At 31.2% G+C, this 72,089-nt stretch overlaps 1 protein-coding gene across 3 annotated transcripts; it reads left to right on the top strand.

Annotated features, from left to right (window-relative positions):
• Positions 1–15,584: 15,584 nt before the first annotated feature.
• LOC149055766 (uncharacterized) lies at positions 15,585–60,172 on the top strand. 3 transcript variants are annotated; one of them, XM_089227204.1, is made up of 4 exons: positions 15,585–15,731; positions 41,032–41,182; positions 49,509–49,603; positions 59,896–60,172. In XM_089227204.1, the coding sequence occupies exons 1-4, from the start codon at positions 15,656–15,658 to the stop codon at positions 59,958–59,960; spliced, it is 387 nt and encodes a 128-aa protein (XP_089083330.1). In that variant the 5' UTR covers positions 15,585–15,655; the 3' UTR covers positions 59,961–60,172. The 3 variants fall into 3 exon arrangements, 2 of the variants coding, with proteins under 2 accessions (XP_089083330.1, XP_089083329.1); XM_089227203.1 differs by lacking the exon at positions 15,585–15,731 and adding an exon at positions 32,981–33,421; XR_016191618.1 differs by lacking the exons at positions 15,585–15,731; positions 49,509–49,603 and adding an exon at positions 32,981–33,421.
• Positions 60,173–72,089: the final 11,917 nt, after the last annotated feature.

Here is a 72,089-nt window from a genome sequence, read left to right as displayed (position 1 = left end):
AATATAATATTATAATTTATAACAATATTAAAAATATTAAAAATTATATTTTATTTTATTGTAATTTTTATTTTTTACTTTTTTGATAGAATTTATCGATTTATATAATAATTTGACGGTCTTTCATATTTCATCGGTCTAGGTCGATGATCACTATTATACTGTAAATAGGTTTCGTCTTTCGTCGTTCGTGTTTCAACGACCCCGTGTATTAAACTACATCGATTTCACGTCATCACTGGGTGATGATGATGGCCACGAGAAAGGCAAGACGAACGTTCACCATCACCTTAGGACCTATCGCATATACCAACGACTTGAAGCGCAGTTCATGATCAATAAGTCATTCCCATACCAATTGGTATATACTTGAACGCGTCTCACTTAGTAGCTTGCATTACACTACACTTACGCACTGCAGAACGTTGTCAGAGAGAGGATGTTGGAACGACCCTCGAGAATCGTGCGTTTCTACAAAAAAAAAAAAAAAAATGTTGTACGTTTCGTTCTTTATTCATTATAATGTATATAAATATAGTATTATAATATATGGTTTTATTTCATATTTGATAATATTACTGTGTTCGCATGTGCGAAGATTGCAGTTGACTAGAAAATAGCATGACTATACGTAAAGCAACCCCCCTGCCCGGAAGAAATAAAAATCAAACTTAAAATTTAAAACGCCCACCAGGCCTGAAAAACTTCGGGTACACGCCTGCGGCTGCAACAGTTCTAACATAACATAAAATACCTATAGGGCTGTAGCTCTGCGGCAAATCAACCGCGGTGTAACATCCCTACCGCACCGTGTTACCTGCAGCACGGTTAGCGGTTACGCTGCACGTACAATATATACTGTCGACGACGAGGCATAAAGGCGTGGGCGTGGGATACGGCAGCGTTCGCGCGCGCACGTCACGTTTTGTGTGCACGCGAACAAAAATCGCTGCGTCGACCGCAACGTGTTTGGCGGCGACTTATAATGACGTACGACGCGACTGCTGACCCTTTAAGCGCGCGCGGGCGGTAGGCGTATACGCGCGCCGCGAAGGAGCAACTCCCGGATTTTTACGTTTTACATATTTTGCCTACGTCTCGTAACACGATAATATTACTATTATTATTATTGTCATCATTATTACCATCATCATCATCATCGACATCGACGTCATTATTATTATAATGCACGGCCGTCTATAGTCGTGGTTTTTCGTTTTCAGTTTTAATCGCGCATTTATTTATATTCCACACGCCGCACGTTGAAAACCGCCTCCTGCCAGCCAGACCTGCACGTCGCGCGTCGTAGTATAAACCTACCGATATAACATGCATACAATAATATTATGTGTGCGAAGCGAAAAAAAAACCTCACTAAAAAACTCGAATGAAATATTGCGCGCTCGCATAACATACGTATAATAATAATAATATATTAATACGGCTGGTATGTGTTTAGTATTTTTTTTTTCTTTTCGCCCATGTCTCGCGTACAGCTTACCTTCCCATGGTATTAGGATATTTAAACATCGTTAATGTTATTTTATGATATAAAATAATCTATTTGCGAGACTTCGGCCATGTTGTTGTAGTCGTCGTCGCGTTGGTGTTGTTGTTGTTGTTGTTGTTGTTGCAGCGGGGCGGTCTAGTCGTGGCGGGACGAGTCGCAAAGCAACACAATAATAATAATAATAATAATAATATACATAATATTCCCTTGTCCGATGTCCGATACTACATTATATTATTATTATTATGATACGATATATTATAGCTGTACGTATGTGCGCAGCTTTCCACGGCGGCGGAGGCGTGGCGGCGGTGGGCTTATCGCAGGAAAGTCACGGCCGGCCGATCACCGTTATTAGGTCACGTTTTCCCATTCCGTTTCGAGACCGTCCGTGTCCGCCGCGCAGCCACCGCCGATAAGGTCGCCTCCGCCGTGGTGGTATTCAGACGTCTCCGCCTCCATCATATAATATACGCAACATAATACCATATTATATGCGTACAATATATTATATTTATGCACACGTACGTGTACGACGGGCGGCTAACAATAATTAGTACATACGTCATTATATACGCGTATCATTTAAATAATAATATTATGGTTAGGTGGGCGCATGTGGATAGGTCACCGATGTAATGTGCCATAGAGCAGCAGCGCTGTATGTATATACGTACATCCCGAGTTCAACCGGAAAAAAAGAATTAACAAACATAATGAATAACGACCACAACGTTACATCGGCGAATCTCGGTTTTAGAACACACCTCGGTTCGTGATGGATAAATCGGCATCGGCGTACCTGGCTTATATTTGTAAACTAATTCGACCGAAATTGGATTATATAGCTGCACTTGGTATATTTTCGAACGTGATTCAAGCTACTCTTTAACCTTTTCTCATACTTACATCAGTTGCATCTATATATAAGAAACAATCTGAAACTTTCGTCAAATCGACCGTTGAAATCGGTCTAATGTACCTAGTTGACGAGACCAGCTAATTTAGCTGTTAGTAAAAACAAATTTCAAATGATTGTATGTACCTGTTGTACCTATGTATAGAAACAATACATATATATATATATATATTATACTAAACAACTGTTGCGATCCAATGACGAATACATTTGCGTTAACTGTTAAGCTGTATTTAATATATTATTATAATAGGGTGAACGGTTTTATTTTATATATGTACTTATACCTACGCCGGCCAATATTCCCATATAAACCATAAATGTCAATTCGTCGTCGTATTATTGTGTCATGGTTAATGTATTTGTATAAATTATATTTAAAAGATATTATATATTCGTTGTTTCAATCATAATAAATAATATGGGATTCATTTTCAGAAAAAGATAATAAAATAAACACGAGTAGATATTTGATTGTAAAAATGTCAAAACGAGTAACTTCTGTCGTCATAATATGCCATATTGTCACTAGATTTTATTGTCTTTTCTTAGAAACGAACAATCTCTCACGAATAGTATGACATTGCTACTGTAATATACCATTGAGATCTTCTCAAGTTGCAAACGTTATTATATGGTTTCGTTTAATCTTCTCGGTTTCGAATTAATTTTTGTATAAATAAAAACATCGATACGATTTTCAATATAAGTATTCGAAGAATATTGCACAAAGCTATAATAATTGAAAAATAATGATTGAACGAATTTATACGTATAAATTATTACAAATCTAAAGGCGAGTCGAAGGTAATTCAAATCTGATTTATCGATTTATGGATATGTATATTTATTATGATATGAAATTATACTGTAAAATAATTTTTACAGATTAATTTCTTACAAGAACACAAGTTAGAACTTTAATTCAATTCAAATGTGCCGCACATATTTATATAATTTGTCTGCAACAGCATTAATTTCAAAATGAGAACAATGTACATTAAGAAATAATATTTTGATGAGTTTTCACCTAAATGGAAAAGTACAATATTAATATACAAAAAATATTTTAATTATTTTCCATTGGTTTCATAACATTATTAAAGTTTAAAACTGTATATCAAAGTATGAACTTAAGTTTCTCAATTTAGATATACCGTATTATATTTTCATAAATTGCAATTATATTTTGGTTATACGAGGAAAATATCATAGAAATATTCAAATATTAGAGATTATGATTGAGTATATAATAATTATTTGTTTATGTACACATTAACGTATCAAAATTAATTACTAGTCTAAATCATTGAAAAGATTATAAAGTATTATTCTTGTTCGAAAAGTTAGATTTAAAATCGATTATCTTCAACTTTAAAATACTATACATAGATATTAATTATATTCACAAACATAGTATATAGTTAGTATTGTATAAGTACTGCAGGTTATGTATTTTGTATTTTTGTCTAATTACTGTTATATCCAAACATTCCAAATTAATTTTTTCTTATGTATATTCACCATTTCTCTAGTCATATGTGTAGTATTACTCTGGTAGATTTTTTTTATCAAAACATGTTACCAAATGATAAATGATAAAAGCTAAATGTAAAAATTGTACATTGTTAAAATTATATGAAAATTGAAATAGATTTCGAGAAATTTTAGATTAGTATAGTAAGTATTATAATACTCGCAGACTTGTTGGTAATAATTTTACAATTCATTGTTTTTGAAACAAAAAATTACTTTAATCCTCTAGAGCCATGTTCTAAACGCTGGAATAATTAATTTATTCTTATCAGAGTACCTAATGTTATTTTATTCCCTCAGTAAACCAACCATTATCTGTTGAGCAAATCTAATTATTTAAATAAATAGGATTAAAAAAAATTTTAAAAACTATGTTTAGTGCGCACTATACTATACGCACAACACATCCCTCATTACCTATATGATTTCTCAAGGATAAAGATTTAATATTATTATGATAATGTATAACGTTTAATTTAATACATGTTTTAATCAAAATCAAAAAAAAATCCTTAAATTAAAAATCTGATGTTTTCTAAATTGTATATTTTTTTATTTTTTTATAATAATTTCAAAGTGTTTTAAATAAAATTATATCATTTGGTTTTTCTATCATGTATACTTGAAGACTAATAAAATATATACTAATGCAAGGAGATTACATTTATTATTAAAGGAGAATTTGGGGTGAGCATATTCAGTGAATTACTCCGAATTATATGTATAATATAGTATATTTTCTTCCTATTCTATGTAAATATTTATAAGTATATAATTGTATAAAACTCAAAGCTAATGGCCTATGCTGCCGAAGCTGTAACGTTCAATAAAAAAAAAAAAAAAAAAAATATAGTATATATATTAAAATTATATATTGCAAAATGTAAATTGATTTTTACTATATTATATTCATTCAGTTGGTTTTAGTTACAATAATATAAGTAAAGATTTAACATTTTCAATATTAGTTTAATTTGTGTATTGTATTTATACATAGGTGTAGTGTATCACATTTGATTTTTGATCTCATGTGTTTGACATATTTTTGGAATGTAGGGAATGTATTATTACACCGTAGATAGTATGTTTTCAATATATTTCAAAAGATCGATTGCATCTAACTCATTTATATTTGCACGACTAAATTATAATATAGTGCTAGTGGCTTAGTGCTCCATTATTCATCACCTGCTAGGACTTAAAGTATAATAATATGTTATATTTTGTTTTCTGTTGTCAAATGGATTTCAATTCCTGATGGAGTAATCCGTGAACAATTCACAACACATATCTACACGTAAGTTATTATGCAACGACAAATAGTTATATTAGAGGTTATAATAATAATAAACTAGCATCGAGTTATATATATATTACATTGTATTATATAGACGTTACATTGTATTACATTATACTGCAGACGGGACCTATAGATGATTATCGACATTTATAATCGTCTCATCGTATATTATATGAAGAAAAAAAAGTTTGCTAAGACAATAGCAAACGATTTCTTTAACCAGGATGGTTTATTGTCACGCCGGGTGGGTATAGGTACGGTATACATAATGTTTTATGCACGAGAGAAAATCGGTTAGTTGTATAGTTTCGTATGTGAGAAACACACAACCGTATAAACCTATGTTAAGTACAGATTATATTATGTGGAGCCAGTAGAGGTCTATAAGTGTTATGTTCAATATTATATATATACGTGGACGTCTAGGTACCTAATACCTATTATAATGTATGATTTCAGGCCAAAGCCATGCTTTTCCGTGAAATAAATGTGTGTGTGTAGATATTATATTAGGACTATACAAGTCATATACCCCGAAGGCTGTTTGTGGATAATATTATATAATATATATATATGTGAATACACATTCGTTTATATGCGTATACGGTGTGCAATTTTCGAGTGAATTTGCCGGATTCCTTTGAAATTGGTCGAAAACTTTTTCAACGTCGAGTGCGCAATGCATATATATATATATATATATATATATATATAGTGATTGCCATGAGGGGCGATGGAGGAGTCACACAGGTGGTTAATTTAATTTTGGAACCATCTTGGCGCGAAATGAGAAACTTGTATATACACATACTTACACATATATATGTATAACAACATCATCTATACTTTATATACGTATTATAATGAACATGTAGGTACCAACATATTATATATATATATATATATATATATATATATATATATATATATATATAAACGCGCTACACCTTCATTTCCGAACGCCGCACGCTCAACAACAACACTATATATATTATATAGGTACAACGCACAAACGTATTCGGACAAATATCACTCGGGGGAAATGTATATGCGGGCGGTCTTGAGGGTTTGAATTTCGTAAACGGTATTCTGCTGTGGCAGAGGCCCGTTGCAGCGAGAAAAACGTTTTCGTACATTACATATAAGTAGGTATATAGATATTGTCGTGTCTATAAATCGCATATGGGCCCGTGTGGAGTAAAATCGTTTTTCTTTCAACGATTTCAACGGAAAATCAGCGCCGAGATTTATTGACAGCTGAAAATGTGTCTTCGCATATAAACGCGTACGGTATATAATATAATATATTACACTAGGTTTATATCGTATATATACGTACTGCGAGTTATAGCTGTTGTACGCAGCAATTGTATATTATCGTACATCGTTTCGCTGTATATTTTATTCTGCAGGAATGTAACGTAAACATATTATATGGTTCCAGGCTTACGAATGCATAATAATACTATATGGTAATATGTTATATATTTTTTTGACCGAAATCGCGATGACAAACAATCATCACGTCATCAATAATTCAAGCGATATAGATAATAAATTCAACGAATATTTTATTATTCTAGTAAAACTTTCACTGGCCTCCTATATATACGATTGATAACGTATAAAATATATTATAGTCCTTTTTCTCCTCGTATATACTTGTACACTGTATTATATATTATATAGAAGTCAGGTTTAAAATGTAATTCGTTAATTCGTAAAAAATACGTATATTATGAACAAAAATTAAATAAACTTTATATTTTGATGAACTTAAACTTTTTTTTATATATATTTATCACTTAATAAAGAATGAGAAAAATTAATACCACATACCGCTACATTTTGATTTTGTTTTAACTATTTTAAATTTATATATAATTTATCATTCTGGTGTTTCTATAACTTTAAGCAAAATATAAAGCCTAAAATATTTAATACAAATTATTTTTGATATTCTATGATCTTTATAACACAAAAGTGTGCCTAAATTATTATAAAAGTTAAGTAGCGAATTTCCTAAATACTATAGGTAGGCTATACCTATAGTCTGTTTTAAGTTTAAACATTATCAGAATTTCGTTTATCCAAAATTATCCAAAATTATTCATATATTATTGAACAGATGATTAGAATATTTGTATATAATAAGTTGACAGTGGTTTCACCAATAGGATGAATAAGGATGAAAAAAATTTAAATATTATACGTTTAAAAAAAACATAAACCTAAAAGTATAAAAAAAAAGTTAATACTTTTCAAGATAATAAGTGTACCCACCTAAATGGATCACTCTGTACTATATAAAATATTGTTTTTATATATCTGCGATAGGTATACATAAGGATCATTTTAAAATTTTTTAAATAATTTGTGGTACTTCGGTAGTAATTAACCACCAGTTATTACCAGGTATCATAACTGATTTTTGTTGATGGATAATTTCGTTTTGATCGATTTCTAATTTAATCGCATGAAGATAGCAAACAAATATTTGATGGTGTAATCGATGCGTATGTATTCAAACAGTCTACCGTATCTTATTAATACCGCTCACGTTATATTAATTTATGTTTAACCTTTTTGAACCCACATAATTTTTTAAAATTTATTTACCAATGGTTTTGGCACAATTGATATATTTTACCCACTTTTTAGACTCTTGCCAATATAATAATTTAACGAATAACTTTTTTTCCACATAATTAACACGTGGACTGTAAAGGGTTAACTAACTTACGTTCACATAATGAGTATTTTTATTAAAAAAAAATCTTAATTAAATTAGTTCAAATTTTAGCACTAGATTTTTGTTTTGTTTTTATTATTTGATTTTTAATTGAAATTATTGAAATAATAAATATAGCTTTAGATATATTATACAATATTAATTTTTTATAGATTAATTGGGATAAAGAAAAGCTAATTAATTGTTTGGCAATATCTAATAACAAATAAAAAGAACTTGAACGAAACAATTTAAGTCTTGAAAATGTAGTAAAAAGTTTGTAAGCCATTTTTTGGGCTATAAGGTGTTCATATTTTAACGAACTTTCCAAGATAATAGTAATGGTATAGTATTTTATTATAATTAAATATATAAACCTATAATAATAATATATTACAACCGCATTTTAACTTGTGTGCCAACGCCCATTATTATACCCTTGTTTCCGATTATATAATATTATAATTCGTGATGGATCAATTTTATCTCGTCATTCGTAAAACGGGCATTTTCAACTATATAATATACAATGTTATAATTTGTGATATTCGGTCGACTGCAGTTAATCGGGACTTATTTTGTTCGACGAATAAATTTATCAACAGCAGCCACGGCCCACGTTATTATGTTTTAGCTCATTATTACTTTTTTTTAAAAATTATATAGATACATTACTAATAAGTAAAATAAATATTCATTTTCAGTCATTATTTTAATATTCGCAACTTAATTTTTATTCCCTCTGTGATAAAAATACGATCTCAATCGTGTCCACCGTTAAACATAGCCATACCTATACCACATTATAATGATTTAATGACAGAGCACATATCATATTTGAAACAGGTCCTGCTGGCCGATCACTATTGTGTTCATATTTCATACCATAATAATATAATAATATTCAGATCGACGTAAACGCGTATACAATATTACATATTTTATATGTACAGGAATAAACAACAGCTTGCATACCTGCGCATAAACGCTTTTATTAGTACACATAAAACCAAAATGGATGGCACTTATAATATTATATTGTACGCGTATCGTAATAATAACGAACGCGAATAAAAAAAAAAAACTATGTGTAAGAAGGGTGTTGTTGATCTCGGTGAAGTTTCCATGCAGAGATGGTTGTTACGTCTTGTTAATGGATATTTTGGGTCGTTTTGAAATGTTTGGAGTTTCAATATACCTAGTGAATATTAGAAAATATTATAATGATTCATTATATTTATAAATAGGTACTGCAGTTATGACTTTTATAGTTTTTTTTTTTAGATAATCCAAACACAATAAAATTTTATTTAAACACGGAAAACTATAATTTAAAAAACAAAACTAATAAAATGAGATGTCCGTATGACTTAAAAATGTTGATATCTTGGAAATCGTTATTTTAATACTATTATTGTAGAAATATATACTGAATACTGATACAGATTGCTGATAGGTAAAATAAATACTTTAATACGTTATTTGTGATTTTATAGATGTGTTGTACAAAGATGTCCCGAAAATTAAAATATGAATATATCTACCTCTATAAATAAAAAAATATATGATTTAAATCTTACATTGTTTTGTAAAATAGTCTTTTTACTATAAATAATAAAGGTAATACAATATATTATATAATAAGTTTAAATGTTTACAATAATTGAAAATAAACGTATAAATAAGAATACCCATTGCAAATAAATAATGAATGAACAATATGCTATAAAATAATTGGTTGAGCTATAATAGTCAATGACTAAATGCTAATAAACAAAAATAAAAAAAATGATTACAGTAAGACACGTCATGTTATTTAAAAAAAATAATATAGAACTATTTAGAGGTACTTATAATAATAACGTTAAAATAGGCTTTAGGTAACAGGCATATACATAGCTTGTAAAATTTAATACCTATACTCAGTGGTGGATTTGATTCGTTCTTAAGGAGGGTGGGAGGGAAATCTATTTGATCCAAAAATTCTACTTTTAACTAATTACCCAATGACCACTTAATGTGACAGCACAAATTTATCTAAAAAGGCCGTGATTACAATTTATAAACTCCAAGGACTTCTATACAGATTTATGAAAGAAAATATAAATTTTTAGGTAGTTAACTATGTCTAGTGCGCCATGGCCCCTAATCCCAACAAAACATCGCCCCACCTCTTTCACAAAAACTATAAAAATAAAATTTTAAACTCTCGTTTCGCAAAAATATCTGGATAATTTACTTGCAATAGTCATTTTATCAAAATAGTAGAAAGTATAGTTTAAATAATTTGTATCTAGATAATGCATGGCGCCGCAGCTCACAGTTCCGCTGCACGTGTTATGACAAAATATAATACGATTTCGTATCATCATCTATCACTTGTCACCTAAATATGCCGCCCTGCATAGGTATAGTTTATCGTATTGTAGCATACCGCCACGTTCCGAAAACGACATAATGTTTAAAGCTTTTGCATGTTAATCGATATGACTGCATTCGGGAATCGGGATCGCTGCGACCACCGGTGCCAAGCCGCACCCTCGGACGACGAGTGTTATGATATTATACCTGTCGCCGCCACCGCCGCCGGTTAGTAATAATAATATCCGACAACGTCCGGTCGCCTGATAATAATAATAATAATAATAACAACAATAACGGTATTAATTGCGGGCGATATAAAATATCTATATCTATATACCTATATATACGTAGTATTATAGACCTACTATAACCTTTCGTGTTTTATTATTTTTTTTTTTTTTTGTACATGATAATTTCCAATAACAACCCTCTTTTTCCGGAATTACCGCTAATTTGCCCTCGAAAACGGCGGTATATATACACTGCACTCGTCGTCACAATATTATTATATTTCTATGTATAAATATATATATATATATATGTATTGGTACCGATCGTAGCTGCAGATATTTATTATTTATACGCTCGCTGCCGTTATTGTTTATAAACCCCTTTTGTATTCTACCATATATATATTATGAAACCTCCAGTAGGCGATGATCAATCAATCGGCCTATAAAAACGTCACTCTTATAATATCTGCCGCGGCGCAGGATATCGCGGGCTCTACTCAAATCGACCCGACCCGTTTGGATTTCTGTGCCTTTATTCGTTCATTATGATCATTTTTTTTCAACGTACACGACACATCCGAAGCCGAACTGCAGACGCACCAGATGGCAGCTGCAGTGCGCTATTAAGTCAGTTCGATGAGGACGGGTGTTTTACTTTTTTAGCTTTTGCACGACTATAAGTATAGCGGGCGACGGCTGGCACGAGCGAGAAATTCAAAAAACATCAAATATATAATATTTCATAATTATTTATCATCGTCCAATGATGATACCTATTGCATCTGGCCCTCTATATAGGTCACTAGCTGATCTCAAACCATGTGACCATATATAATTTATATCGATAACATATACTTTTTTTGAGGATATTTTAAAGATGTACTGTGTGCGTACTACTATTGTATAATCATTGACCACAGAACAGCTTAAATAGCAGAGTCGATCACAACGGATACGTGCGTGAAATTAATTTCAACTCTGACCCGATAGGTCGACAAAACTCTATAGTTTTATCTATACGCGTTTTTCACGTAATCTGAAACAGAAGTCACACAAAACTTTTTTTTTAAAGTAAGTACTACTATTAAATAGGTTATAAATATTGTTCTTTTATTTATTTAATGTAGGTATCATGGAACCTATATTATTCTAAACCTAAAAACTAAAAACATCTAAGCATTATAAATCGAACTGATCATTTTGGAACAACCCTGTTTGATAATATAATATAATAATATATAGGAATATATAGCACACCTCCACGTAATAGGAAGTAACGTAATCCGGTACGTTCTAATGCTTCACTCAAATTCGTACTAATTATACTATGACGGAAATTGCGGATGATATGGTTTAACGTTTATGTTCTATATAAGATAATGATATAGATCAGGAGTAACCAATTAATATTTTTGAAAGGCTAGGAATCCAGAAATTGTTTGCGGAGCAATCAAAACTGCTGACGTCGATAAAACCAATGAACACAAATTCAAACTCTAGAACGTATAATATTACTTTTTTTTCTTGTCTGTTGGTCAATTTAAATCTGTACATGGACCAGCCGTCATTTGGTGACCCTTGATATAGATCTAGAAGGTTCAAGTCAAAATTGCTTATGTGTTTTCTGTAAAAAGAGTATTTGGATCTGGATGCCAATATAAGGGGTGTCTACATAGAATTATAGACTATAATCGTGTCGAATGTTTAACAATGTACAATAAAAGTAATAATATTTTTTTATTTTTTTTTAAACGCCATTCTTAAATATTATATTGTATCTCTAGGTGGGCTTTAAAATCACTGTTTCTTCAATGATTCACCTTTGAAAACAAGCTTGAAATTGATCATCGCTATAACATAACATACAAATAGATCACTATTGATGGATTACAATTTTCCCAATAGACAGATAAACAAATTATATCAGATAAGTATCTATATTTTATGAAACAATATAACATTACTTAATAATAGCCGTTGTAAAAAATAAGCAATTGCACGTTGTTACAGTAATATTCTTGGCACAAGTTACTGATGATTTGCTTCAAGGGTTTATTTGTATATTGAATAGTGTTGTTAAAAAGTTTAATGTTTTGTCAAAGCAGCTGACTAACTAAACTGGTTAATGTCATACTGTCATAATAATATAGCTTAATCGATGGGGTGACATGCATTGAATCGCAACGATCCGTGACGGTTGTTGTTATAATTTAACCATTTATTTCTTATCACGGGTGCGTGCCAGTGTTTATAGAATACGTGATAGAAATTCGCACTAGAAAAATATGAAGAGAGTATTATAATATGAGTATTTTTAATTTATCATTACTCAACAGAAATGTTTCAAAATGATCAATGTATAAAATCGTACGCATTTAGTCTATTGTTGTCAGACACCATACACACTTCCGTTCTGTAGGGTGGCGTTTTTCCAATTTCTAGTGCGGGACGCATGGTGTAGCAACTCAATGTAGGTAATATACATAATACAACGTGAATATGTATGCAGTAACTAATACTCATTATACCACAAAATTATTTCAAAAATTTTTAATCATAATAAAATAACATTTTTTGAAAAAATATCGCGTCTTACTCTATTTCACCAGAATAATTTCTTGGTTTTTTTTTTAATCCGCGGTGAAAAAATTTGGGGGTAGAAGCGGGTAAATTATTAAGTGTGCCCTCTCGAAGATGGTTTTCCGGACGCGTGTAAAGTCAGCGGAAGTCATCCGAAGAAACATGACACCGAATTTTTCAAACTGAGCGTTACGCTAATTATTAATATCTACTGCAGCAGGTCTTACGCATGTCTTTTACACATCCAAGACGTATTATTTAGTAACATACTTGTACGTCATAAACTCATAACGAATTTTAATATATTATTGCAACATCAGAAAACGTCTCACGGACGCGATTCGAGAGCATTATCTTAACGATTTTTGTCATAGGTACCTATAGTTTTTCAAATCATTTTCTTTGCAGCAGTCTTCGTCGTCGCGCTCGTACCGACCGACAGTGGTTGTCGATATAATATTCTGATATATCTGTACAGAGCTAGGTCACGGAACGGTAATTTTTTTTTTCTTGTACCCGCCGCCGCCAGTACACCATGATGTCTATAGCCGCCGCTGTAATAGCAAAGTAATTTTTTTTATCATTATTTTTCTTTTATAATATGTGTATATAGGTATCGTACGTAAACGGTGGTGTACATTGTTCGATATATATATACATACATATTATACATGCATATAGAGTTATACCTACCTATGATATTATACTATATAGTTACAGCCGGCTCACGATAAAGTCAGTATCGGCGGCGGCGGCGGCGGCGTCAGTGGTCGGTCGCCGCGCTATTATAGGCAAATTATCGGTAACTCCGAATAATAATGATAATAACGGACGGAGACCACGACGGAATTGCGTCAGGGGCCCGTCCAATTTTGTATATACACTTTTGCCCATACACCTATTATGTGTGTATCCCGAATATAATAATAATCAATGGTAGACGTACGCACACACACGGTGGATGGCGATGAATAAAAAAAAAAACCAACTCATCTACGGTAGATGGTACCTATATATACCTATATTAAGCCTGTTATTATGTATACATATATTATACACACCGCATCGTTGTTGTATGTGTTTTCTCGTGCATGTGCGTGTATATGTGTGTATGTGTGTGTGTGTGATGTAGGAATATAATATACACTGGCTAACCGAACGTGAAATAATTACTTAATGACATTAGATTGGACGACGGCGGCGGCGGTGGACTGCAGTATAGACGTATAGTAGCAGTATTGTGGGTATACGAAGTACAGCTATAACACAAAACTGAAAACAGACAAAAATTGAAGACCTTGGGGCAATAACCAGACATGTCCTTTTTTATATTTTTATCCAGAAAACAAAAAAAAAACATTATAAATTCAAAAAAAAATTTAGAATTTTTTAAAAAAAGGTAGATTTGTTAGGTTTAAGTTCCCTAAAACTTAAATCTAAAATTTTTTTTTAAATTCTAAATTTTTTTTTTGAATTTATAATGTTTTCTGAATACAAATAAAAAAAAGACATGTCTGGTTATTGCCCCAAGGTCTTCAATTACGCCATCCTTCGTTATTATTATAGGATGCGTTTTTAAATCGCGCGGCGGCCCACCACCGCCAACGCCGTTGACCGCGCATGTTTAATACAGGTATCTGGTATACATATTATATGATACATATATAGGTGCCTAGGTAGGTAGGTTGTATGATGTACCTATAAGTATAGTATATGTAGGTATATAATATTGTATTATGTATAGAAGAGAGTCCACGACGACGACAACGGCGGAGAGGAGACTACTATAGATATGGCCGATAATGCTATATATATACATGCAGAGGTTAAAAAAAAATCTGAGGCGAAAATGTTTTCTTTTTTAATCTGTATATGATTATCTTATTATTATTATTATTATTATTATATGCGTATACGTATAGCTATACGGTTCTTTCAATCGGTCGTCGATACTACGTGATCAGTGCCCGTTTAATGATTACGCAATTACGCTACACACACACACAACTTACCTAGCGTTCGTTTCGTATAATTTAATATTATTTTAATATATAGGACCGGATCGGACGCGTATGGGTTTGGACGATCGTCGGGTAGCGTATTTATGCGTATGATGGTGCAATGTACTCGTATATATATACGCCATACTACTCGATCATCCGAGTGTAATATGTGTGCCGGAATTATCGTGGGAAGACGTACGGAAGAAGAGAAGAAAAAAATCCCACATCGCGCGGGTATAATCGTGATAGCACAGATGTCCGTCCGCTTTTGACTTTCTACGCACATATACACGTCATATTATTATTATTATTATCATCATCATGACTACTATACACTACTTACTTAATACGGTGTGTTTCTTTTTCTCGTCTCTCCAAGAACATCTCGTGTTACGTATGTATATAGTTTTTGTGCGTACTGATCTCCTGCTCCAAACGCCGCCGTCTATAATAAACGACAAAACGTGTCGGTTTTGGGTATGTGTGTGTATGTGTTTGTGTGTGAACGATCCGGGCCGACGAAGAAAATAATTTTTCTTGTCACGGAAACAATGCGTATGTGGTAAAACGATAATAATATAATTGCTAGACGCTTCCCGTTTTTATAATACGCTTAACATTATAACTTATAAGCCACGACTTGTATGTAGGTGCATGCAAATTTATTCAGAAAATTTAGATTTTCGTAATGTACCACACGCATATTTAAAAATAGGATGATTCACCTGCAAAAATTATTTTTACTTTTTGGAATTTCTAAGTTTTACACAATATGTAACATATGGACCATATTTTTAAACCGTTTAAAAGTGCAAATTTGAATTCAAAAGATGAGAACATAGACATTCACATTTTGAAGTGGACATTTTTTCTTAAGAATTGGTTCGATGAGTAGTTTCTGATTTATTAAAATGTATATTATGAAGATAATAGTCTTAAAAAAAGGTGTTACAAAAATATAAAAAGTTGATCGATCAATATGAATAACTAACATTTTTAAATCATAAATTATTGCTATTTGATTTAGATATATCAACGTTTTTTAAGAAGAAATCTGATTAACAGTTTACAGGCAAAAAGGGTGTTATAATTTGTAAAAAATAATTTAGCTTCATCACAATGTCTCAATTATTCCTTAATAGTTTAAAAAGTATTTAATTGAAAATACGGTCATTCTAAAAATTCTAATTTAAATAAATCTGCTATTAAAGGGGAAACGGAAGGGGGAGGGGGTAAACGTGCTTGGTGAATTACCCTGTGCATATATATATATATATGCATGTATGTACATGATTATTGCTCCTCAATTAAGTTGTTCGAACGTGCCGCTGTGCTGGAGACGTCGTCGGCCGAAACTAATTAAACGTATGAATATCATAAGTCGACGCCATTAATTCTACTACTATACACTAATAATATTATATACCACGTTCAATTAGTGTATACGAGTGTATTTAACGCCGCGTTGCCTCCGTAGCAGGTATATACCTATTACCTATATACCTCCGTGTCTGTCCATCTGCCTGCCGCTGGTGCTTCTGCATGCATGGTGATGCGGTGCCGTTACTTATGGAATATTATTATGTTACCGACGTTGCACCTCGTTATTGGATTAATAAGATGCCTTCCGCCTATATACACGCACCTACCATACGAATCTATGCCCTCACTATAATATATTATACTTTTCGCGATGTTCACGTGTTTTAGACATAGCGTAGGGATGAATGGAATAAGTGTGATGTGATGGCAGCGTTGGACCTCGATGGTCCCATATTAGGCTGTATAATATTATGATGAATATAATAGTTATGTATTTATATATATACTATTTGTTTTTTTTTAAGAATAATGTAACATTCGTGAATATTATATAGGTATATTGGTATATATAAGGTACACATAAGTTTGGTGCGAAGGCGTCCGCAGAAATTGGTCTATGAGGTTAGGGAAAGTTTGTTAGTTCATATTTATATGTAAAATTAAATATGTTTTATTGTATCTTGCTTATCATCAGGATTTTTTATGGTGACTTTTTGCGCCTTGATATAGTATATTCAATTTTAAATAAATTTTCCATAAAACCAAGGGATCTCCAGACCCTCCCCCTTGGGAAGCCTACGATTTTGGGTTATAAATATGGAAGGTATATTATTATGTATACCAACCGAACTGCGGTGAATGGACGGTGTGTGTTTAACGCAGTAGTCTTCGCGTACGTTCAGGTGCTGCTGCTTCTGCTGATGTTATTGTCATCGCTTATGGACTACTATTATTATTTTACCGACTTTGCTGCTCGTTATTAGATTAATCATTTATATCGGTCTTAATGCATTCAGTCCACAAATCTATATGCATATATATACATGGAATGAGATATATTTATACTCATATTATAGTGAGCGTATTACGCGATGTTCACGTGCAGTAAAAACACACACACGTGCTCGTGTTTATACAATAATCATAATATATGCAGTAAGTATAGCTATACATATACGCCTCTGGTATATACATATTACCTATATAGTGTATATTATACGACGTTTCGCAAGCAGGTGCAGCGTGCGTCTTACCGAATTTCCTATACGTATCTTTACCTCGAGGCTTGGATAATGACGTATATATATATATATATATGTATATACATTATATAATAGTTATATGTATTACGATTTGTTTTGTTCTAAGAATAATAATTTTCGAGATTATTATAGGTATAGTTAAGTACGATTTGAGGGTATACATATTATGTAGGTTAGGTACCGACCGCGCGGTGAATGAAAGACGATTTTTTTTCATTTTTTTTTTTTTTTGACCTGAGGCTCTGACCGGTCGTCGTTGTCGACGTCGTCATCGATCGATCGGTGTAATAATATTATAATATTATGCTATGTATAATGTGCGTATATTATATGTATAGCGGTAGCCAAATGCTTGGCGGGCATTAACGGAAAGTGTCGTATATACGCGCACATAGATCATCGAATGATGATTTTAGCTACTATTATTATTTCCCATAAAACTGACTGCGTTTAATAAAATAAAAACTTACTCCAGCACTTATAATAATAGGTATTGGATAAATTATATTATATATATTATATCGTGTAATGTCCGGTAATAAATAACAATATACTCTTTGAGATCAACTAACATATTATATGTATAACAGTGTAGGTATATGTGTGTTCTAGAATATTCAAACCGGGAGCCATGATGCAAACGTTTCCGATGTAAACGTCAATAAATTACCATTTTTTGGTTATTTTTCTTGCTTAGCTCTTTTGGTATTTCCATAAATTCCTATCCCGCGTGTCATAGTGGACGCCGCTTATAAGACTCACTTTAATACCAGTACAACGTGAGCCTAATAACAGAATTAATTTTACAGGTTAAGTGATGAAAAAAAATCCAAAATTTTTAATTATTTATAAATCTATGAATTTTATTTTAATCTTCTTCAATACATATTAAATATAACTCATTAGTAAATAAATGAAAACAATATGCTTAGTTACAACGACTATACCATCGACTTTAAAGATTATAACATCTTTGCCAGGTAATCGAGAGTGTATTTTATACCTCACACTATACAATAATGATAATTATGATAAATTTGAAATGTGATAAAATATATTGTAGTAATGACACACAAAAATACGTATGATTTTCAAAACCAATTTTTTTCTAAACTTCTATCAAAAATGTTTATTTTCTACCACTTTTTTTTTTACAAAATTGGAGTTTTATAACTGAATTTCTATAAAGTATTTGGATACGTCCAGGCCGTTTTTTTGAGTATATTGATCCACTGAATCTTATATATCTACGAGTCTTATAAGCTGCGTCCACTGTATACATATTAAGTTTGAAAATACCGTAGATTTTGATTTGAACTTATAATAATGCAGGTACCTACCTCTTATGTTATAGTACGTAATTACAATAATATTTACGTGAAGTTAAAAATAAAGTGAAGCCTCAAGTTATTTTGACAACCAAGCGTAACTTCCCTACACAAAGCTTATGTTGCCAATGCTGAAGTTTAATAAAATAAAGGTATACTTTATTATTGAAAAAAAACATTCTAAATGGTATGAAACCATTTTAAAAGTACCAAAAAATATAAATTATCTTCATATATATATTGAGGTACTGTTTACGGTTTGATTTGAATCAATGTTTTATTTTTATATATGACTAGTTATGTAAGCCAAAATCTAAGACCATAAATCTCATAAGACTTTCAGAGTAAAAAACATATTTCCGATGATGTCGAATTTGTAAATCGTCAGTTTTATACGAAATTTATAATAAGGCGTATGTTTGTGGATCGATATAAAAAACAAGTCGTAAAAATTTAAGGGTTTTATTTGAATGCAATCAGTAAGTCACTCTGCAGTACGTTTCATACTAGAGAAAACGACGATAATTTATTATAATCTATTGTTCCAGGTTATAGAATCTAAATAATGATTATCATAATATTGTACATAATATAAGCTATATTTATGTTTCGTATATGAACTAGATAAACCCAATTTTCATAAATAAGAAATCATTAGAAAATATATAATGAATATCGACAATGATCGTCATAATAATTTAAGTATTTGTAGCGTCGTGAAAAATTTTTTTTTGTAAAATATAACATAATTATCATGTGTTATCAAGCTAACCGTGCAACAGGTATCTATTATAGGTATATACATATATACAAAAATATAGTATATGTATGTATACTATATAATGTATATAGGTATATAGTTACTACGATTATATTTTAATTTATTTTAAACGAATCTTGAGCCGTAGTACGATAGTATCATTAGCTATATCAGCTAAATAGTCCACGTGTAAATAAAATTAAACAGAGTCAAAATTCAATTTAAAAAAACATTGATTTACGGTCGATCGTTATCTGATGCGCGAGGATGCAGCTAGCCCCAAAACGATGACGTCGTTTCGGGATTCATGTAGCAGTATAATAGTATAGCAGTTGTAATAGTAGTTTTGGTAGTAGTAGTAGTAGTTGTTGTTGTTGTTGTTGTCGTAGTTGTTGGTGTTGTAGTTGTATAGTGTAGTATCACGCCGCCCTGGGGACCTATGGCCGAGAAAATACGTCAAGTGGCAAGCCGTCGCGTGTTACACATCAGACATCGGCGGCAGTGGCGGCGGTGGGACTACTCAGGTCAACCCTCCAGAGGGTATTTTGTATGCCGCTCGCGATCGCTACGTATAGTGTCCCGAACACTGCACCAGTGGTTAATTTCGCGGGCTGTCCCCCGGACTTGGCAGGCTTTTAAAACCGGACGTAAATTATTACCACGCGAACAAGGGACGCGTGTGCGGTGATGGTATATATACGCATATAACATTATCTGCAGTGCAGCGATGATATACAGGGCGATAAGACCGGCGGACCGAACTTCAAACTTGAACGAAACCGTTACGATGCGACGCTGTGGACCGATATAACGGCTAACGGCCTATATGTATATATACATCATCCATAATAGTATTTCATATTATATGAAATACGCCACTTGCGAAGGGATGTATATCTAAAGGGTTCGGTAAACTCGCTCTGAAATTACATAATAATGTATAAATATGACGTGGCCGAAGTTATGGACTTTTTCAGAATCAAACTACGTGGCCGGATAATTGAATGTTAGTCGATGAACTCAATATTATATTTTATATTTTTATGATATCGATACTTTGAATCAACAATTAATGGTTAATCACAAATTCTAAAAATGATCTTACGATATTGCTAAAACTAAATCAGAAGCGTTACGACACAAAGCTGCGCAAAACCGATCACGAATGATGCTATTAAACATAATAATAGTTGATATTATATACAAAACATGCGGAGAGTAACTATAATATATATTTGAAGGATTTTGTAATGTTACACTGAAATTACACAGAAATAGTATAATGTGTGTGCGATGTTATGGCCTCCACGCTTTGTCCAAATCACACGACTGTGAAACGAATTACTGTAAGTTGTAAAGCTTTGTATAGTATTTTGTAATATCGATATGTATCAAAAAAAAAATATATATATATATTAACTTAGAATTACGTAGTTGCGTACGACTTACGTACAATAGTTGATTGTCCCAGTGAACAAAGTATGTCATATTATATTGATGGTGTTTGATGTATCACGTCGTTCTTGCTCTACCTATAATATAACAATAAATTATATTGTGTTTCGATTAGATTTTTTCAGTATTATGCGCCATGTCAACCATTGCAATAGTTGTGCACTTTTCCCGTCAATTATCGTACTGCAGGTATAGAATTTTGTAAAACTATAGAGGGTATGGAACTTTAAATATGAATATAAGACGTATATCGTTTTTATCGTTTTACTATAGGATTGTTTGTGAAAAATATTATAATAAAAATTCTGTGTACCTACTTGGCCGGATGTTGAACCACTTTCGGTTGTCTAATTCAAAACGTATTATATAGCTTTGTACGCAGCCATGTTTCTTTCCGGCCAAGTAAACCAAATCGTAATTATTATAATGTTTTGTAGGTAGAAAACAATTTGTGCTCTGCTGCAGTGGGAAACGCCATCTATATATACGCTCGTGGTGGATTTTAAGTGATTTTCTATATATAATAGGCGTTAGGAGTTGTAACGAAATGTTTTGTCGGGATATCACTTATATGTTATATAATGTTGTTTTATATGTATAAACACATATAGTGACCCGCAGAAGGGTGTGTAGTATAATACATTATAATTTAATTCTAATTATTTTTTTTCCTCTTTAAAACTTGCTATTACATAATTATCTAAAACATCATTATCCTTCCACCAGTAGGTGGTGGCGTGGCAGCAGATATCCCCAAAACGTATGTTATTCTACACCGTTCTCGCAGTGGCAGTTCTTGCAGGCGGCATTTTATTTTTTCAAACAGTTTTCCCGTTAAAAATGTCGTAACGTTTTTGTTTTCCAATCGAGACGCTCTACGTAGTGTCTTATCGATATCTGCTCGAAAACTTCGAAAGATACGCGATTACAAACTTCGTATTTTCAATTATGAGACGTGGGCAATAAAATCTCTTACTGTCCGTCTACAGACTGTGAAGGGTACCTACACAGTCTACACAACAACGTGTACCGTTACCAAAACATAATAGGCGCGCATAAATGAAAGTTGGTATATATATTGCTCCAGAGGTTCGGCTGCACAAATCGCGCATGGTTTCCAATGATATTTATGCGATTTTACTTGCTGTGGGTAAGTATAACAACGCGTGCAATAGTCACATAATAATATTATTATACGGTCGGTGTATAGGCTGCAGGTATGGTATAAATGATTATTATTGCATTTACCGGCTCCCGCGAATGATGTAGGTATTATGACGATATATGTATCTTTCCAGAATAGGTGGAGTGTAATAATAAGCATATTTTACTCGGGCTCCTGGCTAGAGCGTGCTAATATTTTCTAATCATTTTTTTTTTTTTTTTGTAAGGAGAACCCGCGGCAACATAGGCCATTGGGTGTGGAGTGGTACGGTAGGGGTTATCTTTGTATGTTTGTTTGTAGGTTTTTAAGTGGGTAGGGTTGTAACACGTGTTTGTGTATGTGTGGCAAGGATATGTTGCTAAAAATCCCGGGTGGTCACCCATCCGGGAGCTAGCAACTGCGGCCGGTACGTACGCTCAGTGCGTTTCCGCAGATTGAGCGTACGACCGCGCCTCACCAAGCCACTTTTCTAATCATATTATTTCTATATTTCAGTTATTTCTAAAAAAAAAAAAAAAAAAAAGTCGTGATTTGATTAAAACGTCTGTGATAGCGCGGGTTTATTTTTACTTTTCAAGTATAGTCTCGCCAGAAGAACTCACCCGCGAGGGTAACATTAATACATGTTGCTGAACGTAATGCACATATATATAAGTCCCGTGTTTTCATTACACGCGTGTCAATACATAGATTATTGCTATAAGTTTACATAATATAGTTTCGGATAACTTCGCGTGACGGCACCTTGGTGGGTGAACACAAATTTAGTATGTTGTACATTTATACGCGCGTGCATCAACAGCACAACAGTTTGGTTCGAAGTTTTCACAAAATCAGCACCGATCTGCAAAGAGAATTCTGTGGGGGAGGGGTGGCGTTCACAATTATAATAATAATGAAACTCGTACGTTAAAATATACTTGTATAAGTTATTTATTTTTGTATTTTCGTCAACGAAAATAATATTATAATAAAATTAGGACTTGAAAGTATAATATGGTCTAACATAGTATCAAGCGTATTATGTGTACAAAAAAATCTAAAATGTATAAATTATTAGTGGGTTTTTTTATTGTTAGTATATTATATTACCACATAAAACATCGATTTATCAAATACTTTTAAAATTGAAGAGATCTGCACATTATTAATGTGTGATATCATATATGTGAGAAAACTGGTTGTCGGTTTGCAATGTATTATATGTATTAAATATAAAAAAATGAAAGGTTTTTTTTTAGATTCACAATTGTAAAGCTACTTAAATAGTGAAATACATATTATTTACCAATTAAATAAAAACATTAATTCTTAAGAATAAGTTATAGCATGCATATAAAAATTATCTTTTTGAAATTAAACTGAAGAAATGTATGCATTTTTGTTTATAAAACTGACAAAATGTGCAAAATATAGATTTTAAATTTTCGATTTTAAGCCTGTTATAATATATATTTTATCTAGCTTGGTCTTCTATATTTACTGAAAGCATAGCATAGAAAAATATGAAATTTCTACTATTTTCGAGCCTTATATAGTATAATACTCTGATAATATATTTATACAATGCAGACGACGACAACGGTGATGACGGTGACTGTGATGACTCGTCCCACCGAGATTGACGCCGAAATTGTATTATATTATATACTCGCGGGTATAATATTATGTATATACTGCTACTACAATATCGTATATATATATATTTAAACATCCGTCTGAGTCGTAATATTTTTTGGAATTGGATTTTTTTATTGGATTACCGCGTCGCTGCCGCCACCACCGAGTTATTGTTATTATATTTTCTCGTCGTCGCCGGTAACGTTTTTCGTCTCTCGCATTGTGCAGTTCATACATTATGCCCCAGAGTAGGGACAGGAGGTTTTTGGCGCAGTTTGCGTTTGTATACATCGCATTTCAGAAATCGAGTTTCCACTGCTCCTCCGGCCGCACAGTTTGCCCAGCGGGCGATTTTGTATTACTTTTTGAAAAGTGTATAATCGACTTAAAATAACTTTCTGCGTCAGGCCTCGTTCGAGCGTATATACATCATTAATTGAATAATATTATTGTCATCGTCGTCGTTATTATTACTATTAGCATTTTTTTTCGGTCTCTTCCCATCGCGCGTCTCATCCTCTACGAACTTACATCCGCAGTAGCATTTTACCGACTGAAGATCGAGTAAATTCTATCGAGGCGTAGGTAGTAATTGGCACTACCAAAAACAGTGCACGTGGCATGAATAGGTATACTTCCATTTTCTCTGCCACACCGAAAATTAAAAATATATCACAACGACGACGTGTACGTTATAAATATTACGCCAGCGGACCTATACGTCGTCGTACCTGCTTGTCTACCTACCAACCTAACTAATTGTCGTCATTATTATTTAAATTTCTAATTACACGGTAATGTTTCACGGTAATGGTATTCAGTAGCTACCGTTATACGCATCGTATTTGAAAAGCTAACTCCTGTACCTCAACAAACCCTGTTGGTACCTAATCGTATATATTATACATATATAATACATACCCACACTGATGATATTATACAGGGTGGTTCAACGTATACATGTCTATACCAACATTTTTTTTCCTATTGTAATAAATTTATTCAAGTCCAGATTTTTTGAATATATTATCTACATATATCGAAATCAAAATTCAAACGACTAACCTTTGAGTTACCTACATATTATTTGATTATGTGTATAGATAATAATATTATATCATTATACATATTATATGTCCGTGACCAATACCCATATAGGTAAAAAGTATAATATGATATATTTTGGAAGATTTGCAGATGCGGGCTATGGCGATATAATTAAGTGATTAGAATATTAAAACCTATATCGAAATTTTGTAACTTTTAAAAGTTGAAGACTTAGTTTAATAATTAATACACCTACTTATTAGTTATTTGCTTTATAATTTTATCCAAACAATTTTCAATTACTTTTGTCCTTATAGTACCTACCTATAAGTTTATTCATAACTCTGTAAATGTCTAAAAAGTATAATATACAAGTTCGAATTTAGTTCCAACTGAAACACCGACATTTAAAAAAAAAATCTACTCAAGTATAATATGTTGCCTATAATTAGGGAGATGGATTTTCATTTAAAAAATAATATGATGGAAAGGTAATAATTGAAAATAGGAACCTTCTTATTGGCGCCGAGCTTAAAATGAGAATATGAACGAAGTGAGCGCATCTCCGGCGCGAAATCACTCTGTATAATAAGACGACGAGGTACACCTGATAAATAGCATGCATATATACATATAGTTATAAATATAATATGTATAGTTCTTAACAGTTGCTTGTATAGTTGACTTGTGTACACGATCGTCGAAGTATACATTATGTATATGTAGGTAATAAGAATAAGCAGATATATGTATATAAGCGGATAATTTTGCGTGATTTAAGATCGACGTTGATTGGAAATTCGAATATAATATATTATATATTACACTCATGTCATGTACGGGTTCATTTTAACGCCACCACTCGTATTTGCATGACGTATGTAATACATCATCATCGTCCTATTAAATATATACCTATTATAATAATATTGTAAACGGAAATCTTCATGATTACCGTGGTTCGGAAGAATAAATTACCGTGTGCCTATATATTTCGTTTAAAATCTCCAAAAGCGAAAAAAAAATAAAAATAAAAATCGTACGCGTATACAAAAAACTGTTAACGGTGCGTTTAATCCTTTATAATCCATTGTGTTTATATATTAGGTACCCGCGAACACTATAATGCGAATGCAAATGAAGTGTTTACATTGTTTTCTTTTTTTTTTACAACAAACAATGCTCTCATTAAACACGGATTTATTTTCATCATATTTTTGTAGTCCTGTAAATTGTTTTTTAAACCAACAACTTTTACAAACTTTTTTACAGCAGTGCTAAATAGCTATAATTCTATATTATATATATATATACTATTATCTATATTACATAATTTATTTATCAATAACCATATTATTGTACGCAAATCATTTTATTTATTATAGTTTTCATTCAGCTTTATATAGAACCAAATAATATATTCTGATATTTGGGATGGTTCATCGATTTCTATTTTTTCCTATCTGTGTATTTTTACGTACAGTGAGTATGAGAAATGTCAATTTTAAGGATATTCACAAATAGAAATCGGATAAAAAATTTAACGAAATTCCATTAAAAAAGATGAAAGAGTAGAATATTGTATTTATACAACGCGCATAATATAACGTTTAGTATAGCTACCTATAGTACCTATAGTAGGTACATAAGAAAACTAATTATTGGCAATATTTTATAAAGTCGTTTTAAAAGCTTTTTTTTATAACAAACTATTTATTTATGTAACTATGTAAGTTGATTTAGCCCCAGGTCGTTGGGACAAATCGTTTTTCTTTACCGAGCTGCGATCTACAGCACTACAGCAGCATTGCTCGCACACTAACATATTTATAAAATGCAAAATCTCGATAAATATATGAAATCCATTCGCGTAAATAGCGTAATATACATAATATAATATAAATTATAAACGCATTGAACGTTTGGTTTATTATTATTATTATTATTTTAGACGCTATGTGATATCGTGGTCGAGATACAATATATAACAGAATAACACACTTGATATTACCATACTATAATTATAAATATGACGTACCTATACTATGAATGTACCTACTGCTCGTCGGTAAGTCGATGCGTATGTTGATCGATAGCTAGGTTGACCGAGGGAAAGATAGATGCGTACGAAATCAATAATGAGCCCTCCGTGATCGTACTATATAGTATAATATACGCACACACACACATATATATATATATATATATATATATATATATATATATGGATTAAGTATGATACATTACACATACTATACATGTGGTATAATTATATTCTATACGTACAATCTTTGGGAGAGGATTCGTGTAGATGCATATAATTTATAATGCTATATATAGGTGAATATACATTTATACCTGCTATAATATAATATAGGACTGTCTGCACCGGTCGTGTCGTGTACGCACGCGGTCTGTAAGAGACAAATGGCGTGTTAAACGTCCTCCGGGTTCCCTCTGTGTATTTATATATATAATAATATCACGTCATGATCTCTGACCGTCCGTGATGTGTGCCGTGCAGCAGTGGCTTCGGCGGCGGTTTCAGTAGTGGCGGCTAAACTCGTACAGTGACAGAAGTCGTCCGGCTCGCGATAATAGTATAGTAGGTATAGGCACCTACACATAATATTATATAATAATAACGAATCGTGGCGTACACTATAATACGGCGTACCTATGTATTATATTGTGTCATTCGTTTGTACATAATACATATAATAATATACCACCACCTATAACTGCTACGAGTGCCTACATAGGTAGATATAATATTATTGTGTATATAATGTAGTCTGTCTTTACGACGAGGAGGTGCACCGTGATGGCACGCACACACCCGGACGGATATATAATAATAATAATTATTATTATTATTATACACCGGCACATGACCTCGTGATATTATTATGTTATTGTATAATATGTGTGTACGGCGAACGGTGGTGAGAGACGAACGGAGGTGGGGGGGGGGGGTACAGAGACTCCCACTTTATTTGCCCCCTCGCCGAAAATACATATCATATTATATCCTTCGAAGATTTCTGATTTTTGTGAATGAACGCCACCGCCACCGCCGCCGGACTACTTTTTTTTTACTATAATATATATATATATATATGCTCTTCGTAGCGTGTATCTTGCCTCGTATATAATTATTTCGAGAACCCGAAGAGTCTGTGATTTCCGCCACACCGTCTAAGTATATATATACTTACCTATAGGTACCTCAACGAGATATATACAACATTATTATAAACTACAAGCGTATAGATGCGCGCGCGTGTGTATATATTAATATTATTATACATATATAGATATACGTATATAATACGCGTCTTCGCATCTCCGGTCCATCCGGTCTGTTTCTCGCGAGACCCGTTCGCCGAGCGCATCGATGTGGCGGCGCACGTGATTCGAATTCGTGATTCTCGAAAATTATACACGACCCGACGGAAATCTGGATTTTTTCTGCGCCACTCACCTCATCGTCTCACCACGGTACCTATATACGCGTATAGGAGGTACGACGCGGGTAGGCAAGTGTGCGGATTGGGGACCACGACTTCGGCGCGGCGGCGGCGGCTGCTGCTGCTGCTGCTGCAGTTGTTGCGCGTATATAATGACGTGGGAAGGAAATGGAAAAATACTATCCGTGTGAAATCGCCATGGTTTAAACTGAGCCGTATACATTTATGTATACTTATATGCATATAATATATATGTATAATAATGTACTCGGCGTCTATCCGCACGTTCATGATGATGAGTATGACCAATGGAAACGCTGCCAACGTATATGCCTGCCTATATAACTATATAATGTTATAATAATACGTTATTTACGTGTATCATCATTATGAATGGTCAAATGACGCGCTTCGAATTACATTCATATAATATCAGCTAATACGCGACCGTTGTGATGATGTGAATTTATATATTGTGATACGCAACTGCTGCAGCAGAAAATCACTCGCTCACGCCGACCCGAGGCGGGATCATAATTTCTGTAAAATATCATAAAATATAATAATATTCATAATCATAGGTACCTACCTGCAGCTACCACGCGCATATATTGTAATAATATTATATTGGTACCCGGCCACATCTAAATAATTTAATTTTTCGTCCATTACCGATGGTATATTACAGAATCCCATAACGAAGCGATAGAAATGAACGTATACAAATTGGTTTTACGCTGATGGGGTTTTCTTTTTTCCAACCGTTTCTGCAGCTACAGCTATTGTTTGCCTATTGAGGAATACTTCCAGTATCATATATTATACTATACGGAGTATAGCATTACCATTGCCTGAGGGGTAGGACGTCGTCAAAGCCGGAATTCTCTCCTTCACCACCATCTACAGACGTATTTTCGCGAATTATGGCAATGTATAGAAAAAGAAATCGTTCGCTTTTATGAATAAAAAATCTTCTGTAAGAATTAAAGTTTTAGATTTGACTTGAAAACAAATACACAATAATAATATATCATTATAAGTAGGTATCTCATTCAGGTATAAATTGATTGTAATAAATTAATAAGAATAAAAACTTGTCAAAATTTTTATTCATTTCAGTAAAATATACAAAAGTATTCATTAATATTATACAATATCTCCAGAAGTAGGTATGCGATAATATTATGTATAATTAAGTTATTACTTATTACTGCAGAGTGATTGCAAACAATTTAAATTAATTTTTTAAGATTTTTTGTTACCTGTGGTTTCAGAAATCTTGGCTACCCTTGAGCCAAAATATAGTTTCCTCAACCGTGATGAAAAACCAAACAGACAATATTACAATAATTATGATATGCGTAGTGATGATGTCAAAGAGGTTAAACAATTATTGCAGTTCGGGTGTTTGTCGAGTTCCATAATTTATTATTTACATCATTATCCTGCACGGACACTTGGTCTCAACTGCTGCAGTACCCCGGTTAGGATTTTTTTAAATTTTATTATTATTTACTTTTTTTTCACCTTCAAAAATTAGCTCTGCCGCCGTCGCCGCGCGTCATTTGTTTTTTCTTCTGAAAACGTAAATTTTATTGTTTGCCGAGACCACTCTGCAGTTTCAATAACAATAAAACTTGTAAGTCACAACATAACTAAAAATAATAATAATATGGTCGTAAAGCTAACACGTACCCCTCCGTATTATACGCTTATTATATAATTATATTATATTACGTACCTATACATTCTAACAGAATCGTAAAATATATGCTCTTCATAATAATAAGACGTCTATATAATATAATATACAATAACTGCGCGGTATATTGGTCGGACTCTTTGCTTGGTTGATATATATTATAATATCTGTTACATTATTTCACATCCAATCCGAATGGAGAAACGCATATATTATATTATTAGTGATACGGATTCATAACACGACCGAGCGTTGAACCTTTCTTGTTCTACCGAAATAATAAGCTTTTGCGTCTATAATGACACCATTATTCGATCGGTAGTCGTGATGATAGACTATTGCGAACCATCGATTGCGTATCAAACACTGTGGGGAAATGCGGGAGATTATAATATTATATTTTAATACCTATCTACTATGTAATAATATGTATACGATGGATCGTGCCACGAATGGAGTTCTTTTATAATATTCTGGACGAGTTTATACTCAATGGTAAGTGAAAACTTAAATATAATGGTGTAATTATTATTTTATTGTATAACTATAGTCTATAACACGGAAAGAAGATTTTTTAGTTGCTACCTACCTCAATGTTGTTATTTATTAGCTATTATATCTAATATGATTTATTTAATTTTTATTCCATACAAGACACGCCAGACTGATTATATTAATATTGTATATAGTAATTATTTCTGCAAATATATGCGTTATTTTGATTTTAGATAGTAGCTAGCTAATAGTTGGTATTAAGGTTTATTCACTTATCAAAAATCACGCTCCCCTCTTCCGTTTATCATTGTATTGTAAATTTGAATATTTGGATTTTTTTAATATACTTACTGCTATAATACCTATACCTACATAATGGCAATTTATATTTTTCAAATACTTAGGTTTTTAGCATTTAAGAAGTGTCCTGCGGTTGAACAAATTTAATTTTTTCAAAGTTAATCCACCTTTTCTACTTAATTTGTATAGGTACATACATATTTACAAATAATAGCTGTATTCCGTTTAAAAAATCAGTATCAGTCAATTTTCGTAACGATCGCGAACTTATCCGTGTATGATAAAGGGTTAACGTCATTCGTCGTCATCAAAATATAATTTATGCACGTATAGGTACATGATATAACGTGTAGAACAGCTGTAGTAGTTATAGATGTCAGGCAACGTTTGTGTCATAACTTCGCGAATGAGGTGTGCACGCGCTTGTTTCTCTCATATACATATTATATGCATATGTATGCAATGCAGCGTGCGTCGCGTGACTGCAGCTATATTATACGCAGAGCCGAGTAGGCGAAAAAAAAATAGAACTATGAGTGAAATAACACGAAAGAAAAAGGTACGTGTCGTCGTTTATGATAATGATTGAAGTATTATGTAGTATTATTATTATTATCAATGCTTCCGACCGTCGTCGTTATTCGATATATGCACACGCTAATCATTGACGGATGCGATGCGGAACAGCCGCGGCGGTGCAAACGGTGCAATAGGATAATATATTATCATCGTTATATTATTATTATATTATAATGGGCAGGTATGCAAAAAGTGAACAAAAATTCTCGAAAACTGCAGAGTGTAGGTAGAGCTGGTCTCGTATCGCCGTAGTTAATAAACAGGTATTGTTATCGAAAACGTCTAGACCGCGGCCAACACGTGTTATTCGTATACATACATAATATCAAAATAATATGTAGATACTATATGACTATATGTATCATACAGGTAAGTTACGAGTATAATTTCTTTGTATAGTGTTAAAATACTTTTTATGTATTGAATCAAAATTAATTTTAAATACTAATTTTCAATTACTGCGATTTTGTTTGTTTTATATATGTACATTTAGGTATAACGTTTTCGTTTCAATCGGATTAAAATAAAATAATAAAAATACATATTCATAAGTAAATCAAACTATGTATTCTATATAAAATATTAGCAATTTGCTAAAAGCGTTATATTGCTTCGCATAAAGGCTATAATAATGATTCAGGTACAGAGTATATCCTACATTCCTACAAATATAACTATAGAAAAATGCAAAGAAACAAAATATAAAAAGGACTAAAGAAGCACATTATTAAGTAAAATATGAATAAATAATAAACTATACATCAAATTATTTTCAAATAGGTACATATTTTGTATTTGAATTAAATATATATATATTTTTTTAAAACATTTTAAATAGGTAATAATTACCTAATATATTATAAGGTTTAAACGCCTGCTTTTTTTGGGCAAATATATTAAGAACCTCTTCAGATTTAATATTATTAGCTAAGTCCCTTTCAATATGAAGTAACAATAGATTTAAAAATCTATCTATGATTCGTCAAAGTTAAAAGCCGTCACGGTTTACCATAAATATACCAAAACAATATCCGTAAACGGGTGTAACTGACCATCAATTTCAACATCATGGTATGTGCCGTATACGCATATACACGGTACTCGGTATTCGTAATTCGTACTTAGCGCGTCGCATACCCGTAAACCGCGTAATAATATGATTATATATACCTAGGTAATACATATATTATATTATATACATACACACGGTCGTCTGGAGGTTTACGAGACGACCTTGAACGATGCCGCGACCGCAGTCCGAGCGAGAGCGGTTCCCGCAGTCCGCCTCCGGGGGTTGTGCGCCGCCGACGACGACGGTGGGGCCATGAATAATAATAATAATGTATTATTATTATGTACAAAACATAAAATAATAATAATAATAATTAATGCGTGCAAACTCAATATGGTCGTCGTCGTCGTCGTCTGCATAATGCGGTTCGACGTAAAATACGTATATGAATGTGTGTGCGTGTGCGTGTGTGTATGTGTGCGTGTGAACGTGTGTGAGTCTGAGTTGGACGCTATTTGCTGGCGTCGTCACCGCCACCAGGCACACAACGACCAAGCGAAACGTGCGACGCGGACCGGTAAGCGCGCGCGGAAGCCCCGGCGTAGAAGTGCACAGGCTGCCATTTGCATTTTGTGGCGACTGGCAACGCCACACGGTCACCAAACATGGATTGGAATACCTTTTGCGCCCCGAACCGATGACGACTGCCGGACTGCACCGAGACGAAGTAAAACATCAATATTATGTTTTGCATGCATGCAAAACATAATATTGCCTTTACCTCCAAGTGTAATAGTTTGACCTACCACCATATTATAATATTGTGTTATATATACAGATATATTATTATCAGTATGCCTGGACGCTTATACATACAAAATAATATGATAGCTCGAATGTGTAGGTATATATATTTGTAGTATAATATTTTCTTTCTAAGCAGGGTCGGCTTGAGCACCTGTTTTGTCTCATTCGTCACAGATTTTTTTAAATATTATTTTAATTACAAAACTCAACTCGTAACTGGCCACGTAAGTGGCATATTCACTTTACGCATGCCATTAGAAAATTGTAACTTATAAGGAGTGAGTAGGTATATTTTTAAAATTGGATTATTAAAACCGATTATATAAGTATAATTTAGGTATAAGTTGCGACTGTGATTTCCGTGGAGATGAGTTAGATAGGCACCCGCCATCGAAAATTACATTTAGCACTCGAAAGACGCTTTTTTATAATGTCTATCACGATAAAATAAATGCAGTGGAAATCGGTCGAGAGAATAATTTCTTTATAATTTCCTTCTTGAATCTTAAATTTTACACCGAAAAGAATGTACAATTATTATATGGCTACCATGTATGAGTGCGTATTTTTGTATTGACCAATTATGCAATATATTGCACATTTTTTCTCAGAAACGGTTCATAAAACAACATACATATTACATATATATAACAACAATAATAGTTCCTACAGTAAGTATACATTTTGTGTGACCACATAATATCTAATGATGTTTCCGACTAATAATAATTGTGTGTGTCTTTTTAATAATATTTAACAACATTTTACAAGAAAAATATGTGAGATTTTATAAGATCACGATACAGGGCAATTTAATGCTCTGGCAAGTTTGGAGGGATACATTTTGCGTGTATATTTTTATAATTCTATAATATTATGTATACTATTCCATGAGATTTCCAATGGAATTTATTAGAAACAAATATGGACATTAATAATTCATATCTTGGCTAAAAAAACGAAAAGTAATTAAAAATAATTACAATAATAATAGTCATACCTGCACTTTTTGAAATTTTTAGTATATTGAACATTAGCAATGTAATAAATGAATAATAAACATATTATTTGTGTATAACTTATATAGGTATAAACATGGTACGCAGATAATATTTTATTTTTATTTTTACATCTACAGCCCCGCTTAATTCGATAAATTGTTTGTTTTTTAATTTATTTGTGTACCTACCTATATTGTATAAATAAGCTACTTATGTAGACTATTTTAAATAAAATACACTTGTTTTACAAAATAAATATTCTCGTTTTAAATATTTTTAAATCGTTTGAATATAGCTAGTATAAGTACTGCAGGCTATATTATAGCAGGTACTAAATATTTGTTAAATTTAATATATTGTATATTATTAAATATTCATGAATATAAATCATCAGATTAGTAATCATTACATTTCGCAATAGAACGTTAAAGTATTATAATAAACACATATTAGACAACACATTGTATAGTGTTATTCACTGTTACTATTAGTTACTGTTTCGAACCAATTTTGAAGAAAAAAATTATTCATAAGATGGCCGGATCTTAAAAAGTATGAGAATTTTAATTTTAATTTTAATAATTTTAATACATATTTAAAGTCATGTGCATTTTATATTAAAGATTGTCCTACTATGGGTAATAGGTACATATATGCAGTGACCCCACAAGGGGGGGAGGGGTCAGATGGCCCCATTGTACTGAAGCCCGGACTTTCGAGGGGCCCGGCGTTCATGCAAATAATTACTTTAATATATGTAATATGTATATATATTAGAAAAATGTTTGGGACCAGGATTTAGTTCTGTACTAGGGCCAAAAATATGATATGTGGGGGCCTGCATGTTTGATATAGGTACTTACTGCAGTTTTAAACAGGAAAATATTAAGTCTGTATGGTATTGTTATGTAAGCTTTATAGCGAATAATATTTTAGAAATCACTTCTCATTGGTTGCTACACTAAACACTAGCATTATAATATAGAATTAAAAATTTACATAATTCTGAGACATACAGTTTATTTTTATTTTTTAATGTAAATGAAAAGTTACACATGTATAATACATAATAACTATAATGTCTATTTTTATAGTTGGAATCAGGAGAAGTCTAAAGCATTTATTTTGTTATTAAGTCAGCTCTCGAACACATAAATACATAAATATACATATATATATATATATACATTTAATTATATTATAGGTAGTAGGTACCTACGTTTAGCAAACTAATGGTTTGTGTAGAGCTTATTTTTTCGAGGCTTTGTAAATAATTGATCATTTATTATTATTATATTGTTGACCGGCAATTTGTACAGTGTGATATAGACATTCAAACGGGTTTGAATGGAATCCTCTGTAGAACATCGTATTCGAATTATGTATACCTTTGTCATGGTAATGAAAGATGTAAAATTGGAAATCGCCTCGTTCATTCGTGTCGACGAGGGCTCTTGAACATTTCGTTTTGCACGCGCAATTATACTATATACCCATGATAAGCTCCGTACAGTAAGATAAAATTAATTTTAAAAAGCTATAGAGCAATTTATCAAAGCGGATCGCGTTCCTTTTTTAAGCTTTTTACGAGTATAGACACTTGAACGGTTTTGAATTCACTCAGTGTACAAGGGTCGTTAAAAAAAATAATAAAAATTAGAAAAAAATCGCTTTTGGCTATCATATATTATTCTGTTGAAACCTACCGCAGAAGATAAACGCACGAGAGATTTCAATATAATATGAATAGAATACCATAGTCGTTGCCGAAAACGAATCGGTATTTAACCGTGAAAAAATTATTGAAAAGTTGAACAAAAAGTATTAGTTTAGTGGGTACCGCGAAAAAATAACCACGGAAAAAATAACCCCATAATATAAGTTAATATAAGTTTTCAAATTAATCTCAAATCTAAATGTATAACATACCTATTACCTACGTACAATTGTTATGTTCCCACAAATAATATTAATTTTGGATTTAATGATAAATTATTGTATACCTACGATAAAAACGATTAAAAGCACGGTCTGTCTGTCATATCGATCAGATATACCTACAATAGCTAGGTACAGTGACATATTATAACGGATAAGGAAGGTACTACTAACAGTACTAACTTTATCTTAAATTTAATGTAATGTGATAATTCGGTAATTTAAAACCAAATTATTATATTATATAAATTGACAAATTGTATTGTATTCCACGTTTATAATGAGAATTTTTTATTTATATATTATTGACATTATTTTACAAATTTATACTTTACAACCAAATTATTATATTATATAAATTGACAAATTGACAAATTGTATTGTATTCCACGTTTATAATGAGAATTTTTTATTTATATATTATTGACATTGTTTTACAAATTTATACTTTATTACTTACAAATCATTTTTATTATAGGTTTATTTTTTCTGTGGTTATTTTTTCGCGTGGTTATTTTTTCGGGGGTTTTTTTTTCGGGGTTATTTTTTCCGGGGATATTTTTTCCGGGGTTATTTATTAGGCAAATCAGTTTAGTGATAGCTGTATAACTTATGTATAATATGCTTTGAATATGCGGCCTTATGTGTATATTAGACACACATCTCTTGCAGAACAGCTGAATCTACAAAATTATGATTTTATAATTTTTTTTTCCACTCTGAAACTAATAACAGGTATTTAAACACCATATTGTCATAACAATTTGTGCACTTTTTTAATTATTATTTTAGGGCTAAATAAATATAGTATAGCTATGGTTGGGCATAAACGTATACAAAATAGGTCTGGAAATTATTTTATGCAGTGCATCATTACGATACTCGGTATTTGAATACTTTATTTTGTATTAGTTAGTTAGTTTTGTATAAGTCGGTCTACCTACAATAAACAAAGTATTTTAAAATGCAGTTATATAATTTTCGGTATTGGCAATTTTGAATACTATTGGTTTGATCCATTTTTATTTGTAAATTATAAATTAAATAAATAATTCTTTTGATCATATTAATAAATAGTCTATCACAATATATATATATACATATAATACTTGAGTAGTGTAATTTTATAACCCTATTATATACATATGGTATAGTGTATAATGTATATACTAGCTATTAATTATTTGGTTTATTACATAAGAATATTTGAAATGCATACTTGTATACTTGTATACCTAACTTACCTATATAGAATTTAAAAAAATTTATTCTTAAGAGTGCTTGAATAAAATATTTGAAATATTTTTTAAAAGTATTTATACAAAATTATTTACTTGTCAGCGTGAATAAATCTGTCTATATAATACGGATCCTCTTTAAAACGGACAAAACTCGTAAGAAACGTTCAATTATGGTTTCTTTGGTCACGTGCCTGACTATATTATTATTGTGTAAGAAAAGTTTCACTGCGTACATTTAATATACGGCGTGTTTAATGTACCTATATAATATTATAAAGTAATACGTGACAGTGCTGTGCAAGCTTTCGTGTAAAGAGGTGTTGGTCGTGAAAAGAAAATACGGTACACCACACGCTGTACATGCGGTACCCCCATATAGGTAGCTCGGCTGTAACCGCAGGTTACCATGGTCGTGGTCATGGATGCTGTGGTCTGTTTTAGACGAGAATTGATGAGTTTGGTAGAATACCTACGTATAATAGTGGTAGCGGGAAAACCGTTCTTATATATAGGTGGTGCGCGCATATATACGTATATATACGTCATGTGTCGGGTATAGACATAATAATAATATAATGGTATATGATATGGTATAGCTAGGTACTAGGTAGTGTGTCGAGAGCGATATTTCACGTCGGTTGGCAACTGTCAACCGGATGATTGACTGTCCTCCGGCAGGTCCTCATCTCCAAACCCCAAATTAACGTGACCGAACGTCGGGGAGCGGCCCTCCGGCCTGTGTAATCTACAATAATAAATAATCATGGTTTTCACTCTCTCTGTCTCTGTCTCTCTCATATTTATTGTTCCCCTATTTTCGCCTCCCTTTCCACACGAAAACAATAATATTCGGACGTTATATACAATATTATTATTATGCCGTATATTTAGCCGGCGTATAATATGTATACAACGCACAGGAAGTCGCGACGGTCCCGTACCGGCGGCGGTATCTCAGAAAATTGTTACCCAATTTAACCGCGTTTATACTGCAGGGGATCGTACCCGAAATTGCAGGGCATTATAACATCGTGTGTATACGGCCGGCCGGATGCCATCGGCTACAAAATATAGGTATAATATACGTACTCGTCTCTTTTGCCGATCCCGTACGCACGTCGTACAGCGTGTGTATAATATACGACAGATTATTTTATACACCTAACCTATAGGTAATAATATTTTGCTATACCACCGAGTCTCCGTTTTGAGCGTATTATCGGATTTATGATATTATATTATACACCATACACATTTCTGTTTCACATAAAATTGTATTTATATATTTTTAAATCCACTGCTGTGTCAGTTGTATTCTACCGGCACTGTTACAGCAGCCATCATCGTGATGGGATCTTAAGAATTAATTTTTCGTCGCCTTCACGCAAATCTACTCGCCCGGTCGACTAGAATCTTTCATCGAACGTCTATGTATTTTATTATATATATATATATTACATATATCTGTCTGCTGTGTGTGCTTATATACATATATAGTAAGTATATAAATTGACCGGTTTTTTTTTCGTTTAATTTCATTTCGACGTTGTCGTTGCTGTCGTGTCGCTTCTTCCGCCCCACGGAAACGATCCGACGTGAAATTGAAAAATACACTTTTCCCTGCAGCGTCAATCTCGACGAAAATCTCCAACGGGTCTAAACGAAAAAAGGGCGTTTTTATATTAAAAATAAAAATCCACTTGCGAAACAAAGTTTTTTTTTATGAAACCCTATCCTGCCAGTTAGTATATTTAGATGACTTTATATTTGTATTCGATATACTTTATACTTGTTATGATGCTATAAAGTTGCAGCGTTGGTCAAAAATGGATTAACAATTTAAAAAAAAACTTTTTTTTACATAATAATATTTAGATAAAATATATATTTTTGACTTTATATTATTATCTTATGGTTTTTATTTTACTTTTTTTACTTTTTTGAATAACAACATTTTTAATTTTACAAAATATTTTTTTTGAGAATTTCTATTCCTAAAAATCGAATTCAGAATGATCAGTTTGTTACCTATAACTTATACTACTTTTAGGTATTAACAGTGTTTATGAGTGGGGTGGAGTCATAAACATTACATAGCGCAGAGATCAAAAACGTTGGTTACTAGTAGTAACTACTACACGCACCTGAACTTTTAGAAATATTAAATTAACTAGTCAATAATTAGTGTTTTACAACACCCTAGTTGATATCTCTGTATAATATGTTTGTATATAAGTTTTTAATAATAAATTATAATATAATGCGTTCACTAACACACACTTTTATACTGATACACTCATAATAAGATTGATTTAACGTAAAATGTATATTAAAATGTAGTGCTTGTTATTTCTTTACGGACATAATACATTAATCGACTTATTAGTTATCACCTATATTTTATATGCAGTAACGATATTAAAATTATTCAACATTTTTGTGTCATCGATATCTACTCACATTATTGCGTTATTAATTTTATATTGTTCATTATACAATGTATAATATGAACATAATGCTTATACAAGTATACCACCTATATTTATTTTTATATAAATACCTACACAAAGCTTTTTGGTATTAATAATTAATTTGTAGGAAAATATTATGTATTATTGTTACATAAAACGGGTAGAACTTAGTTTGTAGTTCTTGCTTCGTATAATTTCCTATAATAATAAATAGTTTTCATTACTATATTGTGTAACCTCAGTATTAAAATAACATCCCTTGTTAAGCAGTAGCATAATATTGTACTGCATTATAAGTGAAGTATAGGTATATATTTAACTAAAATTACACAAAATGAATTATTAATAACCTATTTTAATAATCTTATCACACACGAGCTTTTCTGTGTATAACAATTTCCTCAATTTTCAATTGAATTTAGAATACGTATATAAAAATAGTTGAAGTTTTTGTATTTGAAATACGTATTCAAATCCTGTTTTTCAAAAGGATTTTAATAAGAATACAAATTTAATACGTTTTAAAAGTATTCAAAATACAAAACAAGTATACTTTTATTCGTATATTAAAATATTTTTACTTTTTATCATGAATATAATAAGACATACTTACTTAAAATTATTAATATATGAATATTTAATGTAAATAATTAATAAGCACATTTTTTAGTTGATTCAATAAATTTAGATGTCTGCACATACTATTATGATTAAATCTAAGTTAAAAACTAGCTGGCAGATATAAACTTTAGTTTTGGGTCATCTGCGCAATTAATAAAATCTTAATAATTCTTAGAAGCATTATAAAGTATTATCAATCACTGCTCGTGTAAAAGTCAACTAAACTAAATTTATCTGAAAATGGTGTCCATTTTTCAGGGTTCTGGTCGTCACGGCTGGTAGCCGACAACGCGAAACGACGGCGTAGCGCACCTGCGGATTCCTACAGTTGTGACCTTAGACCAATTTCTACAGAGCTGGTCGAGTTCAACCCTCAACACAATAATACACATCATGGGGTATACATCACGTACGTATTATTTATTTTGTAGTACAAAACACTATCGTGCATCCGTGGCCAAATAAATTTCAATTTCGATTATTTGGCCAGAGCTTACATGAGCATGCGAACGTCCTATAACCTATAATGCGCATTTATAGTTTTGTACCACGGTTAGCGAATACTCTCTATGTTAAATAATATACTATATAAAATATTATACCTGCTAGCACTTATACGTATATTCTATTATAAAAATACGTATCACTCTGCAGTCGGCGATCGATCTTATTTTAGTGTCCACTGCAATTTATTACTGATTTTGTAAGCTACACGCATCTATTCGTAATATTTATAAACGAGATTGGAGGTTGCTGAAAAAGTTTAAAATGTTGTGACTTGTATGCCCACGGCCCTAGCATATAACTAAACTTATATGGTTATTGATCCTAATTTAACTTCCCCTATGCAACAAATTATCAGCCCCCCCTCACCCTAAAAGGAAAATCTTGGCTATCCCACTAAATTATAGAGGAAATGTTATCAGTGTTTTGATTTCGGTCGTGGTATAAATAAACGTTCATTTCCATTGACAGTTTAAGTGAGAGGGCTGGCGTCGTCGGCTACATGGGGGGACGCGAATCAAAAATGAATATTATTATTCTATTCGATATAACGTCATTACTGAAGTGGCGTTTCAATATATAGACGTAACACAGCCGGATATACGTTTGTTTCCGTCGTCCCCGCGGGCAAATATAGACATTTCGATTAGCTCTTTGCCGGCGTGAGTGCATATTATAACACCGCTGACGTCCTAAAAAAAAAAATATTGTGTTTGTACGCAAATAATAATAATATTATCATGATACAACCATCCGGACGCCTTTACGGACGATTGGTGAACGTACCGATTTTTTGTAATTAATTCACCGATGCATGTTTATTATCATACAGCGTGCTTATACTACCACGCTATATGAAGGCTATCATTATTGTATTAAAAACCTTAAGTCATAACGAATGCGTGTTGTAGATGGGTCGGTGGGTGCACACTGTACTTATATTAGTTGTAATATTGTTGTGAATAGTCCGATCGGTCTCGGGCCGACATGACGGTTTTTGACGTTTATCTATTTATAATCTTATGACATAGATTGACTTGTAATTATTTAATAATTATTATTTTGATATTATCACGCCTTGAATAAATTTACGTCTAGCATTACCGCAATTATTTTATGTAATTATAATTATTTTTTTCCCCAAATTTTTAGTAAAAAGTTTATTGAATATAATATATTGTGGTTTCAACCGAGATGTGGTTTCACTTAAGTTCCGAATATTTGTATTATATAATATATTATGTGGGTAAAAAATAATATGATACGTGCAATCATTTGCATTATAGACATATCTTTATTCGTGTGCATTTTCGTGAAATTTTTCATAACTTTCGCCGTAACTACATAAAACCGATCGCGACGCACTCCTTCTTTGTAGTATTATTTTTCCAATTTCATTCGTGTTATGTAATTCTATCATCATATCTTCGGCACGTGTAAGATTTATTATTTTGTTAACGTTTTTTCATATAAGGGTAACATTTGTAATAATAATCGCTTCATTGTCGCTACATATATACAGCGAGTGAATAGTGATCTATCAAAATAAATGTGCTCACTTCCATTTTTACTTTAATAATGGATTTATTCTTACTATATTTCTTGGAATTTTTAAGTATACAAAAACCATATTTTTAAATACTAAGATTTTTTCGTATCATTTAAGTATAATGTAACATGCAGATGATAAAACTTATTTTTCTTATAACAGAACCAACTTTAAAAAAATGTTTAATCTGTTGCATTTTTTTTAACAAGACTCATTATCTGCGTTGTCTCCAGTAAAAAATTCATAACGTAGCAAATATACATCCTGAAAAATTGATTTAACACTTTTATGTTTAATTTTGAGTAAATTGGCGCATTTAAAAATTTAGAAGTAAGAATATTATCTATTGAATGACTTATGTTATATGTTTTTATTTTATTTTTTTAAATTTTAAATTGAGTAATAGTTATGGGTATTTAAAAATATTTTAAAATTAAACACAACAGAGTTAACAGAATTATATCCAGAACGTAGAGTTTGTTATGTTATGACGTGTTTGTTAAAGAAAGACAACCTAGTAACCTAGACTCCATTTAATGATGATTTAGGTATTTAAATCAAAATACAATAGAGTAGGTATAAATTTATTAAAACATAGAATTTAAATTATTAAATATATATATATATATTTTTTTTTTATCAATAAAATTTACCATCGGAAATATAAGACATTGGTATACTTACAAGGATTATTGTTAACATTGGATGCATGTTGTTAAATATTATATTATTTATAATCTGTAATGTATATAACTATGCTATAAGAATGACGAAAAGCCCTTAAAATGTAGTTTAAAAGATTATAAAACAATTGAGTTATGCAGTACATATTTTAAACTAGTATATTTACATATTATATTTAAACAATTTTTATAAACTATAAAATATTAATAGATGATTAATAATTAATTTAATTATTAAATAATCATAGTATCTATATATTCAGAGTTGGGCAAAATGTTATCTAGATAATTTTTCGAATAATTTTTCATTTAAATAATTTAAAAACAACATTATTCGAACAATATTTTATTCGAATAATTTTCATAGCTAATTATTTGAATAATTTTCACTACGATTTATTCGAATAAAATATTATTCAATTAATTTTCGTTTACTTAATTGACTAAGCTTTGGTTGGTGATTTTAAACACCCAAATTTCCCATATAATATCTAAATGTCTAATCTATTAATACATTTTTGTATGGAGCTCGATATTTATAGAATAATTTTTTATTTGAATAATTCGTTGTGAATATTATTCGAATAATTCTTTTTTAAAATAATTTGAATAATGCCCTACTTTGTATATTATATTATATCTATTAAATCCAAACCTATTACCTTTAGGCTTTAGTACCTATGTACATAAAACTAAACAAATCGAAGCAATATATCGTTTAAATTCGATATAGATACTTAAATATTTTCAAAAAAATCATAATATGCTTATAAATGTATAAGAAAAATTGGTAGTTATAATTTAAGAAAAAGAAGAAGTTTTTATATTATTATTGGACCTTTCTTAAATAGAATAAAATATTTACTAGAAAAAACTCTAAAAATCTGAATTTGAATAAATTTGTTATTAAAGGCAAAATGGTGGTGGTGAGTATACTAATATCACCCTTTATATAAATAACGATCGTTATAATGTATTCGTTAAAACAAAAAATAAAACAAAAATACCTACTGTTTTCGACAAAAAAAATCTGATTTACATCTGAAATTATTCAATGCGCTACATAATTTATCTACCCGTCTACGAACTTTTTCTTCGTTAAAATATTATACTGATTGAAGCAAATATAATATAATGCCTTTATAATATCTATTTTGCTACAAATGCACAGTCCGATAAATTTTAAATTTTACTGTATTTTGCCAGTCATGATTTTATTATTTCTTCATAATTACACATTTTGAACATAGTCGTTTCATGTTTTCTTATTACACCATGAAACAAACTCCTGATGGACCTCTGTGACTTAGTAAATCAAAAAGATTACTTGTTGAAAGCAGCGGTTACAATTCAAGACTTTTGGTGTAAATACTTTTTTTAAACGTATCGTCGATTTAAAATTGTTTGTTTAATTTATTGGTCGTTCGATGTTTACGGACATACTTTTAACCTAATTTAACATTAAAATATTATTCGCCAATCGGTATTCATGAGTTATTTACGCACATTATTGGTTTCAACTTGATTTTAAAATTTATCTTTCAGTTGATTTTTAATTTTATATTCAAAAAACTAACTGAATTTTATTGATTTGTTCATATGTGCCAATATTTTCATCAGTGCAGAAAAGCTATGTGGAATTGATAAACTAAAAATAGGTCTAATAAACTACTTTTCTCTCTCAAGTCAACCAAACGACATAAATAAAAGTAATATAATATAATTATTATTCCTGTTATGCTTAATAATATATATATATATATATATTATATAATATATTGTATATTATTATGCAATATGTGTGCTAAGTGTAAATAATATTTATTGTTTTCCACTACCAGCTCAGAAGCACCTATATAATATGACTTATCTGTAGTTATATTTTGTAATTACAAATCATTAATTTTTTGACAGGTTGAATAGATTTTAAGACGTCAACATTATTTTATTGATCATAGTAATCTAGAGTAATCTAGATAGTTGTGTCATTAAGTCATCGTGAAAATTTGGTTATTTGTTATAAGTTGTTAACAATATAGAAATAAGAATTCAAACAGTAAGACTGTTCTTATGATGAAATTTTAAAAATTACACATGATGTTTAAAATCACTAAAACAAATATTAAAAATTTTAAAAAAATTAAACTTATTTGCAATATAACAAATCAGTCTTCGGACAAATGTTACGAATATTAGTCAGCATAGGTCACATAATGGGATTTAAATACCAATGAGTCTAAATTGTTTCAAGTCTATAAAACTTGCGGGTTCTTTACTCCACAACATTCCGCTATAAAGTATCTATACATGTTCTTTTTTTCATGAATTTCGCATGTTTATATTGAATAGGTACCCATACTAATTTACTAAATAATATACATCTCATGCTATCATCATCACGATGAATTTGCTGCCCGTATTTTCGTATTTATTTATTTATTTTTTTTTTTTTTGATAAACATTTTATTTTATGAGACCAAAATATCAAGTCATTTTACAATTATTATACAGTACGATGTAATATTATTATTATTCGGTGGACATTAATTGTGGGTGTGTTCGGCGCGACTGCTGGCGCCCTGGATACGCATACGTGTCGTGCGTAAATGTGCGTTTGACGGACGGCCGCGGTGGACTGGACCGGTCGCCACGGGGTGGCGATATATATAGTGCCACAATCCGCTTTTGCTGGACCGCCGTCGATTTTTTTTCACGTGTGAGGTCCTTTGAGCATAATATATTATATTTCACTGCAAAACGCCGCCACCGTCGGTTGATTTGTTGGGCGGAACTCGGGACGCCTTTGCTTTTAATTTTCCCGCCGATGAAGCATTACATAGATATAGGTAGGTACATAAAATTACCAATATTAGACGTATAGGTACAATTGACTCTAAAAAACGGGAAAAATCAGTACCAGAATACGAAATGGCACAATATAATATTATTGTCTTTGTTGACTCCTAAGTTAACAACTATAAGTATAGTATAGTAAACATTTAAACTATTTGTACAGCCAATTGTGCATGTTTTTGTATTTATTTTATGAATTTTTATTAGCACGTGCGGAAAAGTTTAATGAAAAAAAAATTCATATGCTTTAAAATTAGTTTAAATACGTATAATGTTGTAGTTTTAAATTGTATAATATTTTTGGATAGGGTTTTTCTAAGCGTCATTCTATAATTCCGCAATTTTTCATGTAACATTTTGAATTATAGGTTTTAAATATTTTTATATTGTATTTTGTTTTCAATAAAACTTTCCTAATAAAAAACTTTGGCGAACTAGTAAAATAGCTGATATATGTATTTACAGTTTTCTGATTTTCACATAATACCAATAACGTTATTTCTAAAATTGTCTTGACATAATTTTTAATTGTTAAAAGCCAATAATATTTTAGTTATTTTGATCATTATATAAAATGTAATATAATGTATATACTTATATACAATTATCAAATTTTCTGGTTTTAGTGAACAAACTTCTAGGACTTTTATATAGGCTACATAGTATGTACACTATACAGTGGCGTTAACGGCTTAAAATTTATCGGTGGGAGCACGAAGATTTCATCAACTTCTCTTCCTCTTCCTTGAAACCACTATGTACTGGATACTTGGTATCTAGGGCCCCTGATGCAGGAGTTTACACTCAAACTCTTTTGGAATACGTCATACCCAGTTATATATTTTATAAAACGTACCACGCTTAACCGCCTTTAAAGCACAACCTATAACCGCCATTTAAAACCACAGACGTGTCTCAAATAACCCTTCTGACTGCCATCGAGTGCCGCTGACTGCAGTTATAACATGTGAATTTCTACATAATATACTCACGCCTTTTGCCTGGGTGTCAAAAACTGTTCGCCAACTTTGAAATTCATGTTCGGAAAATGGTCTTGCTCAAATTCAACAAAATGTATAATATTATAATATCATGATTACCTATGTGTAAATTATTTTATGATAAAATGGGTTGATATATGAGATTATGGATTTGTGCAAATGCTCATAATGATGTGTTACACAGTGCTCAGAAGTTATAGAAGTTTGAAAATGAAAACGGTGTATTCAAAATCGCAACTATTATAATACTCGTATACCTTGTCGAACGTCAGTTACCAACGTTATAGTGATGATTGGATTTTTTTAGTACTTTCATTGATACATTTTATAATCATCTGAAAATTATGTTCCTACAATTATGTTTGCTACCTTCAGCAATAATTGAGAAGTTGTTACATAAATGGACACCGAAACGCACCATAATATATTTCCCTGCAGGGATATAGACTATACATTAACATAATTTAAACATACATACGCGTTGTAGCAATCATCGAGACATATTTGTCACTTACGTTTATCAAGTATAGCTGGCTAAAATTAAATAACACTTTTAATAATGCTTATCTTAAAAAATAAGTTTAAAAAACATATTTGAGTATTTTTTTAACGAAATTTCGGAACCTCAATATTATTATATTAGTGAAATGCATTAATGTAGATGTGTACATATTTTCTAACTTTTTTTTTTTTCACAAGGTACAGCGTTAAGTGTAGCGTAATTTTTAAGATGGTTCCGGAATTCGGTGTTACTATTATTAGAAAATATTTACACATACATAAATTGCTTTGCTAAAATTGAGAAATATGCATTTCAAATGTGGATTAGCAATTAATTCCAAAGAAAAAAAAAATTAATAGAGCTGGCGTAGTTGGTTTTGATAATAAGGTCAAACAAGAAATCTATATAAACTATTGTCACCGGTCACGCTTAGAAATTTGTACATACTGTCGCTCACAAACACATACTTCATATAAGTATATACCTTCGTATGTGCATTAGATTTAACGTGTGTTCCGGTTGAGTATATTTTGAAACTGTACCTATTTTAGGTTCTGAGAGTCACAATGTTATTATTATATTGTGATACGTATAAACCGCGTGGATTAGGTTTGGCCTACGATCTAACTGTTTCTATATAGTTATTATTTTTTTTTTTTACAATACTATAACATTATAGCATTGTCGGTAAGATGCGCCTAGTCATTCAGCGGCGCTGATGCATGACAATACTAAGTGACTTTCGTACACGTGTGCGACTACTGTGCACTTGCCATTATTTATTCGCTGTCCGTCGTATTCTTCGTATTAAAATAAATTACAATACCTAACTGCAGAATAGATACACTAGGTATAACGATTTATTTTTACCGTTGTGATAATGTACCTATATCAGTTTGATACATCGCACTAATGAATTTATCGAATTTATAATTTTCAAATTTTATGCACGTTTTCCAGAGGCTTAGTAGAAGCAGCGAAGGGCCCTTAATGGCCTGTAGAAGCTAAAAAAAAAAAATGCACGTTTTCCATTACTTTAAACCATTGTAAAATGCAACCAATTGCAGATATTTTAATTTTAGGTTGAAGAATAATGGAAAGATAGAAGTGTCTATTCTGGGTCATATATCTTGGGAATTGGGGGCCAAATGAGTCTCAGTAAAGTTTTAATTGTAAGCCATATTTATCTGTACCTATAATACCAAATATTAATAGTATAATATCTAAGAATGTTTTTGAATTGTTTCATAATTACATCAAAGAAACTCGAATATTCTAAAATATTCTTCAAGTACGTTTAAAGTGTCAAAAAGATAAAAAACGAAGCAAACATAATATTTTTCGACTACTAGCAACCAGGAATTTTCCGAGAACAAATCTTCGAATTTATTTTCCCGAAGGTTACGCATTAACGAAAATTAACGCTTTTTTTTACGGAAACCCCGTTCAGATATTCTGGAGAAGATTATGTTTCCAGAGAATAAATGCTCGAGGGCACGATATAAAAAAAAAAAAATAATAATAATAATAATAATGTTTATTATTATTATTATATCATGTCGGCAAGATTAGGTTATTTTTCTGCAAAAGATGGATACCCACAGATATATATATATTTAATTTATTTATTTTTTATGTTTAAGCGATTTTGAAGCAATCTACAATAGCAGTAAAGCAGACCATAGTACCATACACAATCAAGTGTCATTTAAAAATATTTTTCACAATTTTTTTAGAGGTAGGTAAATATTTTTTTGAAATTTCATGATTAATTATTTTCAACTCACTGAGTACAAAATATAATCGTTGAAGACGATCTTAAAATAAAAAATTTTAATAGATATACGCAACAATAAAATGCGTTAATAGAGTAAAAAGGGTAGCTATAAGTAGGTATAAGAAAATACCTTTTTTTTGTACAGGGACCAGCTACAGTAAATTATATTTCAGCGAGTTATGTATATGTCGTTGAGGGATAGCTGCACAATCCAGTATGAATATCAACGTCACCGTAGGTTTTGACGTATATCTAAGTTTATATAAGTGTGAACACTCCATGTTAGGTTATAATTGTAGTAGTGTTATAAAGTAATTGATTTGTTGTGCGAAATAAGCGTAAGGTATCGACGCTCGGAAATATATAATATGAAATCCCGAGAGTCCTATTGGACGAGATATTTCTTTTTTTACCAATATATATTTTTACGACAATTCAATGGCATGAGCGCGAGTTGTCAACGACCGTATAATATAAAAATATAATGAATTTTTTTGCGTGAGGTATCGCAACTGAGGCAGAACTGCGATAGTATAACTTCTACCTAGGTTGCATCGTTTATTGTAAAATAATTACCAGAAAATTAAACGAAATCCTCAAACAAATACTTGTATGCTTAAATAAAAACCACTATCTAATTGGAATATATGGATATAATAATATTCAGTTATAACTGTAGTTACTGAATAAATTTGTTATTACTGTATTCTTTTTTCGTTTAGGGTTTTCTAACTTATAACTTATAATTTTTTGGAATGAGACATATATTTTTAATTTCATAAATCGAATCAGAATATTTCTCGAAAAATTATTGCATACCATTTTAAATTTTGAATTAATAGTTAAGAAATTAGTTAGGTACCTATCATTGTAAACTTAACAACTGGAATAATACTTTCTTATAAACAAGAATTATGTTTTCAATAAAAAAAATTGTTTCAGTTGGATTTTTTTCTAAGGCTATATGTTACATTCAAAGTATGACTTCATAAAAAATTGACTATATCTATATCACACTGAATTCAACAATAAAAATTTAATTTTGCATTTTTTTTTGATATTTCTTGGTCGAAGAGGCATTTTTTTTCTCTTATCAATTTTGGTATATTATACATTTATCTATTTTTGTTGGTATTTTTGAATTTTTAAGCCTTAAGTCTGAGCTGTAATTGTACATAATATACAAATATTTATTCAGTTGCGTTTTTATTTAAGATCTTTGTAGATATATAAGGTGAGGGATCAAAAAAAAAAAAATGATTAATTTGTCTTAATAGTATATACAGTTTCAGATATCACACAATAAGCATGGTATTTAATTTTTAACCCAAAACTTCTAAGTTTTTAACTTAAATGGTAAAAGCTAAGTCGTTACTGTGGATTTAGCATATTCCAATTACTAGCAGAGTATTAACAAGCCGATAAGAAAATTAACAAGCTACATGTTATAAAAAGTTTTGAAAAACATCGAATTTTTGACTGGGGTTATATTGATTCCCGCAACTCTGCGCTTATAATATATTATGTACAATAAAGCCGATGTACAGAGGCATCATGACTCACGCGAGTACAATAATAATGATAATAATAACAATAATAATAATAATGTTCATTGTACATAGGCAAGTTCTGCTGTGTGCGACCGCTGCGAGAATATTGGAAGTAGCATACCTGCATAAGAATAATAATAATAATAATAACATAAATGTATGAACTTTGCGACCCCAAACGCGCGGGGTCCTGTACGCGCGGAATACACTGCTACGTGCCAGTGCAACCGTCTGTAATTACGTGTGTGCGGTACGGCTGGTATAGTAGCAAGTAGTAGGTAGTCGTAATGATTTCGGAATAAAATTAGAACCGTGTGTAGGTATAGGTATAGTAGTAATAATAATAATAATAAAATATATACGCCATGCCAGTGTGTTGTTATTATTATTCAGTTGTGTTTCGTTTTCGTTTCACCGGAGAATATTCGTAAACATAGATGTAGAATAATAATAATAATAATAATATGTGTGTTTGTGCTTGCGCATTACACACACGTGTGCAGTGTGCAGTGTGCAGTACGGTTCTACGCGCGTATACATTATATTATTATCATTATTGTTATTATATCGCAAGCGCATATTGGCCGCCGAAAAGGGCTACGGTGGCGATGATGATGTTAATAATAATAATACCATATAGGTATATTATGTATATTATGTACCTACGTGTGCGGACGACTACGACGTGACTATATGTGCCCATGCGTTGGTTTTCCGTCCACGCTAGATAAATTATTATAAATAATAACGCGTACTATGGAGTGCTCCTTGCCGTAGCTACGCGCGGACTACTACTATATTACTAGCAACTATACAGTTACACCTACTGCAGAAGCGAATCTTCACTTCGTTGTTATTATGATTATTATTATTTTTTTTCATTATAGATTCGAAACGGACGCGGGTGATCGGCAGTAATATTATTCTTATTATACAGGGTGATTTACAAAACACGGTTAAATCCGTTCAGTGGTATATAAACTTATTTTTTTTTTTTTAAAAGAGAATTACAATATATTTTTATATTTTCTATGTTTACATTTGGTATATATATTATAATATATTAATATGTATGTATATGTATATCAACCGAAATGCAAAAGAGAAGTTTCCGAGTTTTAAAATACGCCGTAGTGTACAAAATCCGTGAATTTTATGAGAAATTTCCAGAGTAAAAAATAGTATTAATATCACTTAATAAGTATATATAAGGTGTAACAGGACTATTTAACAAATTTCCATTACAAATTTTACTATATTTGTCAAATAGTACTGTTACACCCTCTATAGTATATACGGTATATATAATATAACTATTTCATTATTTTTTTTGTAAAACCACGTATATATAAGTACTATTAGCCATCTATTATATTATTCTATTGGTAGTTGATAGTTGATACACAGCAGTATATTCAGAATCTAAAACTGATTCGAATTGAAATCGGTTTTTTTTTTAAAGACAGGTGAGCATCGTAATGCACAGTTATTAAAACACTAATTTATAAGTACATAAGAACTTCAAAAAAAAAAAAAAAAAAAAACGATTTTGAAAATTATACACTACCTAAGAAAGGCTTCCCCTGTGCGCTGTTGGATTTGTGAACCATTCTGTATTCACCACACATCTATATCGCAGTTTTTACTCCTCGAGTGTACATTTAAAACACCAAGTTCGATGGCATATTACCTGTATATCACGATACCTATACATATAATAATTATGTGTGTCCACTGCACAATGATGTTCATGTACCGTATAATACCGTCTAATGTAGACAGGTAGTAGGAACTACCTAGTACCTACCAACCTACGTATGTGATGATGGCCTAGCAGGTTAGATTAAGTATAAAAGAATGTACCTATGTAATATGGAAACCGCATAGAATTTACCAGTACGTGACCAAAAAGTTACAATAATGATAATGCTGCGGGATGGTAGCAGCATGCCTATAATATATTATTATAAAATATACCTATCTACGCAACTAGCGCATTTTATATTATGTTTGTACTGTTATACATATGAGGCGGGTGCGTATAATTACACGTGTGCGTTATTATCGTGTAGGTATATATATGTAAATGCCACGGCCTGTGCCGATTAAAAGCTTATAAAACAAAGACTTTGGTGGTATCGTCATTATTATTACGAATGGGGAAAGAGGGCGATGGGAAAACGAAACAAAAAATTAAAAAGAAATACCGAAAATAAACATTGTCTATAATGTTTGAGATGTATGCGTTATAAGGGAGATACTAAAAATTTATATGACAGGGTGATTCACCAAACATTCTTACCCCCTGCATTTTCTCTTCAAAATATATGCTGCAGTTAACACCATCGAGGTTTTTTTATTGAGTTTTTATGTATTCCTACTTCAACATTATATTTTCAATTTATTGAGATTTGTTGTATGCTCTTGGAGTCTTGGGGGCAATATAAATTTATATTTTTAGAAAAAGGTGGACAAGCGGGCACCACGCTGATGTACGTTAGTTATAATGATTATATATATTGCATATACGAAAAAATTTGAATGGAGACGTTGTGTCATTCCAGCATACTTGTTTAATTAATCAAATTTAAAATTTAATAAAAATTAAAAATATCTCATGACTATAAAAAACATTCAGGCCAACTTTTTTTTTTGATAGCAATAGACAATTTTTTTGGAAACTTCTATTAAAATTTCTAATACTATTTCCATATAGGTAGGTATAAAATAACACAAGAACAGTTAAAATATGTTTGAAATTCTACTATGTATTACTAATATACCTAATAAATATTTTATGAAAATTTCTAACGTCTCCAGGTATTCTGTTTTGAATTATAACAAAATAAACATTTTTTTTTCCAGACACTTTCAAAATTATTATGAGTTTTCAATTTCGACCTCTCAAAAGTATCAAGTATTTTCAATTTTCTATCAGAAAATATGTTAATGTGTATTTTTGCTATCCCAAATGTTGATGACAGACAAAACAAAAACACACATCATTGAAATATCAATGCATTCATTTGCTATACGATTAGAAACTATAAAATGTTAAATAGATACGTAATACTTAAACAATATGTTTATAGAATATTAAAGTGCATAGATATTGTTATGAAATAAGTAAAATTTCCAAAACTCTTAGTTTAAATAACCGCATTGTATTGAAGAAAAATGGGGGGGGGGGGTGAGCACTGAGCATGATTGGTGATTGTTCTGTATAATGTTATGCGCGCGCGAAGTGTCGAGTCGCCGAGAGTCGAGACCAAATATTATGTTATTATTGTCGTTATAATTTATGTAAGCTTATACGTCTTATGATATTATAATCATGATGATGCATGACGATAAGAAAAACCTCGTACCGATGTTTATGAGTGAGCATCATATTATCTGCGTGTATGATGTCGGAAGGAGGGAAAACTGCGGGTTTTGTAAATTTGATTTTTTTGTTTATGGTTTATGGTTTCATACTATTCTTTACCCCCCGCCCCCCACAACAGTTTTTCCGTTTTTTTACCGGCCGCTCTTTCAGTCTTGGACGAAGATTATACGTCTTATAATTCACTGTCATCTTACTCTTCTCGTTCTCGTGTCGGTATATATCATTGTATACAAAGCTAATACTATACGCCTCTATATTACAACAATATATTATTATTATAATATAACTCGTGGCTCTACTGTTGGCGGCAATTGGCAATCAAATTGGTTTTTTTCTTCCTGTGCCGACAGTGGACATAATATTATATATTATAATATAATAATAATAGAAGTAGAAACACTTTCTGAACAACGAGACTTGTGCGTGGAAAAAAATCCGAATTAACAATATTCCTCGACCTCGGGAAACCATAATACGACAAAGGTCTTGAAGTTTTTTTCCTGTACACATTATAATGCACTCATGTATTATGCTATTATTTTTTTCAACTCGTTTTTACACATGGAAAATATTATATATATTTTTATTTTTTACATAAATATCTTAAGTATATTATAAAATTGACTTTTACATTATAATTTGTCCGTCTTTACACACAGCTGTTATCTACTAGAGAGTAAACAACATTCTTTGAAAAAAACCGACAAATCTAGCTCTATTGTATATTTTTATTATGTATGTTTATATAGTATACAGTGTATACATATTATGACAACAAGACTAAAGTTTCGAAGTTTTTTTCGTGTTGGTTTATTTAATTGATTTTTACTGATGTTACAAACTGTTCAATTTCTCAATAAAATCGTATGCGAAGTATGTTATAGGAACTTAGAGTTGTTCAAAAGACGAACGAAAATTTTTAATTTTCGAACCAAACTAAAAAGCTAAAAGTTCGGTTCAAATTTATAATTTAAACATAGTCTGCGAATCGAATTAAATTATATTTTATATTTCTTTTGATAACTTTATTATCACATTTCTTAGATTAACATAAACATTTAAAAAAATGTTTTGAATTATTAAAAATTTAGTGGTAACATCATATGATGTGTAAGTGATAGTACTGGTATTAATTGTTTAAAAAATAAATAAAAAACAAAAACAAAAAACTATTTAGGTCTGTCAAGCGATGTATCTGATAAGTGATGATGACGCGTACATGTGAAATTAAACTATTTTAAGTTTAATAGCATATTTTAATCTATCACACAACAAAATATCACCAAATAAAAATAAATTGACATAAAATAAATCATCAAATGCGGATCACATTCGTTATGGCACATAATTATAATATACAGAGTGTAACGGTACTATTTGTCAAATATAATAATATTTGTAATGGACATTTTGTTAAATAGCCCTGTTTCACCTTATATATTATGATTTGAATAAACAGGAGCTGGGGCATGGTTTATATTAACACTATTATTATACAGAGAGCTGAACATTATAGGTTTTATATAGGTAACCTGCAGCGACCATGTTCCGGCTTCCGTGTTCCTTTTTCGTTCGCTATTATTTGTCACGTACCTACCACCTATATGTGCGACACGTTTATTGTATTATTATTATTATGTGCCACTGTCAATACAATAGACCAATTCGCTTTGAGTTTTTACATTTGTGTACGGACAAAAGCCTCGTTCATCCATACAGGTGCAAATCCGTACAAGTGCACTGCGTATTATTCCAGTGTTGTACAATGTACATATACAGGTATATAATATAATACATTTTACACTAGGCTTACGAACAGTGTGCTTTTATACAGTATGTACCATCAAGATATGTTTAGTATTTGAAATTGAAATTCAATTTTAAGTTTATAGTGTTACATTATAATGAAAACCATCCTATTCTATGGACTATGGTGTAAATAAATTGTTAGATTGATTATTTTTGTAGTTTATTTTGGTGCATCGAAATCAAATTTTGTATTAATATAGTTATTCAGTATTGAATTCTATGAATTATCTTTGATAATTTATTTAATCATTATGGGTACATTAATAAGGGTTTCATATCAAATTAAAAATATAATTTATCTGATAATTGTATACCTTTATACGTAATATAAAAAGTCCAATTCGAACTTGAGTTATAACGCAGTCACAATTTCGTTGTATATACACGTTAAAATATTATCATCATTCCAAACCTCTGTACTTGAGCCACGATCATATATGTTCGTTTTATAACAGTTTTTACATTCACTTCAACACCGAAGAAATGGTATACCTAATAATAATAAATATGATATTATTGAACGTATTTAGATTTTACATGGCATCACGATTATAATAAATTCAGAAATTTTAATACATTTTATATCAACAATGATAATAATAATATTAATAATACTAATAATATTACTACGTACCAACAGTGCAGCGAAGCAATCAAGTCAATTACGTATAGTCACAGTTTAAATAAATTTATTTTAGCACTTTATCTTATACATATATATACATTATATTATATAGAAGTTAATAGGTATTATTATATTTTAAAGCCGCTTTAAATTATAATATATTTTGATTCTTCTGTAGAATATATTATTTAGATATACCTATACTGGCTATACTTCAAAAGAAATTCAATTTTTGTGTCGTGGCATTAATATTAATTTAAAATACACTTTTTGGTTTTATTTTTTATTTTCAACGCCACAACATCAGCACATTAAAATGATCTGTATAATATTTCGGAAATTCGATTTCGGCGTCAACTGACTCCTTGTGGATAGTATTCCTAAAACTCACTCGTATAACGTAAAATGATGAGATCCGGACATTTGTTTTTCATGATACAGTCGACTCTCAATTAATCAAACCTGTGATATTTCGAAACATTTGGTAATTCGAATTTCGAAGTAATGGCTAGTTCGCTTCTCGTCGAAATTCGTATAAAACAATGCATTTAAGTACAGTCGATAATTTGTAATAAAATGTTAGGGAAAACTAGATATCAAAACACGACAATTCTAAGTCTAAAACTTGGCAATCTGAAAACGTATTACTTATAATTTTATCGGTTAATGTTTACATTACAATTGCGTATATAAACTTAGCTTATTATTTTCGATAACTATCGAATGACTTTCGTAGGTACGATTTTTTTTTTATAATTTAGTAATTTGAATCAATTTTTTGTCCTCTCGAGGTTTCCAATCACTCTGCTTGGTTCGAACTCTGGGTAATTCGAAATTGTTCATAAGTCCCGCCAATCGAGAATTGACTGTATTTTATCATTCCATATTTCTCGTATCGCTTTTGGGGATAACCACTATACCCCCAATTACATCAAATGGGACCGTTTTTGCGGGCACGGTTAATAATAAAATTATTACCTGTCGCGGTGGCGGCCGGATGGGTGGCGGATCGATGAGGGATCGTTTCGATTTTCTGAACGCACGAGTACCTGCAATTAACCGAATATAACGGGTGCATTTTAAACCGACGAAAACTGTGGAACATGCACAAAACGGGTTAAACGCGGTGCACCCGTATTTTGTACACCTGAAGACCTGAGGTAATAATATTACACGTCATGGATTAGCGCCCGGACTAGGACTTGTGCGGTGCGCCTTATTTGAATATTTTATTCGTTGGACGCAGCTTACACAATAAAACCTAATAATATTATCTTGTTGTTGTTATTTGCACGCGTGGATATGTATCTAACCTACCTTTACTCGTGCGTATATAATAATAATTATTATTATACGTTGAGAACGCTCACCGCAATTTTTGCAAATTAATTATGGATTTATTCTGTTTTTTTTTTTTGGAATTTACTTGTATTATTCTCATGGAAGATGGAAAATAGGAATTTTCAAATAGGAAATTTGAATTTTAGATTCTGAGCGGAGCGAATAATGTATTGATTTTATACCATGATGTATGTGGTTATCTTTAAATTTTTTTATTTTTTATTTAATTTTTATTTGTGTCTGTCATCACGTTTTGGGGCAGTAAAAATGCTTCGATTTTCGACTTCGATACCTTGTGAGATCAGAAAGTGAACCTAGATTATCAATATTTTTGTAAATAATCGGGATAAACAATCCAAAAATTAAGGAAAAAACGGGAATTTTTAAGCACAATCAGTTTTCGAGAAAATCGATTTTGGTTTTTGATGTTACTTTAAAACAAATGACCATAGATAAGTATATTTTATCTACCGTGCAATTTTCAAAAAAATTCGAATAAGTTGAACTATTTATAGGCATATACAATTTTCGATTATAATTGTTTTTTTTAAAATTAATATCGATAAAAATTTAATTGTTGTGTAGAAAAACTTAAAAATTTAAGGCTTCTTACATATTATTACAATAGCAGTTGAAAAATAAAAGAAATACATAGTCAAAATGTTTTTTATAAGTATTCAAAGTTTGAATTTTGATCAAATATGTAAAAATCACGAAAATTTACAAATTAGCAAAAAAAAATTGTGTGGTTCTATGTGATCACCAAATCTCCACACTATCGTCCGATTGCGTCATCGGGTTTCCAATTAAGTCCCACTCCACTGGGAGTGAAGACCGCAAATGTCTCCTTTTGTTGAAAGAGTATCATGTATATAGTGATATATACATAGATAAATAGATCACATGATCTCCCTACTATCCACTTGTGATAATCATTGGCGAAGACCTAGAGGTCATTTTAATGAACAGATACAAACAAAAAAATATATTAATTTTTTTTTTGAAACGCCAATAAGCAAAAATCCAATCCATCGAATCGATGGAACACCTTTTTCATACACTCACCACTGCTATGAATACCATAATAATACGATGTTAGTATATTATTATGCGTATTTATATTATTAAAGCCGGTAGTAATAATATAAATAGCATATTAAAATATGACCGTTAACATCACGGAAATGAAAGAATTATACGACATAGGTAAAATACATATATTATGCGATAGCAGACGATCATTAAAAAAAACCTAAATAATTATGTATAGGTATGCAAGTATATATAACTTATTTAAATCTAATCGTCGTGGTTTTTCAGTCTATATAATATTATAGATTATATGCAAGATGTTGTGTATAGATCTATTTTACAACATTATGTAAAAATAAGTAAATTACATACCTCTAAAACCGTTATGGGTACCCAATGGCGGTATAAATATTTTTAAAAAACCCACCCCAAAATAACACCCTATAGTTATAGTTTATATGCATATTTTCCAGTCATTAGAAATTATATTATTTTTTTACTCTTACAGGTACGCCGAAATTCGCCAACCATGACGAGGTAAACCACCCTCGGTGGTTTAACCTGGACACGTAGCTACACGGGGTTGCACTAACTTTAGGGAGTCTGTCTGCGCCACACACGCTCATATAAAAACAATATGTAAAAAGTCATTAATTATTTATTTTCAGCGTAACAGTATATAAAAGGTATTGTAAATTGCTATTGAAGTCAGTTTATAGATTTAATATTCAAAAATATTTATAAAAATGTACCATATTATTATTTTTATTATTATTATTGTTACTTGTTAGGATTTATACAGATTATTAATTAATCTAAACTTATATTATTTAAAAAGTATGTAACTTTGTATTGCCAACACGAGCCATATATTGTACTTTGGTATTCGATTTTTTTTTTAATTAGTTCTTGAATCAATTTTAATATGTTATGTAATTAAAACAAAACATTAATACGAAAAAAGTATACATAAACCTATATTAAAATATTGCATGCATAATGGGAGCAGCACAAAAGCTATGTTTGATGTGAAATACTTTTGAAGTATTTTCCCCCCCTACGGTTGCACACAGTCAATACATCGAACGATTTAAACATTAAACAAATATTATTTATAGAACACACGAGCTAGTGATTTACAATTTAAGGGATCTAAGATTTAAATTTCAAATCACCTGTACTCCCGCACGGCCGCACCATGGAATTAGATTTCTCGCAAGTATCGATGGTAAATTGCATTTTTTTTCTCTCAAAGCACAATTTTTACCACTGTAACCTACATAAGCTCTCATACATTCAGCTGTTGATTAATATATATTGCTGACCAATATTTTCACTTAAGGCAATGAGCCTTAGAATAATTTTAACTGAAACAATTGTTTGACCAGCCAGATGATACATTATGCAACCACTATATGCTGCAGGAATCACTAATTAATATTAATTTAATTTTTTTTTTTTGTGGAGGACGGGCACTCAAGGAGTTCAGAAAGTTTTCAATTGAAAATGTATGTGGGTTTATTCAAAGAAAGTTGAGGCTAAAACAATAAATAAAATTAATTATATATTTATTTATGTGGGTGATAACAAATCATAAAAACATAAATATAATAAGAACAACTTTTGTAGAATAAAGAAACAATTCATTATATTACCTATTGCTGTGTGAACTGAAAAAAATATTCACAAAAAATGACGAAAAACTGATTTTCGAAAATATGTCAAGAATTCGATGCAATAAAAATTTAAAAATTACCTAAAAAAACAAAAAGTAAGTGTAGTAAGATTTTCAGAAACAAGAAATTCATATTGTTACATGAGTCTAATAATACCTTCTTATAATAGCCTGAAAAAACATTTTTCTACAAACTCCCAGTCCACCATCTTAGGAATAATACATTTAATATTATATTATAATATATATTAAAATGATGTGTGTTTACTTTTGCAAATCGGCTCATCTTCCCGTTGGTTCAAACTACGCGGTAATTTATATTACGACCAGCGAAAGCCAGATGTTATATTTTGCCATGACCCTGCGGCCTCCTGCCTTTTAAGCTATATGCCCAGTCGAATAATATGTAAATATTAGATAGACCTATGCAACGCGCAAAGTCTATAACGTGATCAATGTGAATGCTGCAGCCATATAAGCTGATTCGCCAATCGCCAAGCATGCTCGCTTTAATTTTTTTCTATAATGCAGTTCTTCTAAATCAGATTTTTGGAATATTTAAGTATAGACCAACTATATAAGTTATATAACTATAACTTTAAAGTCTTAAACATTTTAGATTCTGAGCGGAGCGAGGAATGTATTGGTTTTATAATGATGTATATTTCTTTTTCTTTTTTATTCCTCTAAACTTGCTCAAAAGTATCAAGTGTAGCATATTTTCTGAAAAGTTATGTTCTTGATCTGGTTCTTTAGAGAGGTCGTTTTTCGATTTTCAAACGGTACTCGAAATAAAAATGGTTAAAGGAGAAAAAACTTACGAATTCACGATTTTATAATATTAATAACAATTACGGACGACCTTTTCTACCAGAAATATTGCTTACAATGAAAAATGACAAGAGATCTTTTTTGTTGTATTTTAGATTTTGTTTCTTAAATTTTAAATTTTGGAAAATTTTAGCCCTTTTTTAACTATTTATAGACATTTTAATTTTGGGAGTTTTTTTGTTGTAATTCAAAAACATTCGTAAAAACTTAATATTAGAGTTATTTACTTATATTAGCCTTACCTAGACATGGTCAAATTTTCAAAACATTTGAGTGATCAAATCTAAGATTTGAAAATTTTATTATAGAATCTATAATATATTCTAGACAGATAAACCGTCTCCGCTCAGAATTGCTTTTCATACACAATTATATAATATCATTGGATTCGAATTTAATTCCATTCATTACAGTAACCCACTTGTAACTTACTGTACATCAGAGCTACATCCACGGCTTACCCGCTTTTTTGTACTACTTATTCTGGTGACACAAACATCTATTTTTAAAATAACAACCACGCCCCTTTTTTTACCTTAATTTGTTTCATTTTATAAGACATTCCTAGCCAATAGTAGGCTATCTACCTATATCTAGAGATAGTATTTACAATTTTTATTTTTGACTTTTATAACAAGATAACGTTTAGAAAAAAAAACAGATAATAAGGTTGATTAATAATTTATTAACAATTAATGTTGTACATAATATGTACCATGCATTAAGTAGTGACAAGTTTTGGTGGCTTAGCCCTTTTTTTACTAAAAACTATTTAGTGAATGGTTTTTCTGAATATTTTGAAGTTCACAGTTTTTGAGTTATTTAACTTTGAGAATAATGGTTTTGAGTGGGGCGAGCTATGATATTTTTAAAATGCTGGTAATTAATATTAATCTTTCAATATTTATAATGTATAAAAATGGACCAATAATATAATAATAGGTACATACAAAATGCGATATCTCATCTGTTTTATAATACCTATTGTAAGACCATTTTGAACTACAGTAGTGTCTATTATCCTTAATAATATTATAAGTGTTATTAGCTTAAAGATTATACTCGCTCTAATTTTGAATTAGGTACAAAGAAGTTTTCAAAAAAAAAAATAAAAATACCAACTAAAAATTTAAAGTAAGAAAGGCAGGTTCTAATTCAAAATTAGTAAAAATAATCTCAAGAATTTTTAAATAATAAAATATTAAGGTCTATAGGTATATTAAAATTTTAAAAGAAAAATCAGAATTCGTATAAATGCGTTATAAATGAAATAATAAGAATGAGCATACTTGGTGAATCACCGTATATAATATACAGGAGCCACATGGCACATATCGACATGATATTTATTTCGTCCAGCATACAAATATATCATTATAATGTAGTTCGTGAGTGACTATATAAATGAATGGAGATTGGGAAAAGGGATGAAATAATAATAATAATATATTCGTCGGAATAAAACGAAAAACCCGTCGATTCGTTCACGCTCGAAGGGGTTGATTTTTTTCGTAGAAACGTCACATCAAAGTCAAACGCACGCAATTGTTTAACGTCCATGGTGAAGCGGGATAGTGGTGGGAGGAGGGGTTGAACAGTGCAGCGTTACATGGAAGCACCGATCCAAGCCGTTATACATATATATATATATATAGGTATATAAATCACGGTAGGTAGGTACACTTTTGGTAGATTGTATTATGTATATATATGCCTACGCGTATATATTATGATGCTATTGTGACGAGAAAATATTATGTTCGGACCGACCTTTTTTCGCGTCCTTTTGTGACCGATTATAATTGTTGTCCGCCGGACCGGTGTGCTCTCATAACATATTATGACGATGATGGTAGGTATATAATGCTTGCGGTGCATGTACATAGTACATATCTATATATAGTAACCTGTACAAGACAGTATATAGATCACCAAAAACGATACGCGCGCATCACGAAGGCACTGTGTCAATCTTGGTCAGCAGTCAGTCACCGATGACTATAATAATAATAAAATACATAATAATCGTCGTTGTGTGTGTGTGTGTGTGTGTGTGTACATCACGACGGATTGACGCGTATTATATGATACGTGTGTGGTCCACGCGTATACACCAGCACTATATTATATTATGGAGCCTATGGAGGTAGCGCATCGGCAGCAGTTGAAGAGTAAAATAATAATAATAATAATAATAATAATAATATGTGTCGTTTACTCGTTTGTCGTTATGATATTGTATATGCTGCTGCAGGTACGATTTCTGGGACGAGTTGCACGCGGTGACACGAAAACGAGGCAGGCGAATCGCATAATCTTTATATAATATACCATAAAATACAATAATATAAGGCGTAATATATTATGGGTCGAGTAAAGAACTAAGAAATCAGTCTTGTAGGTCAGGTGTATGATGGGTAGACGAGCATAATATGGAGCGGTGCAGTTGTAGCGTAGTTGGGATTTTTGATTGGTAAGGTCGTAGCGATTAAAAAATACTCGATATTTCTCTGACTCACTCTATTAAACAAAAAGAGTTCTGAAAACAAAAAATGAAAAAACGAAGTATTTTCACGAAAATCTGGGATATTAAAGTTATATTTTTATATTTTAAGACGGATGGAAAGCAATTTCAGATATATAAGGTGAAAATATTACGAAAAAAAAAAATTATATTTAAAAAAAATGAGCAAAATGAGATAAAAGAATGAATGAAAAAACAAAGAGAAAGTTGGATTGTTTGTAACATCTAAAAAGATTATATTTACATAAACATGATGGCTAATTTTAAACGTTTCATTTTCACGATGTAAAAAGTCATGTAGAACCTGCAGGGCTTAGTACAAATTTGTAGAGAAATTAATAATTAAAATCAAATTGTATTTGATAAAGCATTACAGCAATGTGTTTATTATGTTTTATTTGAAATGTTAATAATTTGTTTGTATTGTTTTTATTCAGATTTTTTAGAAGAGAGTTAGACATTTTTGGATTGCATAAAAAAGATTTAAGGAGAGGTGGAAAGCAAAGCTAGTGGGAATAAACTCAACTGTAGGTTGTGAAAAAATCATTATATATGTATATATATATCAGTCATTTTTTACTGTAGATAAGTCTTCAATCTCTCTAGAATTGAAAACGTACGTTCTACGTTGCTAAGGTTACAGGAAAAGATGCAATAATATAATTATAATTCATTCAATGGTTTCTATTGCCGACTCAGGATTCTCATGGTCCGTGAATTATCTTATTACGCGTCCTGTATATTGTGTACTTACAAGTTACAAAAACCGTACTTGCGATGTAATCGTATTGGTACTATAAACCATAAAGGACTTTCGAACGTGAGCCGAGCCATAGGGATGGATGATGATATATTTAGTTTATTGGTACCATTGAAAGTCTTAACAACGTGCACTCGTTTTATACACTGTTATAGTGACCGAAAAAAATACTTAGGTATAGGTACACTTCGCGCACATTATATATTATAATAACAATAATACGAGTACATACAAAATTATGTTCCGTTATATCTATATATATGCGTACATAAAGATAAATGTCCTGAGTTAGACTTGAAAACTGCTGAAATTGACACGATTTCTCACATGTTTTTTTTTTTGGAGATTTGGATAGTTAGGTATCTGATTCCTGATTCAATCCTTATTGGTTGCTAAAGAGTGATGACGAATCGCACATGAGTTTTGTTTTGAATCACGAAAATCGACTAATTTGAAAAAATAAAAATGTTTCCTAATATATATACATATATCCATCTCGATTTTCAAAAATTAATTGTTATTGTTACCTATTTAAATTTGTAACAAAAGACCTGCAGTAGACCCAAAAACAACAAAATCATTTTTGGCCAAAGTTTCAGAGATATCAAGAAAGTTTAAAGATAAGTTTAAACCACGTCCGAAAATATACCTGAAATAGTGCTATTTGATATGGTACACAGGTCGAAAAGAATCGGTCGAATTAGTTCGCAAAGCGATATGTTGTACACCGATTCCGATTAGGTAGGTAGGTAGGTATACACTAAAACCGAGATACACAGATACCATATCGCCGCGGCTGTATGTTTTACAATAATTGTTTATATTATACCAGTCACATACCAACATTACCTAAAAATACGTTAAATACGTATAAATATCGTTTACATATAGGAATAAATATACTATATATCTGTACGACTGTACATGGGAACATCGCAGAGGGGATGCAACGAATATATTTATATAATTTTGCACTCACCTTTTCTGTAGTAGATTACTCGTATTTTCCTTCTCTGGAGTCGCCCGGTGGGAATTTTGAGGGAGGTTGTTGCGTAGCGCATAGTTGCGCGGGAAGTGGCGGTGGTGTTGTTGTTGTCGTCAATCAAATAATATATTTCGACGTCACAGTCGAAGTTTCTAAGCCTACGTACTTTATGTTAGCCCCCGAGGAAACCACCCGATATTATACGAAATAATAGTCATATTATGGCATACACTCGTTCGAGGGGCGATAAGAATTTCAATCAGCGTGCTAATACATGTAAAATAATGTGTACATAAACTGTATTTTCGTAGCACTCTCTCGTCATTTCGACATTTTGTCGTTTCGCACTATCGACGACATAGGTTATCCACATAGGCTATAATGTCATTATACTATATTATACCATCTACCACCAGTTCACCGCGTTATTCGATTATAATCAACGTATAATAATTTACGAGGTAGATGACACATCCGAACGTCACAAGACTATTTATTATATATTATTATTCATTTATGATCGTGTTCGTAAAGCCGCGGCAATCAATTCGATAACGGAATATATCACTATAAAATAATACTGCAATAATATAGTTGAATACCTATAGGCATAGGTACTACCTACATTATAATTTATAATAACATTATCATAATATATTGTACGACATTACGGCGAGATGGTTAATTTCACTTTCTCGAGTTCGAGGTGATTATATATGTAGGTAATAATAATGTTATTGTACCTAAATGTGTATTATACGGGAATACTAAAACGAATAAAGTGTGATTTTCTTTTTCTGAAAAAGATTTTCAATCAAAAACTTTCGATTTCCAGTCGTCGTTGATTATACACGTGATATAAAGAATAACATTTCACTCGCGCCCAGCGATAATATATAGAACGATAGAATTGTTATTTTTTCATACACGAGACGTATGATGGTTTATTTTATCATTATAAATATTATGCTTAAGTAAATTTTGTGTATCGTCAGATACGTTTTTTCACAGTTTCATATAATTCTAAAATTCGATTTCACAGGTTGAAGATAACTCTTTACGCCAATAGCTCAAGTCCATGATATTAATTCGTATAGGCCCCATCGATGATTAATTTTTTTTAACTTAGGTACATTTAGCTATTTGAGATGAATTTAAAATATTGAGTTAGATTTAAATAAGTGTATTATATTCGAATGAGTTTCTATAAAAGGTGATTATAATTATAGCCATTATAGGTATTTAAAAATTAAAAATTATTCAAGTTATATATAGGTACATCACGGAGTAGATTTTCTGTTTATTTAGGTTTTCGTTAAAAAGTTTTTATCTTTTAAACGACTGTCGTAAAGTACATCAGTACATAAAATTGAATATTATAACTTTATTATTAATGTACGATTAAAAATAGTAAAAACAGTGTATAATATTGTTACAACTTACAACTGATACAACTTAAAACAATTACAACCGATACAACGTGTCGTATTATCGACAATCACAAATTCTATGGATTAAAGTAACAATCTCTGTCTACAAAATGTTTTATATGATGCGCTCAGAGATCCTTTTTTAATAAAATATAAAATAGGACATAGATACAATATGATTCACCAAGTAGCTCACTATTTGTTTTCCTTTAATAACGGATATAATTGATATAACCATCCTCGAGGTCATGGCAAGACAGAATTTATTTATTAAATGATGAAAATCTAAGTATTTGAACATTAGATTTTAAAATACCAATAGGATTTTATCAATTTTAAAAATCGGAATTTTAATAAATACCTTTTTTAAGGATAAAAATAGGATGAGAATGCTCGATGAATCTCTCGCTGTATATAATATAGTGCCTTATAAAATTATAACACACAGATTACCATTTACTACAAATTTACTACATTATTCGTTATTATATTTTGTTTTCCGCTATTCGCGCATGAGCATAACAGTATAATGTGTTGATGTCGTCAATTTCCTTCTACTAATATCCATGCGAGTATATCATGATAGAGGTACCTACTACCTACCTACCTAAAATAACCAGTATAATACTGGGGCCGTGTTACTCTGGAATTTTCTTTCGACGTTAGGTGTTTTGGTTTCGGAAAATCAAACACCATCGTGTCGAGCAACGAGTACGATATTATTATTATTATTTTTTTTTTATGGTTAGGGCTTCGACAACCGAGGTCATTAGCCTGGAGAACTGTAGGGGAAGGTACTGAAAGGTTTTAACTCGTGGGTTTTTGGCAGAATTTTGAATGGGCACCCGTGGGTTTTTGCCATGCCCGGTTGGGGGCCGGCGGCCTCTCTCTCCAGACATCGCGAAATGCCCAAAGAGCGATGCCGCCCGTGACCGAGATTCGAACCGGCGACTGCGTGCGTCGCAACCGACGCCTTAGTCCGCTCGGCCACTCCACCCCCTTCGATATTATTATATACGTGTATATTATTTTATTATTTGCCGTTGCAGTAATATTATCATTCTTATCCCTTTTTCTACCAATTGAATTTCGTTTTCATTAACTTTTGTCGCTCTCGGGAATACTACTAATAAATCTCGATATTATGCAGATTATAAAATATAATTATAAGTCGACGCCAAAAAAAAAAAAAAAAAAAATAACAATAACGATTTTCTTACGCTGCAGTCGTTCTTTTATTCGTTTTTGTTCTTGTACCTGCAGTATAATATTATTTAGTATTGTATTATACTTTTTTTTTTACATTCTAACTTTAAAATAATAATAATAATATTCTTATAATACCGTTTTTATATACGATTTACAATGACTTTTGCAGGATTAAAACAAACAAAAACAATATTTTTGCTCGCCCGTATATAATACGCCTTATCACTTATACGCATCACCCTCTGTTGAGTGGGATTTTTATTTTTCAGATTTCGGACCGAGTCGTCTCTCACTAACAATCAGATATCGGAAATATACGCGTATAGTAGTAGTGAGTATCCGCCGCTTTTGTTGAGCAATATCTTCCTGCAGTGTTTATTTATATATACGCGTTTCTTTTGTTTCAAAAAATATTTAAAAATATTATTTTTTTATAATACGTGCGTCCGTTTATAATGCTCTGAAAAAAGTTTTCGTTGCGTTAAAAAAAATACACGTTCAATGTTGCGGAAACTAACTACAAATGATTCACCGTCCCTAAATCATCACGTTATCATAATGTCATTAAACTATTATTTTATTCAAAAAAAAAAAAAAAATAATAATATTAATAATAATTTTCTACAACTAACTTTCGCTTTTCGAATAAAATATATTTGAGCATAGATCAATCGATTGACACAGAAAAAAGTTAACGATACTCTGTTCATGTACATAATAGTATCAACCTACATCAAAAATTTCACCAATAAACGTAATATTATTATAATAAGTTTTTTTTTTTTTTTTTTTATTGATCAAATAAAAAACTCGGCAACTACATGGCCATTAGTTACAGTTGTGGTATGTTTTATAATAAGTTTGGGTGACAGCAAAAAGGAAGAAAGGTATATCAATGTTTTTTAAAATAATCACTGCGTACATATTACCTGCAGCAACATACAAATCATTATATTTTATTATTTTTTTATCGTAGTAATTTTTAAGTTTTTGTCTTTTTGGACGATAGCATACATTTTTAATTTGATATTCTTAGACAGTTTTTTTTAATGAGAATTTCAATATGGCTATAAAAATCAAGTATCGAACGAGCATTACACGGTCCTATATAAATTAGTGTATTATGAGGTCTACATGTTTCAAGATCTCTCTATGCCATTTGATTCGATTCACCCAAACAGTATATTATATATACTGTTATATATATTATATACTTATAACTTATAAGTTATAAGATATAAGGTATAGTCAAAATTTGATTTTGATGATGAAATATTCATTATAAAAATAAAATCAAAAGCGTATGCTCAGACGAGAAGAATTATATGTGTAAAAACATTTCCAAAACTTCAACTTTCGAGGAACTGAATGAATACCATAATATTGTGTTTATATGTATATTTTACTATATATCAGTATATCTGAATCACAATATACATTATAATATGTACAGATGGTGTTCGGTCGTACGATTCACACATATTATGCTATCATAATACTTTGGTGATATAACATAATAATATTTTTCTCTCTGATGGTCCTGGAGACTTTATTTCTTTCACTCCAACATTTCTTTTACGTTATAATAAATGTGGTGAGAGTATATTATATACTGGGCGGTGGCGGTTCATTATTTGGCCCGCTTTTTCTTTTTTCCTCTCCTTTTTGATTTTTTTTTCATTCAAGTCTTATCCTCCACGCACAGCACTACACACACACACACACGCATTCGTCAAACGACCAACGACGACGAAGACGACGATCGTGCAAAGGGGGTTCACATGCGTGTGTGTGGACCATGTACAATGTACATGTATATATACACAAAGGTTGGCCAGGGATTTTGGGGCCCCGCCGTTACATGGGTAGCGAAACGTGAAATTGAGTTGCATTTCAGAGATGTTTGCGTCATCCCTTCACGCGCGCACACACACACACACGCCGCTCTGGTTGGCCGGTGGAGATGAAATTCCCAGTACTATCGCCACACAGCGTGATGCGTATATACATCGCATATACGTATAATCGAGGGGTGTGTGTGGGTATGTGGGTGTGTGTGCGCGCGCGCCAGAGTTCACTGTGGCGTGGACGGGGGAAAAAAAAATAAAGGACGAGGGAAAAACCTCTCTTATGCGTATTAACGAAAAAAAAAAAAAAATTCAAAAGCCACACGAATGCGGTAACAGTGGCAGCGGCGTTGGAGAGCGAGAAGAAAATGCTGTCGAGTATTTTTATTACTGTTATTATTTTTACGCGTGATGCGGTGAGCTTAAAATTTACGGACGTTTGAAGGGTATTATATGCATTTATGTGCTTATAACGTGTGCGTATCACCTTTTTGTTTTTCGTCCGAAACATTTTACGGAAATTTATGCGGTATTTTTTTTTCACGCTCTGCGTCCTCGGGGTATGAACATCAACCGGTTTTAAGCTTTATTTATTACGCCATACACCACCCTGCGAAAGCTCATAACATATTATACCGTAGACATCCATTGACTATATTATAATATTATGTTTTTATAATGCTCGTTCGCACTATATACGTAGATAATAATGCAGCGTTTTGTTTTTCGTTGTATACGTTACTATAAACCATACAAGCATACCTACCCAGGACCCTAAGAGGGAATGACAGGCGGGGTAATAAATATTTTAACATATTATTAATTTTTCCATTTTTCAACATCACATTGTTGTTGCAAAAATTAGTATACCATACATACCTACTGCGATCATTAAATGTAGACCAGAATTCGGCTACCGTATGTAAATAGTATATATACTATTATGAAGACAATAGATTTCAAGATATCTTCAAAGTAACTTATGTTTAAAAAATAGGTTATGTCAATCTTGAAGACCACCTGCTATATTTGTTTAATTCAAAGCTATCTCATTGAATGGATATCATCATACCTATTTTCAGTTTGTTATTATACTTATGTTTATTTATAAATACTGTTAAGTATTTCAATATATTCTATTGATTTAAGTTAATATTATTTTAACAAAATAACCATCCAGAATAATTACTTGGCTCATTACATTGTCAAGTTCTTAGTCGTTAAGCAGACAACTAAAAACTCGGCTGAATTGTGCTCATCCAGCGTTCGAAATCGACGGATTATTAAATCAATATACTTAAATAATAGACTACAAAATTACGATTTTTTTATTTTTTTAATTTTTTTTATATCGTAAAAAGTGATTTCGCAATTATTATACACTTTATACATTATTATATGTACCTATTGTACCTTATATTATAAATCACATCATTCACAT

The sequence above is a fragment of the Diuraphis noxia genome, unplaced genomic scaffold (genome assembly GCF_037042655.1).
Source record: "Diuraphis noxia isolate RWA-SAM2 unplaced genomic scaffold, SU_Dnox_SAM2 contig0004, whole genome shotgun sequence".
NCBI classification, from domain to species: domain Eukaryota; kingdom Metazoa; phylum Arthropoda; class Insecta; order Hemiptera; family Aphididae; genus Diuraphis; species Diuraphis noxia.
This window is presented reverse-complemented; position numbering and strand designations above follow the sequence as displayed.

Bases quoted from the DNA above. Each gene is read 5' to 3' on its own strand.
- LOC149055766 (XM_089227203.1), top strand. From the start codon at position 33,007: ATGAATAATAATAATAATGTATTATTATTATGTACAAAACATAAAATA. The intron at 41,183-49,508 runs GTACGTATTATT...TTTATGTTTAAG, and splicing joins CATCATGGGGTATACATCAC to CGATTTTGAAGCAATCTACA. The intron at 49,604-59,895 runs GTAGGTAAATAT...TTACTCTTACAG, and splicing joins TTTTCACAATTTTTTTAGAG to GTACGCCGAAATTCGCCAAC.